The sequence below is a fragment of the Phodopus roborovskii genome, unplaced genomic scaffold, assembly GCF_943737965.1.
Source record: "Phodopus roborovskii unplaced genomic scaffold, PHOROB, whole genome shotgun sequence".
Taxonomy (NCBI): Eukaryota; Metazoa; Chordata; class Mammalia; order Rodentia; family Cricetidae; genus Phodopus; species Phodopus roborovskii.
Window position 1 is genome coordinate 21,598,002 of NW_026126434.1, and position 66,765 is coordinate 21,664,766.

General features: G+C 46.1%; 3 protein-coding genes across 5 annotated transcripts; 1 reads left to right on the top strand and 2 right to left on the bottom strand.

The window, feature by feature from the left end:
* Nucleotides 1-3,482: 3,482 nt before the first annotated feature.
* On the bottom strand, nt 3,483-15,616 carry Gucd1 (guanylyl cyclase domain containing 1). 2 transcript variants are annotated; one of them, XM_051186907.1, is made up of 6 exons: nt 15,532-15,616; nt 8,694-8,778; nt 7,785-7,950; nt 6,689-6,780; nt 6,245-6,486; nt 3,483-5,646 (listed from the first exon to the last, which is right to left on the bottom strand). In XM_051186907.1, exons 2-6 carry the CDS (start codon nt 8,702-8,704, stop codon nt 5,555-5,557), a joined length of 603 nt encoding a protein of 200 aa, XP_051042864.1. In that variant the 5' UTR covers nt 8,705-8,778; nt 15,532-15,616; the 3' UTR covers nt 3,483-5,554. The 2 variants fall into 2 exon arrangements, with proteins under 2 accessions (XP_051042864.1, XP_051042863.1); XM_051186906.1 differs by lacking the exon at nt 15,532-15,616 and adding an exon at nt 14,969-15,140.
* Nucleotides 15,617-15,762: 146 nt separating this feature from the next.
* Nucleotides 15,763-29,087, top strand: Snrpd3 (small nuclear ribonucleoprotein D3 polypeptide). Of its 2 annotated transcripts, none has more exons than XM_051186910.1 (4): nt 15,763-15,912; nt 17,065-17,211; nt 26,414-26,606; nt 28,865-29,087. In XM_051186910.1, exons 2-4 carry the CDS (start codon nt 17,086-17,088, stop codon nt 28,924-28,926), a joined length of 381 nt encoding a protein of 126 aa, XP_051042867.1. In that variant the 5' UTR covers nt 15,763-15,912; nt 17,065-17,085; the 3' UTR covers nt 28,927-29,087. The 2 variants fall into 2 exon arrangements, with proteins under 2 accessions (XP_051042867.1, XP_051042866.1); XM_051186909.1 differs by having other exon boundaries at nt 15,765-15,933.
* Nucleotides 29,088-47,129: 18,042 nt separating this feature from the next.
* Nucleotides 47,130-54,353, bottom strand: Lrrc75b (leucine rich repeat containing 75B). Its single transcript, XM_051186911.1, has 4 exons — nt 53,941-54,353; nt 51,100-51,228; nt 49,784-49,884; nt 47,130-48,172 (listed from the first exon to the last, which is right to left on the bottom strand). Exons 1-4 carry the CDS (start codon nt 54,115-54,117, stop codon nt 47,647-47,649), a joined length of 933 nt encoding a protein of 310 aa, XP_051042868.1. The 5' UTR covers nt 54,118-54,353; the 3' UTR covers nt 47,130-47,646.
* Nucleotides 54,354-66,765: the final 12,412 nt, after the last annotated feature.

Consider the following 66,765-nt stretch of genomic DNA (forward strand, 5'->3'; position numbering starts at 1 on the left):
CTTTTTTCTTTTTAACTTAAAGACAGGGACTCAGTATGTAACCTTGGGCTTCGAATTTGCTATGTAGACTAGGCTGGCCTCAAATTAAGAGATTCACTTGCCTCTGCCTCCCAGCAGTTGGGATTAGTCCACCATGCCCAACTTAGCACATTTTTTTGAGGAGGGGGTTGTCAAAGTCACTTTGTATATCTTTTCCTCTTGCAGAGGGTCCTAATCCGGAAGTCACCTGAGACAGAGGAGACAGGTTTTTGAAGGACTGATTCTTCTTCCTCACATAAACAGGGAAACACAAGGTTTTGTGTTTTCTTCTCCCTTCCAAAGGTGAACCAGTGCTTGTAGCCTTATTCCCAGTGTAGAGGGAATGGTGGTCCAGGCTTTACATCCCTCCTTCACACACATGCTCCTCCAACAGAGTACCCATGGTCAAGGAGTCTGTTGTTCTTCATCCAAATGCTAGCACCTGCCCACGTGGACAGTTGCCTGCTGGGAAAGACCTTCCTGGCCAGCCAGTGGTCCAGGATGACCCAAGGGTCCTGCACTATGGTGTCTGTAAGATGGGAGCCGAACTGATGCTCTAGTGCCTCTGGATTCTTCCTCTCCTAGTGCCTGGTGCATAGTTGCCCCAGGGAACATCTAGTGAACAAATAGTCACAGCTGGGGACTGTGGATGGGGGAGGGTTGGGGACTGTGGCAATCAAAGAGAAATCAGCCTCTCATCAGAAATAAGCATTTCATAGAGGATTTGGAATGTGAGAAAAAAATGAAAAGAAAAAATTCATCTCTACCCCCTGAGAGATAACTCACAACTAATGTTTTGGCATAAATCTCTCCAGCCTTTTTAGCACCTATTTTAATGTAATTGGATCCATATGTCTATAATGTTGTCATTCCATTGTTTCACAATATAATGTGAGCATTTTCCTACTTCATAAAAAGTTGGTTTTAAAACTATTTCTACAATCTGCATATTTTAAATTTGAATTGTCTCTTACATCCGAATTAAGTTATTAAGTCTCCTGCATCCAAATTAAGTTATTCATTCATTTACTCATTTGTTTGTATTGCTATAACCAGAGAAGCAGGCATGAACATTTTAAAGGCTAAACCTGGTCCTGTTTCTGTTTCCTTCAGAGTCTATCCTCAGGACAGAGTTCAGGAAATGGAATTCACTATATTAAAAAGTTCAAGCATTCAGAAACACTGAAGAGGTAGGTGTTTTTGTCTCACTTGCAAGTTAATATGAGCAAAAATGAGGTTGTTAAATTCTGTATAAATGGCCTGTGAAACTAGGATCCTTAAGCATGGATGGAAGACCAGGTTCACTATCTCTCTCCCAAATGTGACTCTCAACAGCATAGGGTCTCATGTTTCTATTTAATCATCCTTGGCTGAGAAAGTCAAACACATATTTACGAGTTGGTTTTTGAGGAAGCCATTCTAGTATTCAACAGTGCCATGTGCTTACAGATAGCGGGAAGTGTAGACACCTTGACTGTCAGCTACTGTGGGGTGACTTGTGTGATAGAAGTGTATCGCTGATAGACTACAAATGGCTCAGAAAGCCAAAATTAGATCACATGTCTGCTCAGTAGCCTTCATTGTACTCCCAGAGTTGGCTGATCAAACTGGAGTACAATAACATGGACAAGTGTCGTCAATGATGGGCAGCACCGACCAGCCACAAAGAGGCTGTGACTCTGCCCTAGACTGTTTCCTTTTTAACCTTCCACCATCACTGAAAAGGGAAGGCCAATCCTTTCATGGACTCTGCATACTGGAGATATCCTATGCCTCAGGTGGACATTCTACTTAATGTTTTAATTCCTCTATCCCACAAAACAGCACCCTTTTAGTGGGAGCCAAGAATAACTAATTACATCAGAGCCTTTTAGGGTTATACCCTGTACAAAGTGAACTCTTGCCTTGCAAAAGAATCGGCCAAACACAAGCCTGGCCTGGTGTGGTAGCCTCTGCATTGCTAGAAATCTCTTCCTGTATGTCCAGATCACAACAGTGGATATGTTGTCATGTCCAACACAATGATAAATAGAATCCAGGTCATGCAGACTAAATCAACAGCCTTATTCCAGTTGGTTCAAAGAAAACATTCTTAGGATGGGTATCTATGTATTTTTGCATCACAGCCATGATTTACCCAGTTCACAGACCCAAATATTAGAGTCTTGAAATACTATTTGAGGGGCCGGAGAGATGGCTCAGTGGTTAGGAGCACTGGCTGCTCTTCCAGAGGACCAGAGTTTGATTCCCAACATCCACATGAAAGCTCACAATAGTCTCTACCTCTAGTTGCAGGAAACTTGAACACTCTTCTGGCCTCCAGTCAGTAAGCACACAATTGGTGCACAGACATACATACAGGCAAAACATCCACCCATACACAATTAAAAAGAAAGAAAAAAGTTAACCAGGCAGTGGTGGCACATGCCTTTAATCCCAGGAGACAGAGGCAGGAGGATCTCTGTGACTTCAAGGCCAGTTATGATCTACAGAGCAAGTTCCACGACAGTTAAGGCTACACAGAGAAACCCAGTCTCAAAAACAAGAAACAAAATAATTTTTTTAAAAAAAAATATAACAACAAGTTAAATACCAACTGTCCTGGAACCTGCCAGAGATCCACCAGCCTCTGCCTCCCAAGTGCTGGGCTTTAAGGTGTATACCACCAACACCCAGCAGTAACTTTTTAAAAAAAAATATGCAGTCAGCTTTGGAGGAGAATAGTTAGTCACTGTCTCCTGGACCTCTCAGAGGCACCCCTAGCTTCCCTCTGATGAAGTGCCAATCAACAAAACTACTGACTACAGAAGCTTAAAGCATGCATTTTAAAGGGAATGTTAGGGTTGTTCGACCCTCAGGCAATGACCTTCTGCCTGCTTGACAGCCCTGGTCTGAACAGTGCTCAAAGGGACCCAGTAGGACAGGTAGGTAGGCACTGAATTCAGGAAGGTGCTGGGCCTACTTTTGTTTGTTTGCTTTTTGTTTTCGCTGTTGGAGGTAAAGTGAGAAGAGAGAAGACAGAGGCTTCTTCTTGACTGCTGTAAGGAACTGGGATAGTACCAGTCATCTCCGCTGGTGGAGGTGTCAAATGTTGTGTCAAATAAGAGCCCAGAGGACCTGTTATCTGGCTGCAGGCTGGAGCAAGGGAAACAAAGGCTGGGGTCCTCCCATTGAGCCCCCTTGTTCCCTTCCTATAAATGACCAACTCCCTCACCTCAGTCAAATGTCCTGTCTTCTTCAAGAGCCAGTCTGAGTTCTGAAACATATAGGCACTGTCTATCCTTGTCCAGCATCAAGGTCTGGGTGAGACCTGGAAGGCAGAAAATGAGATTCTAGTGCCAGCTGAGATTAGATAAAGCATTCCAAGGACCTGGCTCCAAGCAGTCACAGCAACCATCTGGGAAGGCAAGAGCTCCACAGGTTAACACAGCTTCATAGCAGCTGGACAAAGGGAGCTACCACTGTACAGTGAGAATATTTATTGAGAATGGCTCATTACAAACAAAATATATTTATGTAGAAAATCCTGCTATGCAAAATCCCTTTCATCCTCCTGTGGCTAGAGTGAACAAAACCGTCTACAGTCCCCATGTGGCCTCAGAGCCCACCCTGGGTGGCATGAGAAGCTGAGAAGTTGTGGGTGTTGCATGCTGTGGGCAAGTCTCTGATGCCAAGGCTTTCTCAAGCCCATTTGCATGACTAGTGCACTATAACACGGAGTGCCTGGTGACACTGCCTCTGTGACCCTCCTCAGGTAGGCGATCTTGAAGACAGCAGCTCTCGTGTTGTTCTTACTGACTGGTGGACTCTAATTTGTGCCCTGTCCTGAAGGCGCCATTATCTGGGCCCAGGGGCTGAGTATTTTTAATTGTCCTAGATGGTTAAAGATGACCACCTTCTATGGAAGCCACTTCCCATGAGCACCCATGAGCCTCTGCACCATGCCTTATCCCATCCAGTCGTTAGGAAGGCTTTACTTCCTCCTATCAGCTAGTCTCAACAATAATGCCTGAACCTCTTCGAGGACACCCATACCCATAGCTGCTATGTGGTACTCCTGAGCTTGGAGCCAGAGTTCCTTGAAGCCCTGGGCTACTCAACATTAAGGCAATGGGAATGAGACCAGAAACCAGTGCTAGTCTCTGAAACCCAGAGTGGCTGCCTGGCCAACAGCACCTCCTTTCCATCCAAGGCTTCATCTCATATTGAGGGCTAATATGGTTGAGTGGTCTGACTGCCATTGTAAACACAGACCACCTCTGTCCCTCAAACTGCCGTGAGGGGTCAGCTAGTGGTAGGGGAAGCAGCTACTGCCATGTCATGCCTTGACACTGACACACCAAGGCCCCTGGTGTGAGGGGACAGCGAGGGGCTGTTGGGGTACCATGAGGAGTGAGCTCCCTAGTCTCTTTGGGAATGACCCATTCACTTGTGTCTTTGGTGCAGCTTCACCACTCGGACTGCTGGTCAGGCCAGGGCAGTCATCTTTTTAAGAACTCGGACTGGCCTATCCGCCCTATGTAAAGAAGCACTAGTGGTTTCAAAGTACCTGTATCTATTATTGTCTTACTCCCCACACAGTGGAAATTGAAGTCTCAATAAAACAACACTCTTGCTACCAAGAGCAAAAAGAAGACAAAGAAACCAGCTTCAGTTGATGCTACCTGCTGGCCTATGTGACACTGGCATTGCCTTTCTTCAGAACTGAAGAGACCCAGGATTCTGTACAAATGCCCCTGGTATGAACACCAGGGTGGCCGGGATGCTGCCTGCTGTTTTAGGTGCACGGGCCCTCTAGCACCCATCCTCAAAAGGCTCCAACTCAGAGGTCAGATAGAGCTGTGGAGAGTCAAGCTGGTGTCAGGAGGCCTCGTGGATATTCCCCAGGAGGCTCTCTGGGGAAGTCTCTTGTCAGCACCCTTTTCCTGGAACCTCTCTCTGCTGTCATCCACTCAGCCCTGCCCACTCCTAAAGGCTTTCCATTCTATAGGAGGGTACCTAGAAGCTAAGGTGTTAGCATCCCAGGGGTCAGAGGGCCTCAGAGTAGCCATGAGGTATGCTTATGCTGCATGGTAACAAGGCCTCCTAACCAGTCCCAGAGACCTGAGTCCACTGCAGGCAGGAGAGAGCAGTGATAGCATCTACGATGGGGCTTAGAGTGGCCCAGAGCAACAGGCCTGAATTTGGATGTGCTTTCCCCAAACACACTTCTCTCTCAGGGTTCCTGCCTCTCCCTTAGCCTTGGGCGTAGCTGAAGTCAGACGTGAGGTCTTCCTCTGGAGTCAGACTTAGGGTCTTCAGAGATACTCCCCTTAGATGCTCTTGGGTTGTCTCCAGCAACTAGAAGGGGTTTGGGGTAAGTGGCCTGATGACATTGGTGGACAAAGCGGCCACGGAGTTCCGAAGGGCTCTGTCAAGCAGGCTGAGACTACAGTTCTGAACCTCAGCCTCAGCAGCCCCAGGTGTGGGTGTCCTGAGTGGGTCTGGCTCAGGTAGGACACAGGGTCTCAGGAGCTGACATGCCAGGCTCCTGCTGTCAGCTGTCCAGGTAGACAAAGAGGATGTCCTCATCTGTGCCATAGCTGGTTCTGGCCTCCTCGAAGTTACTGACACTGGTGCTGCACATCCCTGCCAGGTATGAGAAAGACAGAGGCGGGCCAGTGGGTGGGGTGAGCACCCACCCTGCCGATACCCGGGGGCCTGGATAGGGTCTGTGTTCTTCCTGCCCCGCCACCTCTCCCCTCAAGTCTCTCATCCCTAGTTTAACAGACAGAGAAAGTGGAGCCCAGAAAGAAGGTGAAACCCAAAGGGAAGAAGTATGTTAAATATGTGTCGAGATACAAAGATGGTCAGAGAAGTCCTTCTCCACACCATGGTCTGAGGACACCGGGCAATCTACAAGGGCAAGGTCTGGCCAGACTTTCTAGCTTGTGTGTTGGCTATCCCAGAAAGCCTCAGAGTGGGGGTGACAGCCTGTGGAATATAAGGTGGGGGACCTAAGCAGTAGAGTGAAGCTGGTAGTGTGTGAGGAGAGGTAACAGGAAACCAGGAAAGCAGGTTTGTGGCAGGTTTGCTTGTATGACAGAAGGGCAAGCCCTGATGACAAAATTCCAGGAGGAACACAGGCTCTGGAGAGAGAGAGAGACAGACATGGGCCACACCAGCTCGAAAGGGAGGAAGTTGTATAAACACAAGCCACCCTGGCAGACCTGCCCCCAGCACTCACGGTCAGCATAGGCTGGGTTGTTATAGAAGATACAACCAGTAGCCCTGTTGTAGCCACGCAGAACAATGAAGTGGCCCTGGTAGTCAGGGGTACGACAGAAGCAGCGGTGTCCACTGGGAGTGAAGCAGCAGTACTTGACAGGGCTGGAGCACAGGTCACAATGCAGTACCCCGGAGTTCACCAACACGATGGCCACGTGGCCCTGGGCCAGGTGTGCTTGGATGTCCTGCACACTCACTGTGCTGTGGGCCAGGAAGGAGGTCAGTCAGAGCCAGTGGCCCTTTGTCCCCTCTTCCAAATTGATGCTCCCCCGATTTGCATGCATCCCCAGTGTTACGATACATAAGGGCTTGGCTTATCTGCCCCCTGCCCTGAGAGCTCCCTGCAAGTGGCAATGTCCTGGCTTGTCACTGTGACCCAGGAAAGTTGAGTGAGGAGGCTTACCATTTCTCCACTCGCACCTTGCAGGCCTTGGCTTGTGCAAACAGCTGGTTCACACGGGTCTCCTCTGTGTCAAAGTGCTTCCTATAGAAGGACTGAAGCGAGAAGGGCAGGCTGGAGTCGTCACCCATCCTGGATGCACACACTCCATTTAGATGAAGCAAAGAGCATGTTATAGATCAGTAGCATGAGGGTATGGGAGCCCTACTGACATGCAAGTGGCTCTACCCAGCATGCTCAGGAAGAAGGCTGTGTCTGTCCCTGGCTAGAGAGTGGATAGGGCCACACAGAGGATGAAAAGGATGATCAAGTTGAGAAAGCAGAAGATGTGGACGAGCTCCCGAGGAGGACTGGTCAGGCAGGCCAGTCTCTGACAGTCCTGCAAATGAGTATGGAGGACAAGGCTGCCCTTCCAATCCGTGCCAGAATGGCTCAGTCACAGCCCAGAGTAGCCAAGCATGATTTACGGAACATACTCTGCTTGGTGCTAAGACCTCACGTGGCCAGAGCCCCAGGAGGCAGGCCAAAGACATTCTGTTCTCAGGTTCCCTTTTTCTGTCTTAAGATTTAGAAGCCTTCTTTACCTGGCATGGAAGGTTCAAAGAAGAATTAGGCTGACTGCCGCTGGCCACCATGTGACAGCCCCTTTGACAACAAGGCCAGCAGAGGCTACCCTGCCAAGCCTTGGTGCCTGGGCCAAGATCGCCTCAAGCACAGGTAAGACTGGCTCTGGCTTTGCAAGGGGACAGGACACACTGGTGTTGGCATAGCCATTTATGGTGGAATCATTCATACTCAGTAGAGTATGAAGTAAACAAGCCAATGATAGTCATGTTAGATCAGAGTATGATTCCACAGCCTCGACCTGTCCTGTCCTGACTGCAGTGAAGAAAGACACAGAAGTCCTGGACTCAAAGTGCACATGCTCCATACAGCCTAGACCGCAAGGTCACCAGTCTGTAGTCTGTCTGCCTCTGCCACTGGTCTCTGTATACCTTTACTCAAGTGTCCGGGCTTTGACCATTCCCTTTTCTGGGATAACTGAGTGGCCTACACCTAGGTTTTGTGTGTGCAGAAGAACCAGTGGGTAGCTGCTCACCTGGTTCTTGTAGCCCTTGTCAACACCCAGAGTCTGGGTACAGAAGCGGTGTCTCACACCAAAGTGTCGCATCAAGTAGGCCAGGTCAATGGTCCAGATACTCCTGGTCAGCTGCAGCTCCTGCAGGGCATTTTCAAACTCCCCATCATCGAGCTGGCCCAGGTACCTGAGGACAAGAGGACACAGAGATTAGCTTATTCTTATGGCAGAGCTAGACAAAGTCACCTTCCAATAAGTGCCATAGCCACTGTTGGCACTTCTGATTCTCAGAGGTTTCTGTCCTTTATCATGAAACCACCATGGTGGCTTTTAGGGCTCAGGCTTGGGACACTGTCTGGGCCCCAGTGTGAAGGGCCTGGATTTTGGTTCTTGCATCACTAATGTACAATGTGAACTTGGGGAAGTTGCTTTTCCCTCTGCCCCATTGATTGCCTATCTAAGCCCCTGGATCACAGAAGTGGTTTTCAAAATTTCAGGAACTAAACATGTTGCTAAACTCTGTCTTTTCCAGAATTCCACTACATAAGGTAGATAAAGGAGAACCAATCTGGATCTCCAGACAACCAACTAAAAACTCTGGTCCAAGGTGACAGGAATGTTCCTTCTTGGCTCAGACTATCTCAGTTCTTATACTGATGTAGCATCCTGGTAGCCTGATACCAGAGGGCTGGAAGAGACACAAAGCACCCAGCCTGAACACCTGGGAATTTCCTGATCACTCCATGCTCCCAGGCATCACCTGAGTCAACACTTGGGCAGCCTGATCTACCTTCTGTTCATGTTTAAAATAGGACAGAGCCTAAAGAGAAGCTGGATCTCTTAAAGTTTCAAACAAAGCCAACTCATGAAGATGCTCGATCCCACCCAGGTTACTTCCTGTTTCAAGTCACAGCAGGTACAGACACTCACCGGAGCACCATCCTAGAGCAGGCCAGGCCACAGTCCCAATGGTATAGCTGCTGGATGATGGGCACAGGTAGCTGCACAAAGTCGCCTGCAAAGAAACAAGCATGAGGCATGAGGCCACCCCCTTTGGCAACAACATTATAGCGCCTTCTGAAACCCTATAGGATCTCAGGGGGCTCCCCAATGCCTGAACATTAGCCACAGCCAGTAAGCTCTATTCAAATTCTCCAGTATGTTGGTGATCCCCATATTACTTTAAGACAGTATTAGCTGCTGCCTCAGCATGTTCAATTTTTTTATTCATGGCCAGGGCCCACTCTAGGCAGCATCAGCATCTGCCAAAACGCCTCACAACTGGGGAGTCTTTGCACACAATTTCCTAGACACTTTTGGCTTCCCACCCTAACACCCACCCTTGGACCTCAACTCTTCTAAAGTGCTGCCCCTCTCAGCTGTATCCCAGGGTGTCTGCCTGGCTCTAAAGTTCCAGGACAAGCAACAAGGGAAGACTGTGGCTAGGGAGAGGGAAATGTCACATATGCTAGTTAAGAAGTAGCTCCTCCAAACTCTAGTTAGTACTGACCTGGGCAAACCTCTCAGCCTGTCTGTTCTAGGCTGTGAAGCAGAACAGAAAAGGCCACACCTAGGCATTTCAGTACCATTGGCTGACTGGAGGAGCTGTCTACCCCCCTCTCACTGGACTGTGTTTTGCTATTCCTAAAGTAGGGGAACTTTGGTCCGGTTCGTCACCAGGTTGAAAAATATTTTCCAAGAGCCTGGCACTATACTGGTACTGCAGTATAGTGACAAGTTAACACAACAAGATCTTGTCCCAGTGCGTAGCAAGACCAAACAAACATACAAAGCAGATAACCAGCAGCTTCGGTTAGAAAAACAATGGTATGCCTCAGAGAACACAACACGGATGAAGAACAGCATGGGCTGAGGCCCCAGGGGAGGACAAGCTGTCATGTGGCCTGCAGAAGCTTAGCCCGTGAATGTGCACAAAGTTCAGTCTAGCGGCGTATGGTGGCACAGACTTACAATCCCAAGACTTGGGAGGCTAAGACAGGAGGGGGCATAAGGCAGTCTGGGTTATAGAATGAGGAGGCCTACATGCACTCCTCTTTCTCTCTCTCTCTCTCTCTCTCTCACACACACACACACACACACACACACACACACACACACACACCATAGGAGAGGGGAGAGAGAGGGAGGGAGGGAGGGGGAGGAGGGAGAGAAGGAGGGAGACCCATAGTTTAAAGACCAGGAGGGGGGAAGAGAGAGGAAGGGAGAGAGAGGGAGAGAAAGAGGGGGGAAGAGAGAGAAAGGGAGAGAGAAGGATGGAGAGGGAGAGGGGGGAGGGAGGGAAGGAGGAGGGGACCCGAAGTTTAAAGACCAGGAGGGACTCTTCTGTACTGGTCACCTCTTCCCTGATTCCACACATGGAAACCCAGTCTGCTTGCAATCCCCTCTGAGGATTTCTGGGTTCTCCCCTGGGCCAGGTGACTAGCTCTGTACAAAGTCACCCTAGGTGCCCACCTTCCAGGCTAGCCTTTTCCCAACACTCCCTCTGCGTGTGTTAAACAGAAGGGCCATTCACTAGCCAGAGTTTGTCCCAGCATCTTCAGACCTGGTATCTGAGTTTAAACCTCCTGCTCTCCCACATCTTCAGAGACTAATTAGTTGAAAGGCTTTCTGGGACTTTCTATAACCCTAGGCAGGCCAGTCCCCATTTCTCCAGTGTAATCCTTTAAGCCTGAGTTCACACTTAAGGTCATAGAATGCAGCCCTTAAGTAAATCTTGTCTGTGGCCTGTTAGACAGGGACTCGGGACTGTTCCTGGCCATTCACCTCCCTGTGTGCCTGTGGGAGGCAGAGTGTAATAGCAAACAGGCCACATAATGCTTTTTTGTAGGGAATCAGGTGAACCATCAGTTGTTGTGCTGGGCCTAGGCAAAGCTGAGGCTTCATGCCCTTCATTCCCATCACCCCAGGCACCTCTAAAACTAAGTCTTTCCAAGGCCCTTGACCTTTTGCTGTTTTGTAAATTCAGTCTTGCCTGTCTCCTTCCCCAAACCAATTCCATCACCTGTCCCTGCACTAAACAGCCAGAGGCATTTCATCTACAGTTTCTAATCTTTAAAGTTCTTGGGATGGGCAGATGGCTCAGTGGATAAAGAGCTCAAACATGAGGACCTGAGTTCAGAACACACCCACACCTGTAATCCCAGCAAGCAGACAGGAAACCCCAGAGCAAACTGGCTAGCCAGATCAGCACAAACAGCAAACTCAAGGTTGAGTAAAAGACCCTGCCTCAACATATAAATAAGGTGGAGATGGTCAAGAATACACCTGATGTCAGCCTTGGGCTTCCACCCATGTGTGTGCAAACACACACACACACAATGTAAAAATGAGATAATAAATGCCTCTACTACATACACTTTTTTTTTTTTTTTTTTTTTTTTTTTTTTGATAACAGGGTCTTACAAAGGCAAAGGTGACACTGGAACTTCTGAGCCTTCTACCTCTACCTCCTAAAGTATTACAGGCATGTAACACCATGCCTCGTTTCATGTGGTGGTAATCACTATACCAACTGAGCCACATCTCATCCCTAGCCTTCTAAATAGCCTGCATGTCACAGCTCACCAGGCTCACTTCAACTTTCACCTGCTCTGCTTGTCCTAAGAACCCACCAGTCTGAACTGTGCCGGAACCATCTTTGCACCTGTGGCACCCTCAGTCTGGACCTCTTTCTTCTCTACTGTTCTTATTATTTCGGCACTGGTTCAAACATCTCTTCAGGGTTTCTGGGTTTGTTTGTTTGTTTGCTTTTTCCTGACTCTGCTCTTGACTGGTGAGAAAGGAGGTCCTTCCTGGCATCCTGTGTGTTCCATTCGGTGCCTAGCAAAAGTAACACAAAAAGCTGCTGTCACCTCACTAAGCCTTGAGCTTCCTGAAGAGCAGTGATGGCTTGAGCCTGCATCCCTCACAACCAAAACTCACATTGAAACATAAACCCCGCAGTGGTGGTGGTAAGAAGTTGTTGGGTCTTCAGGGGCTGGAGAGATGGCTTAGCAATTACGAGTAGTGGCTACTCTTCCAGAGGACCCACATGGTGGCTCACAACCAGCTATAACTCAGTTTCCAGGGGGTCTCCAGCATCTTCTTCTGCCCTCTGGGAGCATGGTACACAGATAAACCCACAAACAAAACACTCATACACACAAAATAAAAACAAACAGATCTTTAAATAAGAAGTAGGGTCTTTAGGGAAGCATGAGGCCTCTGAACTTGTGCCTTATATAGAGTCAGGAAAAATAATTAAGATTGTGTCTTAGTCTCCTTTCCAGCTGCTACAGTGAACCCCTTTACAAAAGTAACATAGGGAGAAAGGGTTTAACTTAGCTCACAATTCCAGGTTACATCATCATGTCTGGAAAGTCATGGTAGTAGGAGATAGCTAGTCATACCACATCCAAAATCAGGAACAGATGGCAAGAATACATGCGTGCTTCTGCAGAGCCCTCTTCTCCCCTTTTGTCAGTCTGGGGCCCAGCCTGGGAAACAGAGCTGCCCACATTCAGCCCCAGGCTTCCCAGTTCAATTAACCCATTAAGAAAATCCCTCACAGGCAGACCAATAGGCCAATCTAACCTAGACAATCCCTTATTAAGGCTCCTTTCCCACATGATTATAGATTATATCAGGCTGACAAAACTAAAAAGCTGGAGATGCCTCAGCAGTTAAAAAGTATTTGATGCTTTTGCAAAGGACCCAGACTCAGTTCAGTTCCAAGCACATACACAATGGCTTACAGCTGTCTGTAACTCCAGTTCAAGGGATTCTGACATCCTCTTCTAGCCTCTGAGGGAGCCTGCATGGACATGCATGTAGACAAAACACTCAAGCCACACAAAATTTTATAAACGAACTCTTAGAAGAAATAAGAGAAAAAAGCAAGCTAACAGTCACAGGCATTTTTCTTTTTATCCTTCTGATATTCTGTTGTGCAAGTTCTCCTCTTTCTTCCCTCTTTCCCTGTCATGTGGGCTAGAGAGAGTTGGCTATAAGGAACAAATGGATCTTGTACTGAACTTATCAGCACCCTGATCTTAGAATTCTCAGCCTCCAGAATTATGAGAAAATAAATTCCTTTTGTTTATAAATCACTCTGCAAATGGACAAAGACATCAGGGAACTTGCTGGTCTTGTCTGCTGTTTCTTGCCTAGTATCTAATGCTTAGTAGTGACCATCATTGTACTTGAGGCTGGAGGTGTAGCACTATCAGGGTTCAATCTCCAATGCTACAAGTTTAAAAAAAAAAAAAAAAAAAAGTCACACTTACTGAAGGAATGATGAGTTAGTTGTGTGATAGGCTTTGGGCAAACCAAGGTGATGTAAACCTCAGTCTCCAGAGACTTACACCATTCTCTCACAATATACTAGTGTGGAAAACTCTCTGCAAGGCAGGGCACTATCAAGATGGGTGTCTTGCCTTTCCAGAACCCTCACTGAGGCTGTAAATGGCCTTTTCCGCTCTGATCTACTCAGGCTGATTACTACCCAGATTTTGTTTTTATCTAACCAATGATCTGGAATATGACTTTCTCACCTCTGGCATCCAAATGCTCTGCTCCTCTCGTTCCCTCTCCTCCCTCACAACATGCTCATAGACGGGGGATCTGCTTTCTCCCTGGTCAGCCTGAGAATTCTGTAGTAAATAGGCAAGCAACATCAAGGTTGCATTGCCTCTTCCCAGCCTTTACCCACAGCCAGCATTCACCTATGCTGTTGAATAGGTTTGTTTTAAAGCATGACCCCTTGTCACTACAGTGCCCATTAGTTCTAGGCTTCCAGATCACAACTCTCTGTTGGAGCCTCCCTCTTCATTCTGTGGCCTGCACTCTGGTTCTGATTAGTTGGGGCCAGGCCTTCTCTTATGCCATAATAAAATGTGGGCTAGGACAGTTGCTCTTCAGGGTCCTAAAAAACTCAGCTCTCCCTCCCTCTCCCCCCTTTCCTTCTCTTTTCCCTCCCTTATCCCTCTTTCACTCAGCCTTAGAACCCCTAGATCCTGAGGCCTCAGTGGTAAACATCCCTACTTGTCTATCCTGATCTTGACACAGGCAAGACATCTTCTGGAAGTAGGTGATAAGTGTAGGAAAGGCCTTGGTATTTGTCCAGATAACAGCTTTAGCATTTAGAGCACAAAACTGCTGCTGCTATTGATGCCTGAAGCCAAGACATGACCCTACCTGAGACCTAGAGTCTTCTTAGTTGTTACCTGGCTTCAGTTGTCTGGTTTTCCCTAGAGAAAGGTAGTCAACTTTCCCTGGACCCTTTATCCCTCTCAGCCTCAGCCTGCTCACCTCAAAAAGTACAAAAAAACAGCAGTAGCCTACTTCACCGGGATTTATGAAAATTAATTCTACACAGTCTATAAACACTTTTACCACTGTGTCTTAGAGCCCGGCACAAGAGAGCCATTATCTGCTGAGGCTAAGAAAGGGCAATGGTCTAGTCAAAGTTCACAGTTAGATAACTGGAGGAGTAAAAATATAAATCCCAGGATAGGTCCAAGCCCTGCTCCAGGCTACCACCAGAAGGAACCACTGCCCGAAAGTGGTATTACTCTCCAACTGACACTAAAGGGTTCAGATCCCAAACCCTTTGACACCCTCCCATGAGATGGCACCTCGCCACAACAGTTTATTAAGATATCAACTCTTGTGCCTCACTCAAGCAGAGCTCCACTAAGACTTCTGTCTTTACCCACTTCTTGAGCAAGCAAAGGGGCTCGGGTTTCCTCACAGCGGAGGGAACCAAAGAACAGCAGTAAGACAAAAGCGCTGCGTTTGGGAAGCCAGATGAAAAAACCCTTCCCTTTGGTGGGGGATCTCAGGCCGTTCTTTCCCCTCTTCACAGGCCCAGGCCTTCCACAGTTCCCCCTGGGAACAGGATCACACAACGGGGTTCAAGCAGGACTATTCATCTCTAGGGATGGCAGTGCCTTTGCCTCTTGGACTTTTGCACTAGACTGCTCTCAGAACTCCCCGAGCTTCCAGCCCCGGGAGACTCAAAAACAAGCAGAAGTGGAGGACGGGCGATGAGAAGGAATATCCACCTAGCTAAGGTTCACTAGAAGCTCCAGTCTGGGCTGAGGCCGCAGACTGCCCAAGGTCGCACGGCCAGACCGTGCCCAGCTCTAGGGTGGAGTCCCCCTCGGTTTCCCCGGTGAGGGCAAGGCCCTTTGAGAGGCACTGACCAGGCTCGAGCGGCTGCCCCGCTGCCTCTGCCTCCGTCCTCATGACCTGGGTGGCGCAGGGCGCCCATGGCCCCGGCCTGGAGCTGATCGCAGCTGCGACTTCTGCTGGGCAGCGAGTGCAGCCAGTGAGGGTAGAATTCCTCCTCCTCCTCCGCCGCCGCCGCCGCCGCCGCCGCCGCCTCCGCGGTTCAGAGACGAGTAGGTGGGGACTAGGCCACCTCAAGCCACGCCTCGTCCCTTCCAGGTCTGGGGCCTGGAAACCCGCCCCTTCCCTGGGCCACGCCCCTCCTCCCACCCACTCCTCTTCCATAAAGAGCGACCCGCAGGGCCTGCCCTTTCTCCGGAAGCCCCGCCCCTCTGAGCCACGCCCCCGAGGCCCTTCCATAGCGACATTGGCTCCTCCCAAACTCCCTCCGCTCGGCTTGCACCTTTGCAGCCTCAGGTGTTAGCTCCGTCCCCTCGCAATGCCTCATCGAAACTCCAGGGAATCCTTTTCTGACTCCCGCTAGGTCTTAGCTATACGATCAAAAATGATAGTCTCCCATGCTCGGTGCGCCGCTTACCTGATGGATTCGAGATCCAAAGCTTAAATTCCTAGTCCAAGCCTCACTTCCTGTAGAACCAGAGCATTTTTTGGGCCCAAGCCTAGATCTCGCCCAATCCGTCCCTGGTGTACTTTGTAAGTGTGGGTTCCCATGTTCCTTTTTGGGCTCGCTCCAGTGCCGGAACAATAGTGCCAGAGTCCTCGTTTCCCAGCCGGCGGAGTAAGGAGGAAACATACGTAAGCGCGCTCTCGCCGCTGGGGAAAGGAAAAGGAGGAACGCTGCGCGCGGCATTCTGGGAACGCGTGGTATTCTGGGTACCCGGGGCCCGCCATTCTTTCGCCTCACGCCTTCGCCTTCTAACGTTTGTGCGAGAACCGAAAAGGAGCCTACAGTTACTTGGTGAGGAGAGGCGGCGAACCGGTAAGAGGAGGCCGAGGCTTCCCTAGAGGGCAGGAAGGGAGCTCAGCGGGGCATTAATGGAAGGCAGGAAACCCGGGCCGACCCAAACATCATCTCACTAGCGCTTGGAACAGTTAGTTCTTAATTTACGCCTAGTCTGGACGTTCTATGCCTTTCCGGGTCACCGATTTTCGAAGCTTGCAAGCAGTCATTTCTTACGAATTACCGCCTTTCCCTCTGGATCATCATTTTCAACGTCCTTTGCATCCCTGCCTTCACTCTTATTACGGCACTGGTCCTCTCATGCTTTCCACGCTGCTGCGGAAGTTTTAGCAAGTTGCTCTGTTGCAGAAGGTCTATGCTGCTATTTTTTTTTTTTTTCTATTGAGCCTTTGGCTGTAACCCTGCTGTGTTTCTCCACCGTTTTCAGCATAAAATCCACACTCCTTAAATTGAAAAGACTTGGTTCCGTACCAAAAGAGTCTGTGTTTAGCATCCTTGTAGTCTTCTTCTCATGAACATAGGTGAAATGCTCGTCAGAATTATTAAAGCCCTGTGCGTGGCCTCCATCTTTTAATAAGACTTAAGTCGAGCGTTTACCCTGATTGTTGTCCTGTGAGCATTTCCTGTTTGTAGCGTGTGTCACGTTGTAAGTGCCTTCATACTTTATCCCCACCTTTAGTGAGGAGTCAAAGCTGAGTTGAAAGCACAACCTCCTCTCCTAGATTTCTCTGGGTTTGGGTCTGTGTCTGCTTAATATACTGTAGCCTTTAGCCAAATGTAGTCGCTAAGCGCTTGGGATATTACTCGTGTGCCTGGGGGGGGCTTTTTAATTTATATTTTATTTGAATAATTTCATGTAAGCAGTGATTACATTTGAGGTCCATGTGATAGTTGTTTTGGTGACTATAAAGGGAAATGTGTTTGTGAATAGATTGGGCGGGGGCATTCATCATTCCCATTAGTTTCTTCTGTCCAGTTCACCATCCTTCCCCAGCTCACATGCAGCGTGTACTTGTCATGGTCATGGTAGTTCCTTCAAACCAAGAGTCAGACTCCTTACACTGAAAATGCAGCTCTGACATATTTGCAAAGCATGTGGCATGCCAGTCCTTGAGCTCTGAAAGACAACTGTTATCTCTCTCACTATAGCACAGGAAGACTCCTGCCAAGATGTCTATCGGTGTGCCAATTAAAGTCTTGCATGAAGCAGAGGGCCACATCGTGACATGTGAGACCAACACTGGCGAGGTATATAGAGGGAAGCTCATTGAAGCCGAGGACAACATGAACTGCCAGGTATCTTGCTTTGCACCTGTGAGGGAACTGTGGTTTCTATCCTGGGAGATAAAAAGATGCTTGGGGGTCTTGATGGTTCAGTTACCTACCAAATGTTTTTATGTGCCAGACACTCTTAGAGTCTCTGAGATTGTTTGTATGTCAGTATAGACTTAACCTTGAGACAGAAAAGTCATTTGATAGCCTGATAATCAAATTATCCCGGCACTTGAGAGGCTGAGGTAGATGGTCAAGGCCATGAGTCTAAAGCAGGAAATTATATTTGCTGTCTTTAAAGAAATGATGCTTCTTTAGAAGAGTCAGATTCAAGAGCCAGTGTCCATTTTCCAGCATAGTTTATAATTTGCAGAATCTAAAGCTCATATGTTATGTGTGGTTTTTTCCTTGCAGAAAGTCTCATCTGATATAATTACCAAGTTTTGGCATGTGGGTTTTTTTTTTCTATATTAAGAACTTGAGCTTGGAATCAGAAATTTGAGTCAAAACATAATAATGATCTTGAGTGTCTTAATCACTTGTTCTCTCTATAAAGAGAAGGATGGAGTTATTTTGAATCCTCTGCTGTAATTGTCAAGATGATTAAATACACAAGAGACTTATTGGGGAAGTGGCCGTGAAGGATAACAGTGAGAGAGCAGGAGTACATAGTTAATTACTATTTTTGTTGCTGTAATCAAATACCTGCTAATGCAACTTGCAGAAGAGGGGGTATTTTGATTGACAGTTTGAGGACACAGTCTACCGCTGACATTTTTCCTTCAGTAAGGCTGCATCCCCTAATCTCATCCCAAAACCAACCCAGCAACAAATGAGGGTTAAGTGTGCAAATGCCTGCCACTATGGAGGGTACTTCTCATTTAAACTATTGTTATTGTGCTGCTTAGTTGTTTTGTTATCTTGGCGCAACTGAGAGTCATCTTAGAAAAGGGAACCTCAGTTGTGAAAATGCCTCCATCAGATTACCCTATAGGCAAGTCTGTGGGGCATTTACTTGATTAGTGATTGATGTTTAAGGGCACAGCTTATGACGGGCTATGCTGCTCCTAGGCAGTTGTTTCTGGGATAAGAAAGGAAGCTGAAGGCTCAACACTTGGAGGCAGAGGCAGGTGGATCTCTGAGTTCAAGGCCAGCCTGGTCTACAGAGTGAGTTCCAAGACAGAAGAACTATTTTACAGAGAAACTCTGTCTCAAAAAACAAAACAAAAAAGACATATTTCTCCGTTTTAGGGCATTTAGTTTTGGGAGCAGAATGAAAGATTTTTGGATAGTGACTATTAATGTATTTATTATGCTGCTTTATTTAGACAGCTTACTGAGGCAGGCCTCAAACAGCCCAACTGCTATGTGAATTTGTTTGACTAGATTATGGTATTCTCAGAAGTACGGCCCACGTGATGCAAAGATCTTGCTATATTATCAGGTTACAACTTGGAAAGTAGTGTGTCTTGTATGTACGCTTTGTGCCTCCCTTGCCCTCTGTTCCCTCCAAAACCAGTGATAACAAATTCTTATTTTGATTTACTTGTATAGTATGTAAACTGAGATACTGGGAATTAGGACTTCATTGTGTCCTAATTTTTGCATAAAGATAAATAGGTTATGTAGAGCAAACCCAGCAGTGGGTGAGCACTGAACACTTCATTCATGTATCTTTGGGATTGTGATGGCTCCTGCAGGTGCCCCTGCTGTCTCCTTCCTGGTCCTCGGTTCTTTAGAAATGAGGGCATCCTCCAGACACTTTCTCTGCATAATATTTTCTGCAGGGTAGTACACAGTTACAATCCCAGCCAGCACTCAGGAAAACTGAGGGAGGGGAATCACCACAAATTCAAGGCAAGCCTGGACTTTGTGATACCATGTCTCAGAACAACAACAACAAAAAACCTGACAGATTTGGAATCTGAGACGATTCCATCATAACCACTTCTTTCCCTGTGGTGATACATTATTTATGATCTAATAAAGCCACTGAGAATCAAAATGTAAAGTTAGCCACAGCCATAGAGGCCAGGCAGCAGTGGTGGAGGTAGATATATCTTCTGTGAGTCCAAGACCACCCTGGGCTACATGAGAGTGAATCAGCAAAAAAGAATAACAGAGCTCACACCTTTGATGCCAGCACTAGGGAGGTATAAAAGGAAAAAGCAAAGGGTTTCATGTGAGATTTAGTTTCCAGACAGGGAGAACGTTATACTCTGGGGATTCGTGGAAACAGGATCACCCATTTCAGTCTGAGGTAGAGGTAAGAGCTTGAACCCCGATCTCTCTCTGGGTTTTTATTCATGTTACATTTCTCTGTATGTATTTACATAGATAGACTTCTTTAACCTGTGTGTATTTAAAAATTATGTAGTAGGATGTTCTTCTTGCAATGATTTTTTTTTTTTTTTTTTTGCTAGTTATCATATCCAGCAGGTGTTCTTGGTACTCAGCTATACTCCTCGCCCTTTATATATGGTAACTTCAAAGTAAGGAAATGGGCCATGGTGCAGCTGAGCTTGATTAGAAAACCAGGCAGCTGGTACTTCGACTATAAACCTGAGTTCCTGTGCTTTTAATAAAGGTACATTCAGATGTGAGGCCGGGCAAAAGGAAATAGTTTTTAGATACTGAGATACAGGTTTCTCTGGTATTCAGATATAGGAGGTGCTATTAAATGATGTTCTTAGATGCTGGAGAGATGGATCAAAGGTTGGGAGCACTGGCTTCTCTCAGGACCCACATGGCGGCTTCCAACCATCTGTGACTCCAGTTACAGGGGATCTGATGCCCTCTTCTTGCCTCTGAGGGCACCGCACACTTGTGGTGCACATGCATACATGCACATTAAATGAGTAAACAAATCCCCCCATTTTAAATGATGTCTTTACTAATATCACTGTAAAAATCTGCCTCTTGGGATCCTCAGAGCCTTGGCACTTGCTAAGGAAGCACTATACCACTGAGCCACATACCCAGAATTTGGTTGTTTTAACATAGCTTGTACCATGTTTGTGTCATTTGAAAGTATGGAGAGGGAGAGAACTGATTCTGACTACCACACACATACCTGTAGCATGCAAACATATGTGCATGTGTATACACAAAGAAATGCAGTTGTTTAAAAGAGAGAGAAAAATTAAACCTGAAAGCTTTAAGGTCTCCTGAACTCTGTTAAGTGCTGAGTCATCTATCAGCTTTTTTTTTTTTTTTTTTTTTTTTGTCATCTCTTCAAACCCAAGTCTGTCCTTAAATGTGTTGACTTTCCTATCTCCATCTCCCCCAGAGGTTTTATAATTATGTGTGTACCATCATAACCAGCTTCATACGTTTTACTGTGATCTATTCTAAACCATATTCTAGTATGCTAATACCAAGGATATTGTATAGTTTTTTGTTGTTGTTTTAAGATGGAATGTTACTGATATATAAGTATGTTGTTTTTACCACTGTTGCAGTTTGAGTATAATTGGTCCCTATGATCTTGTAGGGAACAGCATTGCTTGGAGGTGTGACTTTTTGGGGAGTGAATATGGTCTTATTGGAGGAAATGTGTCACTGTGGGGGCAGGCTTTCCTGTGCTCAGGATACCACCCAGTGTCTCAATCATTTTTGTGTTGTCTACAAGTTGTAGGACTCTCAGCTACTTCTCCTGTACCATATCTACCTGCATGTGCCATGCTCCCCACCATGACAATAATGGGCTGAACCTCTTAAACTGTAAGTGAGCCACCCTGATTACATATTTTCCTTGTGGGGCTGGAGAGGTGGCTCAGCAGTTAAGAGCACTGGCTTCTCTTTGTAAGAGTTGCTATGGTCATAGTGTCTCTTTACAGCAATAGAAACCCTAACTAAGACACATTATTACTTTCCCAATTAAAAGTGAATATAAGTCATAAAATGGGTGATTTAAAGGAAAGGTGAGTGTAGACATTTTATATATAAAAGTAATGACCTTATTGCTAATGTGCAGATTATCACTTATAGATGGCACTAATAACCCACCACTGAAAACAAAGTTAGTAAGTAAAACTGCTGAAAGGGTCTTGGCCAGTTTGCATGTTTTTCCTGGAAGTGTCTTGGTCTGTCAGTCAATCTTTTGATACAGTAACTCTACCTCCAGTTCAAAATGATAGATAAGGTTATGTTGTGTGTTCCTTTCAGTGTTGTTTTTAATAAAGAAAACTGAAGAAAAAAAACGAAACAGTGTTTCTGTTAATAGAGCTAAATGAATTATAGTTAAGTTTACAATATAGCAGACTTTGAACTTCTTTGAACATACACCATCTCTTCTACGCTGGGATTACAGGTATGTGCTACATGCCCATTTTTGTTTTGTTTTTCATTATTTAGAGAATATTTTATTAGTTTCTATAATCAACTTTGTAGTTAATACAGTATGTTAACGTTTGTACAAATGGAAAAGTTAGGTTTAACATTTCTAGACCCTTGTGGCTGTTAACACACTAAACTGGGATACTTTTCCAAAAGTTGGCAGCAGCTAAAATTTCTAAAGCCAAATTTTATTTACTTATATCTGTTTAAAAAATAGTATCAGTATCTTATACAGCAACAGCTTTTCTGGGTCCTATAGTTATTGGGACATAATTATGGAGATACTTCATGGCTGGCTGTATGTGGTGCTGGGATCAAACCTAGGTTTCAGTGTACTAGGCAAGTTCTCTACCAGCTTATGTAGAGGCTTGGGGACCATTTGAGGCTACTCTAGGTATCATAATGAGACTCTTTCTAGTTTTAAAAACAATAACCTTCAAAAAAGACAATTATGGCTAGAGAGATGGCTCAGAGGCTAAGAGCACTGGCTGCTCTTCAGAGATCCTGAGTTCAATTCCCAGCAATCAATGTGGTGACTCACAACCATCTGTAATGAGATGTGGTGCCCTCTTTTGGTGTGTGAGTATACATGCAGGCAGGACACTGTATACATAATAAATAAATCTTTTTTTAAAAAGAAAGAAAATGATGAATATGTATTTGGTTTATTATAATGCCAGAGAATACTAGTCAGATCTATTTCATGATACATCAACAGGTAAAATTAATTCTTAGAAATTTGAGTAGGAAAACATGAGTTCTAAAATGGTGCTTTGCGGACCATGAGGGCACTATTTGTTTTGTCTGCTTGGCTGTGACAAGCCCATCTATAGATAAATGGTCTGCATGGAATTGTTATCTTACAAAATTATAGCCTATAAGAAACTTATCCAGGATTGGGTCAGGTTAAGAAAGCAAACTGACACCAGGGAAGTTTGAGATTTCTCAGTGCAATGTGTGGTTTTTGAGGCAAGAGTTTCACTGTGTGGCCCAGGCCAGCCTGAAACTTGGAATCATCTTTCTTCCCGGTCACTGGGATCATGGCACCATTGCTGGCTGTGTGATTAAAGCTTTGTAGATAACATAAGCTCTTTATCTTGATGGGGGGGGGGAGCATGTTTATGCCTGAATGAACTGTTTTCAAGTGAGTTGTGGTTTTTGTGCTTCTTTACCCTGTGACATTTTTGTGTGTATTCCCTAAGAATAAAGATAGGTCTAATCACTTGATACTGTAACAGCATCAGTGGCCATTGAATGAATATCTAACATGGGTGTGTACAGTTAGCGTGTGTGTGTGTGTGTGTGTGTGTGTGTGTGTACAGTTAGCATATGGAAGTCCTGGCTATACAGAAATGGAAGAGCCACCTCTGACACTCAGTGTCCCTGTGCTCAAAACAGGATCACTTTGATAATGGGTATGAGAAAGTCTCCGTGCATGATAAGAAAAATGGTCAGTTTTGGCACAGTTCACCACTTGGGTGGTCCCTCATTTAGCTCAGCTCTGACTCATCGGTCTCGCTGAGGTCTTAGCTCTCAAGACGGTCCTCTCTTTAGATACCGCTAAAAGCCCCAGTTTGTTTCAACCAAACTGTGCTTCTGACTGCCTGGGGATAAGTTGTGTTCCTACTTCCTCTCCTTAGGTTGATCAGCCTTTGTTTAAGTGGCTGGGAGATTTCAGGGAAATGCATTTATAGGTTTCTTGTAGAAGGTAGGACAAAGGATACAAATGTGTCAAGCAAGGCCTAGCAGGGCTCTGTTTCCATGCTTCTTCATGATGCACCATCCTCCAGGAACTTGTTATCTGGAAGTTCTCTGAAATTTAAGTGAATAGGCAGGATTAAAATATGGATAACCATGTAAAAATGTAATCCAGACAGCAACAACAAGAGTATGAACTCATGCTAACAGGCTAATTAGGTAGACAGGACTTTTGTTTCCCTTAGTACTAGGAAAGGAACATGGTAGGCAAGAGATCTGCCTCTGAACTCTTATCTCCAGCCCAGGCATTACTGTTTCTAAAATGAAAGCTGGGAGAACAGACAACTCTACCAACCTGAGGGAAGAGAAATTCTAGCTTTTGTGAACTGTCTTTAAAAAGGATCTATGAGAGTCTATGAACAAAATACCATATTGTACACTCCTGGATTACTTCCCAACCGTCTCATACTTCCTCCGTCTTGGCTTTCAGATGTCATTTCAGTTGACTATCTAGTCTGTGTTAATTATTGTGGCTGTTTAGGGGAATCATAAGCTCTATTTCTGCCTGACTTTCAGTAAAACCTAAGTGCTTGTGCCTGGAGAGATGACTCAGCAGTTAAGAACACTTGCTGCTTTTCCAGAGGACCATGTTGGGGTACTAGCACTTGAGATCTTAATCCCACTGCCCCTAGCTTCTGCAGTCACCCACACACTACACTTGAATAAAATCTTTAAGTATTCTTAAATGTAATTAAGATAAACCTATTGTTTAAAAGGTGCCTTTGGCTTCATGATGCATATGCAGGGCCCTTCTTGGGACCATACTACCATTTGTTTAATAGCAGGGTAGAAATGCATTAGAGTAGTAACTGTTTCAGTGTTGAAATACTTGTCAAGTGACATTGAAAACCCATCATAGGACATTAGTAGAAGCTCCTTGTTTAAGTCTTGTTGGATCTGTGTGACAGCCTCATGGAGATTCTCAAGGCACAGTGGGGAAATGCTGAGTAGGGAGGGAGATTAGGCTCAACAATAGTACATCCCTAAAATAGACGTCATAACTCGGATTAGATAGACATTACTGGGTTTGTTATGTCCTAGGTAGTTGAGACAACATTTAGACATACTTTGCCTTGTTTAATTTGATTTTTAACAGTGCCAGGAAGGTAGTTGACATTTGAGGGCAGTTTGACTTTGGGCAGAAGAATAGGATGAGTATAGGGGTGAAACTCCAGAGAGAGATCTGCCTCTGACAGGTTGTGCTGCCTCCTATAGAGTTTCATGGTATAAAGTCAGTCATCTGGGGTCATCGTCATCTGCTTGCTGTCTATATCCATGTTCAGGAAATGTGGCTTTTGTTGTATTTCCTCTAGTGGGGAAAGGAGGGAACTGGAGCTAAGAAAATTCTGGAGATGTGCTCAGGGTTACATCTCTGCAGGATGGCAAAGCTAGATCTCACTGGAGATCCTCAGGGCACTCTGGTGTCTTCTACAGAGTCACAAGTGTGTCAGGACTTGACAAGTGTGTGGAATCCAGTTTTGAGTAACAAGGTATGCTAATCATAACTACTTATTTGTGGTAGCAGAGGTTCTGGTACTTGTCCAGTGAACTATGGCAAGGGCTTAGGAACTGTGAGATTTTAAGGAAATGGCAATAAGAAGCCTGTAGCTGGTTGGTGGGAAACAGGACCTTCTTGCCCTTGAACATCCAACAGGAACAGTGATTTGAAATCCTAGAAACCATTGCTGTTGCTCAGGTGAAGTAGGGTCAGCCTCAAGAGTATTGATAGGTTTTGGTTTGGGTTTTCACTGTTGGTATTCAAGTAGAGACCACCTGGTCATTTAGAACGAGCAAGGGAGGAAGACAGCAATGTTTGTAGAGGAGAGGTCTGGGAGATGATGCAGCTGAAGATGATCACTAAGCAAATTGAACCAGTCTTAGAAAAACAGGTTTTTCTCTCACTTGCAGGTCCTAAATTTTGTAATCACATAAAACCATGTATGTATATGGAAAATTAAAAAAGTAAAGTTGTTTTGGGAATAAGGGGGATCAACAGCTGGGAAAAGAGGCAAGAAAAGAAAGGGGAAAGGGGAAGCAGGTAGGGAGCTAAGTTCAATGTACAATATATACATGGAGAAATTTTTTAAAAAGAAAAAAATCTGGGAGATGGCACATCTTTGCAACATAGGCTTCACCCGTCCTAGATAAGATATAGTCCTCTTCTGCCCAGAGTACAGCAATTAAGCAAATGTGATAAAAGTAAGACCTATTGAATTTGGTGCAGGCACATTTTGTCACTTTGCTGTTCCCATGGATTCATAGGGGCAGCTCCTCCTCTTTACCCTACACCTACTAACCCTGTGAGCCATTTGTCCATCCACAAACCTGAGTGATTTTCCCAGTCTGTGACATCTCCTCAGTACTGTGCAGATATGTGCTGCTTCAGTCCTACATGTTCACAGCTTCCTTTCCTTGTGCAAGTGCTGGGCATAGGCGCTGCCACATTCACCTCTCAATCCCCAGCCATCTGCCCTCCTAATGTATACTAAGAGTTAGAACTATATCCAGTGCATCCTTACGACCTTGAAGGTTCCTTTCCAGCTGGAGTGCCAGCAGGTCCATGAGAGGCTGCAGTTTGGACATGAAGTTAGAAAGACTGTCCCCATCACTCACAGGTTCCCAAGAGGCGGTGCAAGCTGGGCTTGGCATCTGAGCTCAGTGGTTCAGCCTGGCTTCTCTGCATATCAGCTGTTTGACTTGGTTTGCGTTTGACTGTAATCTATAAAAGTGGTTACGCTCATACTGACCTCTGGCATTTAGTTGAAATGCACACTCTCTGATGCACAGGGGAATTCCCAACCATTGCTGTGATGTTTCCAGCTTTCTGACTTTTTATTCTTTTTAGATTTACTCTATTCTGTGTGTATGGCATTTTTGCCTGCATGTATATTTATGTGCCATGGGTCCCCTGCATCTGGAATAACAGTTGTGAGTTACCGTGTGGATGCTGGGAATTGAACCCAGGTCCTCTGGAGGAACACCCAGTGCTCTTAACCACCTAGCTATTTCTCTAGCCCCTTATGCTGGTGTCAGGCTTTTGTATTTCTGAACTTAACTCCAGTTAAGGCTCCCTGACTTTGCGTACATCAGTTCTATGACCCCTACAAATAAGTTGGTGGTTCCCTTCCAGATGTCCAACATCACAGTCACCTACAGAGATGGCCGAGTGGCACAGCTGGAACAGGTATACATACGTGGCAGCAAGATCCGATTTCTGATTTTGCCTGACATGCTGAAAAATGCACCCATGCTAAAGAGTATGAAAAATAAGAATCAAGGCTCGGGAGCTGGCCGAGGGAAAGCTGCTATCCTGAAGGCCCAAGGTAGGTGCTTTGGGGGCTGGTTTCAGAATCCCCACCACCACCCTGTTTCTTTTAGGGAAAGGCCCTATTGTTGCATGGGGACAGGGGTGAATCTGACTGCACTGCTCTCCACACATGTTGCTATACCCTGTCCTGACCTACCCCCAGGCTTGAGATCCTTGGTATTGGGGGCTTTTCCCTGTTAATCTGTCTTGCCCTACTTGATCCTATCACGGAGTTTAGTGAAATTCCCAATCTCTCCTTAGGGGGAAAAAAAAATGCAGATTCCTTGAGCTAGGTTGGTTGCTCACACCTATAATCCACAACACTCAAGAGGCTGAGGCAGAGGAAGCCAGCCTGAGCTACAAATCCTGGAGAGGCAGGCAGAGAGAACCCTATCTTAAGTGAAATGGTCTCCTATAGTGAAGGTCCTTCCTTCTTAGAAATTCTATGCAAGCGGGCAGACAGCTTGCTCTTGTCTGGTGAGGGTGTGAGTTGACCCTGAAACAGAACAGTAGCATCCCTAGACCTGTGCATGATCCCACCCTACCCCTTCACCAAACATAGAAAGGGGAACAACAAACCAGACAGTTCCACTCCAGTCTGTCTTCAACCAGTGAGCTTATTAGGGTTACTTAGGACCATGGCCGGCCCTTGCTGTTCACTGCAGTTGCCCCTTCAGTTAACCATCCATTTTCTCTCTACTTCTCACCTCCAGGATCACTCAAGATATGTATGTAGGGTTGGCTGTCCTATAGACCAGGCTAGCCTCGAACACACAGAGAGCCACCTGGCTCTTTTTTGTTAATTTTTAAAGTTGCGTGAATTAGATTATTTGTGGGGAAAGGAACACGAGGAGATGAAAGGCCAACTTATCAGAATCCGTTCTTCCCTTCCACCATGGGGTTCTGGGGATTGAACTTACATCATCAGGATTGGCAGCAAGCACCTTTATTTGCCAAACCATCTTGCCACCTGTGTTTTAAATCCCTCCTTTGAGACATAGCAGCAGTGTAACCACACTGTCCCCCAGTAATTTCTTAGCTGCTCTTGGAAGCTAGCCCAATTGTGGTTTATATTTGGGTCCCTGAAAAGTTCTGCCATGTTATTTATTGCATATTTTATATGTGAGGTAGCTTCTGTGTTTAAAGATAGAGTATTTGGTTTATTTTGTTTTGTTTTAATACTTCTAAAACAGCTGATAAAATCTTGGGACCAGCAATGGCTTGGTGGTAAAGGTGCTTGTCACGTAAACCTGCCAGAAGTTGTCCTCTGACCTCTGCACGCACACAGTACACACAGACATGATTGAATAAACACAAAAACATGTGAGAGAAATTTCTTTCCCTTTGCCTCCAAGAGGGCTGCCCTTGCTGTCATAGTGACACTAGCTGTCCCATATATGCCAGTCAGACTGTTGTGCACTTCAGGCAGTGAGTTTCCACAGGCCACTGACTGCTGCCTGAGAGCCACCTGTGCCTTTCCCAACCCCTGGCTCTGGCCCCTGTCAGCAGGTGCATAAGTTCCCATCAGACTCCTCCCTCGGGACTGCTCCACGTTCCTGGGCACAGAGGTCACAGTGAGCAACTTGTGCCTTTTTATGGGTAGTGTTATTTTGTTTTTTGTTATTAAGTATTTTCTTTTATCCCAAAAAGCCCAAAGAATAATCAAACCCCTTACCCAGAATTAGCAGGTGCTAGCACTCAGTATAAGTGTTGGAGAGGTTCAAAAGTGAATTGAGGGCAGGGTGGCATAGTTCAGTGGGTAAAGAAAGAGCTTGCCATACAGTCTGAATACCTGAGTTCAGTCCATTCATGGTAGCACCTGCTTGTAATGCCAGCACTGACAAGACCAAGATGGGTTCCTGGGCACCCTAGCCAACCAGTCTAGACCACTTAGCAAGCTCCAGACCAATGATAGACTTTGTCTCAAGAAACAAAGTAATAGATGATATGTGAGGAAAAATAGTTGAGGTTTTTCCCGTCTTCTATGTACAAACGCATGGGCACACACGTGTGCGTACATCCCCTTCCCTTACACCATACAAAGTGAATTGAATGCATCTAAGTGGCGTGTTAGTTTGCCACAGGCCAGCCCTGAGACTTTGTCTTTCCTGTTATACTCAGACTACAGCACTACCTACCACCCTGACAACCAGGCATCAATGCCAACTTGTACTCCTTTTCCTTCCCATCACTGTGTGACAGGTAGTGATTTGGGGTGAGGCTGGTCCAGGTAGCCTTTTGAAACACTCTGACCTCTCCTCTTCTTCCTTTCAGTGGCTGCAAGAGGAAGGGGACGTGGAATGGGGCGTGGAAACATCTTCCAAAAGCGAAGATAATGTTCTCTGTTGAAGAAAACTGTGTCCTTTTTTTCTCTTAGGTTATCGTAGATTGGAGGGGAGGCTACATGTGCATATGTTGTAGGTTTTCTTTTGATATTTCTCTTTGTATCAGAGAAACTGTTAAACTTAATAAATTTGGTTGTTTTGTGGTTTGTTTATGTGAGGGTTGTTTTCTTTTTAAGGAAATAAGAACTGTGTTCATTCTGTAGTTTGCTTTGGCAGCAGTTTAAAATCTGACACCCTTGGACATGTGCTTTTCAAATAGCAGTTATTGATAAGAGTTCAGGTGCTGTGCCAGCCAGTTTCTAGTTGAGCCAAGAGAATGCTAACTCAGAGAAGCTCCAGTAACTGTGTTATCTTTGACACATGCACTTTGCTCGATTAACCTTTGTGGAGTGTGCCATTAACCTGACCTGTGAAGGTGTCTCATGGCCTAATGAGCACTCATTACCCTTGCCCCTCAGCATTTGAGGACAGTCTTCCGATACTAAAGTAATACAGAGGCTCCTGAGGGTCACTATCTATGACTACTCTACTGGCTCCACAGTGTAGTTAGTGTCTAGGCATTGGTTAGCACATTAATTATTAGCAAGGGAGGATAAGATATGCAAAGTGAGTGTTTGACATAAACACAGGTTGGGAAAACAGCCTGAATCATTCATTCATTCAGTGTTGGAAAGAGGTTTGTTCTGAGATGAGTTACAGCAGAAACCTTCGAGAGGAAAGGGGTCATTTACTCATTTCTTTTTGCTTATTTGTTCACTTCTTACATTTGTAATCTTCTTTGAGCCCCTTGGCCTAAGATTGATTATTTATTTGTTTGTTTATTTGCCTATTTTTTTAGTCATATTCCTTTGCCACACAGCTGCAACCAACAGTTTTCCATTTGAGTCAGTTTCATGTCAGCTTTAAAATTGATTCGTTGCCTCCACCAACGTGACATATTTTGGTTCTCTTCTCGGGATTGGAATCAAGCAGAAAGCTAGCAGCATTAGCATTCAAACTCCATTCAGTAAGCTTTCATGGATGAGCACAGTCATTAGCTGCTTATGTGGTGAAGTACTAGCATCCTTACACACCAGCAGCAATGCCTTCTACCCTCAGCCATGGCTGTGGGTTGCAGAAAAAAGGAGGGGGGAGGAGACGGTTAAGACGAAGTCTCTATGTAGTCCTTCCTGGCCAAGTCCTACTTGCTATGTAGCCAGGTGACCTCACATTCAGAGATGCACTTGCATCTGATGCCTGAGTGCTGTGATGAAAGGTGTGTGCCACCATGCCCAGCTAAAAGCAAAATCTTGAATTCATCTTAGCCTCTACCACTGTAGAACTCCATGCAGAAGGGACAGTATGAGTCCTTATTTCTAAAGGGATCTCTGCTTTGTGTTGGAAACCACTCCTTTTGGGTTGAGCATGTTGGTACCCACAACCCCAGCACTCAAGAGGCAGGAGCAGGTGGATGCCTATGAGTTCAGGGCTTCCTTCTTAGTTTCAGGACAGCCTGGGTTAGACACACAGTTCACTGAGGATGCATGCCTGCACACATGTGGAAGTCAGAGGACAACTTTTGGGAGTTGGTCCTTCTTAGGTTGTCAGGGCTTACCTTGAAAACAGCAAGTAATTCTCTCTCTCTCTCTCTCTCTCTCTCTCTCTCTCTCTCCCCTCTCTCTCTCTCTCTCTCTCTCTCTCTCTCTCTCTCTCTCTCTCTCTCTCTCTCTCCCCCTCCTTCCCTCCCTCCCTGGTTTCAACTCATAAGTGATTACTCTCAAATTTTTCTATGTGCTTACTTCTTGCTGTCCCAGTTTTCTCTGTACTGTCTTGGATTCCTTCGGGTTATTGTGTGTCTTCCTCATCACCTATCTTCCTGTTTGTAATTCTGCTGTGGCCATATTGTTACATTGTGACTGGTTAAATTATTATTGGTGAGCCATGTAATTGCTGAAGATTGCTGAAGAACTTTCCCTAGGAGTCATAATATCCTCGCCAATACTTATCTTTAGTTTCTGTTATGTTCCTAACTCAAAGAACTTGAGTCATTATCTGCTATCGGTTACTTATCTGTCCCAGCTGAATTGGTAGGCCTTGTTGATCCTAAGTTCTTGTCATGTCCTTCCTCAGTTTAGCTCCTGTTGTATTGGGCTGGAGAGATGTCTCATCTGTTAAAGGCTAGGCCTATCTGAAGATAAAGTTGGAACCGGCTTTCCATATTGAATGACTGTTCCTGGGAAGAAAATGAGCAAGCATCTACTCATCCCAGATAGGGAACCAACAGCAGACCGAAGTACAGACATTATAGAGTCCAACTTGGTGACCCAAAGATTTTATTAGGGTTATTTACAGGAATATGGGTAAGAGCTTTTTACAGGGGCAGAAAATGACAGATAGACTGAACTCACCCCAGCATGGGTGCCAGCTTATAAAACCTGGAGTACACTGACTTGCAGTCCTCACTGCTTAGATGTGCTTATTGAGGTAGGAGTGTGGTGAATCAGTTTCAGGGATTTCCTGAATCCTTTTGAAAGTTGTTCAATTCCTGAACTTAAGGAACTTCCTGCAGGATGGAGGAGTCTGTCTCCCTTTCAAATATCCTGTGTCTTGAGCTTCCATGCAAGTAGAATGTTTTATCTCTGAGGACATCACTATACAACACTTGGGAATTTTGAGGGCATTGATACTTTGCAATTTGCAGGTTGTTATGAAATGTTGCCATGTACATACCTTTAAGACAGATGTTTTTGTGGAAGTCATGATGAACTCGGAGTGGATCCTACCTTTTTCTGGGAAAACTTTCTTGCCTTATTTTTTAATGATTTCCTTCCGTGACATGCCTGTGACAGTCTAGGGACAACTTTTGGATTTTGGGGGATAAAACAGGTCATCAGGCTGGGCAGCAAGCACCTTTACCCACTGAACCATCTGTCCAGCACATGTTTCAGTCTTTAGGAAAGATGATTGCCCCATGTTGGTTTTCTGAACATTCTGGAGTGTTGTTTTGAGGATAGTGGTTTCTATTCCTTGACAGTAGTGTCTTCTCTCTGGACACATTAATGTATCTGATGCTTTTATCTTCTTATGTAAGTTTTCCTACCTTTTTGGTTTTGGGTATTCCACGTTACAGATTTTAGCTTGCCTAACAGTCATTAGTAATCTGTGGGTTTACTAAAGATTGCTAATGTGTGTATATATTATTAGTATATATTACATGTAGTGTGTGTGTGTGTGTGTGTGTGTGTTGGTGGTGATGGTGGTGATGGTAGTAGGAATGTCTATAGGGTGGTCTGGTTGAGTGCTAGGAATTAAACATAGCCTTCCACAGCTAAGGAAGTACTCTGCCATTGAGCTAGACAAATTCACTCGGAAAACATGTCCTGATTTAGACCAGGCCAGCCAGGGATAAATAGTGAGACCCTGTCTCAAAACAATAAAAATAATTTGTAGACTTTTTTTAAAGATTGAAAGGTGACAGCTACACCATAAGACATTAACTTGTCTCCCCAAAAGGCTAACATGTGACATTGGTTCTAATGACCAAAGCTACTGTCTTCCTATATATAGGGAAGTTTAGACTCCTCGGTAATCTATGGTATCAACTATCCTAGCAAGGGAAGTTTCTTACTGACTATTCCATATTTAAGTGTGTAGGGTTTTTTTTTTTTTTTTTATCATGCAAAAGCAAAAAGTAATTAGATTTACACTTGTCCCTGAAAAAAAAAGAAAGGAGACAAAATACATGAACCCAGTTTTCAAAAATCCCAGACCTCAGCTATTGAAGGAAACTGATTCCTAATAAATAGGGGAGTTACCCATTGCCCAGCTTAAACTTTACAAAGAGATTCACCCTATGGACCAGAAAGCAGGGACTGAGCCTTACTAGAGTCTACCTTCATGAAGAATCAAAGTTAAGAACCCAGGGTTTCTGCAGGTTGGTCTTGAGTATTGCACAGAATATAGATCAGTGCATGACTGAGAAAATGCTATAGAAGCTGCAAAGTCTCTTGCTATAGACCTCAGATGCTGTCTGATGACACTTTTAGCTTTTGAGTTGTTGAAGGCTGATGGTTTTACCTGATAATCACTGGATATTAGGCCACACACACAGGTGTGTAATAGGTGGCTAATAAAGGCACCAAAGATAAAGGGAGATAATTTGGCTCTGGATCTGACAAATTCCAAATCTCCACAGTCAATCAGTCTTGACTATTTAACAGGTATGGGATTTTTTTTTTTTTTTTTTTTTTTTTTTTTTTTTTTTAAGAAATCAGTTCACCTGGAGATGCATGAAAGTCAAGAAAAGAAAATGATTGGTCACAAAGAACACTAAACACAATCAAGATTCTTTGTGACAAACCTCATTTATTTAGGAGGAAAACTGTCTATAGGCAAGGAAATGTTTTTTTTTTTAATCCAGTCTTATTAATTTTATGTTTTTATTTTTGAGTGGAGATGTGGGTGCCATGAGGTACATATGGAGGTCAGAGGACAACTTTCAGGAGTTGGCTCTCTCCTTCCAAACTGGGATCATCAGGCTTGTGTCCTTTTACACATTGAGCCATCTCAAGGACCCACCAAAACTGACATTTAACATTCAATATTGTAAATACAAGTTAAAGAAAAATAAAAGACATCTTTACTGTTTCCCATTTTGGGGGGATAGGGGTTTCAAGACAGTTTCTGTGTGTAGCCCTGGCTGCCCTGGAATTGCTCTGTAGCTGCCTCAAATTCACAGAGATCTGCCTGTCCACCTCCCAAGTGCTGGGATTAAAGATGTGTGTCACCACTGCCCAGCTTAAAAAGAGACTCCCATGAAATCACAATTATCCAAATTTTGCTGTTTGTTTAATATGGAAAGTTTATTTGCTCAGGGCTTTTTTTTTTAGATTTATACATTTTATGTGTATGAGTGTTTTTCTTCCATATATGTCAGTGCACTGTGTGCACAGTGCCCTTGGAGGTCAAACAAGGGCATCGGATCTCCTAGAGCTGGAGTTAAGGTTGTGAATCACCATGTGGGTTCTGGGAGCCAAACCTGGGTCCTCTATAAGAGCAACAAGTGCTAATAACTGCTGAGTCATCTCTCCAGCCCCAAACTTAGGGTTTGATGTTTTAATACTTTAGGATAAAGTTGAGACTTAAATTTGAGCTGCATTATAAGGACAATAATGTCTAATGACAGGATGTGACTTACATGGTATTACTATGTCTTTCTAAATGTACTTTAATTTAAAAAAAACCAAAGTATTTAGAAAGCCTTGCAGAGTTGAGAAGATGACTGAATAAAAATGCTTACTCCACACAAATGAAGACCTGAGTCCAAATACCCAGCATGATGTAAAAAAACTAGGCATGGCCGTGTAAGTCTTTAATAACGTATTGTAGGCAGTGGACAGGTTTGCTGGCTGATAACCAAACACAAGGTTCAGTGAGAGATCTTGTCTCAAGAAAATTAGGCAGAGAGGGATAAGTAGAACACACTTGCACACGTGTACACACACACACCTCCACAGACACACAAAGGCTGTCACTGTTATGGACAATATGCAAGGAAATGAATATAATATTTCGTCTTTTATTTTTCAAGTAAAAGGTTACAATATTACATGTAGTTTATGTGTGTGTGTATATGTAACACTTTGTAATTAAATTATTTGGTATTTGACTGAATTCAGTAACTGAAAAATAAAGAGGGTATTGCATTTGAAAAACAACCAAAAACAGAATAATTATCAGAACCCAGGAAGGTCTTGTCTCATAAGTGAGAAGCAATTAGCCTGACCAGCATTGCTGTGGACCTGCCTAACAAGTCATAAAAGCAAGACTTGAAAAAAATCAAATTGTTTTTCCAAGCCAATTAAGTATATACTTAATTAAGCTGGGTGTGGTGATACATGCCAGTAGCATCAAGAGACTGGGTTACAGAATAATTGCCAGGTCTGCTTGGGCTAGAATGAGACTGTAGCTCAAAGCAAAAGAATTTAAAAAATGCATATAGTAGAATAACACTAAAAAGATGTTATAAAATTATTAAAAATATCCAGCATCTTGATAAAATAGTTTCTAGCATCCACTCAAAAGTTGGTAGGCATGTAGAAGATAAGAAAGCATAATCAATCAATGAGTAATCAAAAGAAGTCCTGATACAGATAGGTGTTCCATTAGTAGAGAATAACATTAATAGAACTGTTACAACTATATTCCATATTCAAATAGTTAAACAGAGGAGTTGGAGAAATGGCTTGCCAGTTAGAAGTTCTTATTGAACTTGCAGAAGACCCAGGTTCAGTTCCCAGCACATGGTGGCTTGTTCTAGGTAACCCAACACCCTCTTCTGGTCTCCAGAGACACTATGCACATGGTGCACAACATTCATACACATAAAATAAAGATTAAGTAGGAAGTTTTGATAGGAGGGTGGTTGGAGAGAGGAGAAAGGGAAAAAAAAAAAATCCCAAATTGAATTTCTGGGTGTGGTTAACAGCAGATGATTCATTTCACAAGAAAACAAAAGCTGGACCTGGCAGCTAAAACCTGTAATCCTATTTACCCAGGAAGCTGAAGCAGGAAGGTCAAAAGTTCTAAAACCAACTGAGTAATTTAATAACATCCTGTCTCCAAAAAGTCAGGTATGGTGTAGTGGTTCATGCCTATAATCCCAGACCTTGGAAGATAGAGGCAGAAGCAGGAATTCAAAGTCATCCTCTAATATACAGTGAGTTTAAGACCAACCTAGATTACATAAGACCCCATCTCAAAATGGAGGGAAACAAAGTTCTGGAAATATAGCTCAATGGTAGAGGATTGCCTAGAATGCATGGAGCCCTAGGTTCAAATACAGGTTAAAAAAAAGAAAGAAAGAAAGAAAAAAGAATATGAATTTGAGGTATGTGTGGTATGAATGAGAATGGCCCCATAGGTTCAGATATTTCTACACTTGATCCGAAGTTGGTGGAACTTGCTTGGGAAGGAAAGATTTATTCAATTCCCAGTGTTCTCACCCTGCTTCATGGTTGTGGATCAGAATGTGAGCTCTCAGTTTTTCCTTTGCTTCCTATTATGGACTCTTAAACCTCTGACACTGTAAACCAAATTAAATGCTTTCTCTTATAAGTTGCCTTGGACATGGTGTTTTATCACAGCAATGTCAAAGTAACAGAGAAAAGGTACAACTAAAAGAAACTACCCAAAAATTAAACAGAGAGAAAAAAGATGGAAAAAATGAATGGTGGGGTACTTCAAGTGATCCAAAGGAGCAACTGGGAATCCCAAAGCAGAACAAAAGATTTATTTGAAAGAATGTTCATAATTTTCCCAAACTTGATAAAAATTAAACCCATAGATCCAATAAGTGTTGTAGAATATTATTTTAAAATGTGTTACATTGTCTATGCTGTGAAATATTTAATGGTGTGTTGTATTCTTTTATGTTGCATTTGTTCAACTCTGTGAAGCTGTGTTACTTTGCCTACCTTAAAAACCTGATTGGTCTAATAAAGAGCTGCACAGGCATGAGAAATGATAGGTGGGGCTGGCATCCAGAGAGAATAAAATAGGAGAAAAAAATGAAGAGTGAAGATCCAGAAAAGGAAGAGAGGAGGACATCAAGGGCCAGCCACCCAGCCACCCAGCCACCTAGCCACCCAGATACCCAGATACCCAGCCACCCAGCCACCCAGCCACTCAGCCAGCACAAATTTAGTAGTAAAGAAAGAGTCTGGCGCTGGTGGCGCATGCCTTAAATCCCAGCACTTGGGAGGCAGAGGCAGGTGGATCTCTGTGAGTTCAAGGCCAGCCTGGTCTACAGATCAAGTTCCAGAACAACTTCCAAAGCAATACAGAGAAACCCTGTCTAAAGAAAAAAAGAAAAAAAAATGTAAAGAAAGGTATATAAAATAAAGATAAAAGCCCAGAAGCAAAAGGTAGATAGGATAACTTAAGACAAGCTGGCTAGAAACAAGCCAAGCTAAGGCTTGGCATTTATAAGTAATAGTAAGTCTCCATATGATTATCTGGGAGCTGGGTGGCAAACCTCCAATAGTAAATAATAAAGATAAAAAACAAACAAACAACAAACAAACTAAAGGAATTCCATGAAGGAAAGTTATATCAGAACTCAAAACAAGTAGCAAAAAGAAAAAGAATTTTAATATATTTCATTTTTTTATTCATTTTACATACCAACCATAGTTTCCTCCACCCCACCCAACCCCCATCACCTTTCCTCAACCCACCCCCATCCACTCCTCAGAAAGGGTAAAGCCTCTCATGGGGAGTCAACAAAGCCTGACAGTGCTACATAATGAGACCTTGTCTCAAAATAACAACAGAAATCTGTACTCCACCAAGTGGAAACCTAAAAGAAATGGGTGAATTTCTTAATATATATATTAGCCTACCAATGTTAAAACAAGATTGAATAAGCAATTTAAAAGACATATAATCCCCAGTGAAATAGAAACAGTAATAAAAAAATCTCCCATCCCTCCCTCCAAAAAGCAAGCCCAGGGCCAAATGGATTCAGCACAGAATTCTACCAAACATTCAAATAAGAGTCAACTCCAATACTCATCAAATTATTCTATAAAATAGAAACTAAAGCAACATTTTCTAGCTCTTCTTATAAGGTCCTATTACCCTGATACCAAAACCACATAAGACCCAACCAAAAAAACTTATAGATCAATACCCTTTATGAACATACATGGAAAAACTCAATAAAATACTTGCAAATAGGATTCAAGAACACATCAAAAAACATTTTTCACCATGATCCCCAAAGATTCAGGAATGGTTCAACATATGTGAATCAATAAACATAATTCATTACATAAAAAGATTGAAAGACAAAAAAAAAAAAAAAAAAACCATGATCATCTTATGATATGCAGAAACAAAATCCAACTTTTTTTTTTTTTTCATGATAAAAGTCCCTGGAGAGACTAGAAACTACAAGAGACATACATCAACATAATAAAAGCAGTCTACAACAAGCCCACAGCCAACATCATTTTAAATGAAGAGAAACCCAAAATGTATCTACTAAAATCAGAAACAAGATTGTCCATTCTCTCCATATCTACTCAACATAGCACTTGAAGTCTTAGCTAGAGCAAAAAGACAGGTGAAGGAGATCAAGGGAACACAAATTGGAAAGGAAGAAATCAAAGTATCTTTATTTGCAGATGATGTGATTTTACACATAAAAGACCCCAAAAACTCAGGAAACACTTTCAGATAAGTGGCAAAATTCAAAATTAAGAAGCAAAAACCAGTAACCTTCCCATATACAAATGACAGACAGAAAGAAAACAGGGAAATAGTACCTTTCACAGTAGCCTCTAAAAGATAGGAAATAAAAAGAAAAAAGGAAAACCCCCTTGGGATAACACTAAGCAAGTGAAAGAGGCTTGTATAATAAAACTTTAAGACACTGAAGAAAGAAATTGAAGAAGGCATCAGAAGATGGAAAGATCTCCCATGTCCATCAACTAGTAGGATTAATAATATTATGAAAATGACCATCCTGCCAAACATCTATAGATTCAATGCAGTCCTCATCAAAATTCCAACACAGTTCTTCACAGAAATTGTAAAACAATCTTCAACTTCATATAGAAAGCACACACACAAAACACACACACACAAATCCAGGATAGCAAAAATAAACTAACAAAAGTGTGAATAATAAAGGAATTGCTGGAGATGTCACCAACCTAAGTTTCAAATACTAGAACTATAGTGCTAGAAACAACATGATATTGGCATAAAAACAGATGTGGGGGGTTGGAGTAATGTCTCAAGGGTTAAAAGTATTGACTGCTCTTCCAGAGGACCCAGATTCAATTTGTAGTACCCATATGGCATCTCACAACTGTCTGTAACTCCAAGATCTGACACCCTCACACAGAGATACATGCAGCCAGGTGGTGGTGGCCCACACCTTTAATCCCAGCACTCGGGAGGCAGAGGCCGGCAGATCTCTGTGAGTTCGAGACCAGCCTGGTCTACAGAGTGAATTCCAGGACAGGCTCAAAAGAAATACAGAGAAACCCTATCTCGGGAAAAAAAAAACAAAACAAAACAAAAAAAAAAAAAAAAAAAAAAAAAAAAAAAGCAGAACACCAATGCACATAAAATAAAACTTAAAAACCCTAACATGTTGATCAATGGAATAGAATTGAAAACCTAGACACAGTTCCACACACCTACAGACATGATTTTCGACAAAGAAATGAAAAATACACACTGGAGAAAAGACAGCATTTCAACAGATGTGCTGGCCAAGCTGCCTAGCCGTATGTACAAGAATGAAAACAGACACTTATCTATCATCCTGCACAAAACTTAACTACACATGAATCTAGGACCTCAACATAAAGCCAGATACTCTGAATCTGGTAAAAGAGGAAGTAGGGAATGATCTTGAGCTCATTGGCACAGGAAAGGACTTTCTGAATAGGATACTAATAGCATAGGCACTAAGACCATGAAGCTGAAAAGCTTCTGGATAGCAAAAAGTACCATCATTCAAGCAAAGTGTCAGCCTAAAGAATGGGAGAGAAAATACCAACTACACATCTGATAGAGGATTAGTATCTACAATGTATTTAAAAAAAAAATTAAAAGATAAACATCAAGTTAACAAATAACCCAATTTAAAAATGGTATGTACAACTAAGCAGAAAGTTCTCAAAAGATGAAATACAAATGGCTGAGAAATATTTATGTTGTTTGTTTTGTTTTTCAAGACGGGGTTTCTCTGTTTAGCCCTGAGTATCCTGGAATTCTCTCTATAACCAGGATGGCCTCAAACACAGAGATTTACCTGTCTCTTCCTCCTAAGTGCAGGGATTAAAGGTGTGCACCATCACTGCCCAACAAGAAACTATTTTCTTTAATGTTCAACAGATTTAGCTTTCAGGGAAATGCAAACTAAAACTTCTTTGGAATTTCATTTTGACTGGTCAGAATGGCCAAGATCAATTAAAAAAAAAAAAAAAGATGGTACACACTTGAAAGGATTTGGGGTAAGAGGAACGCTTGTTTGTTGATAGTGGGACTGCAAACTTGTACAGCCACTGTGGAAATCAGTGTGGTGGTCCCTGGGGAAGCTGGGATCTACCATATGATCCTGCTGTACTACTCTTAGGCATATATCCAAAGGGCCCTACATCTTTCTACAGAGTTACTTGTTTATCCATGTTCATTGCTCCTCTACTCATAATTACCAGAAATTGGAAACAGCCTATATGATCATTAATTGATGAATAGATAGTGAAAATGTGGTACATTTACCTTATGTGATATTATTCAGCTGCTATGAAAAATGAAATTTGCAGGTAAATGGGTGGAACTAGAAAAAAATCCTCCTGAGTGAAGTTACTTAGGCCTGAAAAGCAAATATTGAGTGTTTTCTCTTACATGTGGATGTTGAATTTTAAGCTTTCAATATGTGTGCTTCATTCTAAATAACCGCAGAGATTAGGTATCTAGTAATGGATGGGTATGAAGAGGGGCATCTTCCAAGGATGGAGTATCAGAGTCCAGTGTTATAAAGAAATAGAGGAAACTAGAATAGGAATAAGTGGAGGTGGGAATGAGCACAGGGAAAAGAGGAAATGTGGTGAGGACAGCTAATATGAAAGGTCTTTTGAAAATTTATATGGAAAACTATTGTAGATGCTTCATATATATATATATATATATATATATATATATATATATATATGAAAAGTATTTAAATGAAGTTACCATATAATGGGGAGTCAATGCCCCAACTAGATATCTTATGCCACCAAATAAAATTTCCAGTGAAAGAAATGGGTTACATCTTATTGAGCCAGTGACCAAAGGGGTCCCGAGGACACCTCCCACCCCCTTGCCAGACATAACAGCTATTGCTAAGGCTATTGGTTACTCTTCACAACATGATGGTAAGGCTTACTTATGCCATCATAAATCAAGATGATGCCTAACTAGATGATACATAAATCATGATGTAGCTTCACCCCTGCAGATTAACATTCATGGCACTGGAAGGTACTCTACAAAGAAGAAAAGTAGTCATCAGTATCACCCACACCTTTAATCCCAGCACTCCAGGAAGCAGATGCAGGCAGATCTCAGTGAGTTTTAGGATGGCCTGGTCTACAGAGCAAGTTTCAAGATGGCCAAGGCTACACAGAGACACCCCATCTCAAGAGAGAGACAGAAAAGAAAGAAAAAAGACACCCAGCTACAAACCCTCTTTGACTAGCACAATAGTGGCACAAATGATACAGGAGTAATCAACCACTTTTTGATTGGATCATTCTACTCAACAAAATCCATACCTGACACTGGTAAAGTGGCCAAGAATCTGAAAGTAGATAGGCCATGAGCTCCAGGAGAAAACCTACTGCTGTTTTTCTGCTAAAGGAACATAGAAATAAAGTAACTTCTAAGGACATGTTATTATGCCCATAGATAGCTCATTGCTCAACCCTCATCAGAGAACTTTCTTTTTTCAGTGGATGGTGATTAACACAGAGACCCATTCATTACTGAACAATGTGCAGAAATTGAGAGACCTTTGCAGCACTTAGTTCTAAGTGGGATGTCTTTGCTAAATCCCTCCTCTCAAGGCTCAGGGATCTATTCAGAAGAAGTGGGCACCTGTAGGCTCCAGAAATGGTGGGTGACCCCAAGGAAACTGTCTTCCAGACACAATGGGACTGATTAACTCACAGAGACAATGACAGCATTCACAGAACCTGCACAGGTTCTGCATTGAGAAAGGAGGTAGATAAATAGTTCCATCTCTGACAAGAAGTTATTTGCAGCTTCTGGGAAAGGGGAAATCAGTTTTTCTCCAGCAGAATTTCACTGAATCTATCAACCATAATTCAGGACAGGCCGCATGCTCATGAGTAGTTGATGGACTCCATTTTGTATGCATGTGTGTTGGGGGGAGTGCTTTTTGTTCATTTTGGTATTTTTTTTATATTACTGGCTTTTGTGTTTTAAGTTTGTGTTTTGTTTTTAGAAAGAAAGAACATGAGGTTAAGTGTATAAGAGAGGCATAGATTGTTTGCGAGGAGTTGAAGAGGGGAAAGATATGATCAAAATATATTGTAAGAAAAAAAAAACAAAGTAAATATTAAAGGAAAAAAAGAGATGAACAGGGGCTAGAGGGAGGTTGGAGAGGCCTTAGTGTTTAAGGCCTCTTGCAGAGGACCTGAGCACCCACATTTGGTGGGTTACAGTCATCTGTAACTAGATCTCCAAAGGGATGCAGTAACACACACACAAACACACACACACACACACACACACACACACACACATACTTAAAAGTAATAAAAATAAATCTTTAAAATAAAAAGATGAAAAAATATATACATATACATATATGTATATATGTATATGTGTGTGTGTGTGTATATATATATATATATATATATATATATATATATATATATATACTATTTGTCTTAGATTTTTCTCTTGCTGTAATAAAACACCACAACCAAAGGCAACTTGGAGAAGTAAGGGTTTATTACATCTTACATTTCCACATCACAGTCCATTCCTGAGGGAAGTTAGGACAGGAATCTGGAGACAGGAGTGGACACAGAAACCATGGAAGGATGCTACTTACTGGCTTCCTCCTCATGGCTTGCTCAGCCTGTTTTTTTATAGAACCCAGGACCACCAGCCCAGGGATGGCCCCACCCACAATGGGCATGACCCTTCCCCAACAATCACGAATTAACAAAACATACCACAGTCTTGTGTATGGGTCAATCTAGTGGGCACATTTTCTTAACTGACTCCCTCTTCCCAAATGACTCTAGCTTGTATCAAATTGATATAAAACCTAGCCATTAATAATAATCTAGCTTTGATTGTTAAGCATCATGTGACTAATTAGTATCAGTTAGGCACATTTCAGAAGAAGGAATATCTCCAGGATATGATAAGAGTCCTTCCATGATGATAACAGGGCAGTCAGTCAATCAAGGGCCCAAGGCAGACTTAAATGTTTATGCTCCCAGTAATAAATCTTCAGAACATACAAAGCAAAAAAGTGGTAGAACATCAGTAAGAAATAAACAAACTCACACTTATGATCAGAGACTTTGGTGTTCCCACCCAACAGATCAAATAGGGAGAAAGTCAGCAAGTTTAGCTTAAACTTAAACAATGCTATGAATCACCCCGACTTTAACACTTATACCCAGCAGCAATGGAATATGTGATCTTTATAAGTACACACATTTACCAGTATTGGCCATATGGTGAGCTGGAAAACTTATCAAAAAATCCAAACAGTACAGAGCCACACTGCATTCTCAGATAATAGTAAAATTAAATTAAAATCCATAGGACCAGCAAGATGGCTCAGTGGGTAAAGGCTCTTGCTGTGCAAGCCTGGTAACCTGAGTTGAATGTAATTCCTGGAGCCAAGTAGATAAGGAAGGAGGAGACTAAGCCCATATAGTTGTCTTCTGACCCCCACATGTGTGCCATGGGGCATGTACCTGCCCACCCCTACACACCACACTAATAATTACCATTGTTTTCAGTTAGCAAGTATACATAGGAGGACCTGAAATCCTGTACACTACTGGCAAGACTGTGAAATTAGATATAGGCCTTGAAAATCAGTGTGACCCTTTCTTAAAGTGTTAGAGATACCTACCATATGGCCTATGCATTCTCTAGATGGCCACGATACGAATGGTAGCCGCCAAAGGATGATATACTGATTGCTTGATTCCTAGCTGGTGGTGGTCTACAGAGGGGACTGGGTTTAGAATTGGAGGGGTTATTGGAGGAAGTAGGTGGCCGTCTTTTTCTGCCCCCACCTTTTCTCTCTTTTCTAGCAGCCACAAGGTGAATGGCTTTCCTTGAACATGTTTAGCCTTCTCTCAGGCCCAAAAGTGTGGAGCCAAAGGACAAAGTAAACGTGGAGAGACACCCCTGAAATAACAAGCCAAAGCAAATTCTTCTCCTAAGTTGTTTTTCTTAGGCATTTCCTCCTAGCAATGGAAGACTAATTAATATACATACCCAGGTTCTTACTCAAGAGAAATGAAATGCTCATGCCGTAACTAGTCATGAATTTTCATAGCAGCCTTGTCTGTCATAGCCAGAACCTAGAAACAACCAAATATCCATCAACAGGTTCATGGATAAATTGCAGTACACCCATGAAATACTATTCAAAAAGCAATTCTTGATATATGCAATAATATAGGTGAGTTTCAAAATAATTATGCGTGTGTGTGTGTGTGTGTGTGTGTGTGTAAAATACATTTGTAAGATCCCATGAACTGGTCTAAATCTAGAAAGTGGAAAGTAATTTATGGGGCAAAACAAACCAATAGTTTTTAAGAGAGGTCAGGGTGGAAGGAGGAGGGTGGTCAGCAGAGAACACAGCAGGCTTGGGGGTGACAGACACATTTACTGCCATGGTAAACATGAATGTGTAAATGTGACAAAACTATGCTGCACACTTTAAACTTGTCACAGTGTGTTCTCTTTATGATGTTGCAATATTATGCATACATATACATAGCCAAGGCTGGCCTACAGGCATGTGCTGCTCACCAGTTCGCCACACCCAGCTCACAATGGCTTGCTTTTTAAATAAATTTCTGTTTTCAAAAAAACAAAAAGTGTGCAGAAGAAAATACTGGAGGTCTCTGTTTGTAGAGATGACAGGAGTGGTGCTGGTGACTGGCAACAATCTCCCAGGACAAGTATGCTTTCCCTTTCCACCCAGAGAAAACCTTGGTGCAACAGGCACCAGTTGCCTGTGGTTCTGGATTCTCAGAAAGATTGTGCTAGGCAGCAGTGGCACAGGCTTGTCATTCCAGCACTCAGAAGGTGGATGCAGGACGGTTGAAAGTTAAGGCCCAGCATAAGCTACAGCACAAGACTCTGGCTACATAAGTAAGTAAATAAATGGAAAGTTGGGATATAGTGAAGTGAGAAAGCTCTTGCCTAGTGTGCTGCAGGGCCAGAGTTCAATTCTCAGTGCTAAAACAGACAGACAGACCAATGATAGATGAATGGATGGATGGATAATAGACAGAGATAGAAGATAGTAGATAGTTGATATAGATAGATAGATTAGATAGATAGATAGATAGATAGATAGATAGATAGATAGAAAGAAAGATAGATAGATAGAAGATAAATTATAGGTGTGTTTTCAGCCTAGCTCTTGCCAAACCTCACCACACAAAGAGCCTGGGGACTCCCTGATACTACAGCATGCTGGCCTGTACCCCTCATGTGGCACGCTCTTTCCAAACCTCATTTCCTCCTCACTAAAGCAGGACTTTCATACTTTGTTCCCAAATGGACCACACTGATAGGAAGTGATGGGTCTAGACCGTGGATGGGTTTCAAGTTGGCACCCAAGCAAGGCTCCATGTGCTTCTTCTCTCCTGGTCAATGTTCTCTTTACCACCAAGCTGAGTGGAGCATACTACACAGGCTTGAAAACTCCCATAGAACGCATGCATTGAATACCTAACAGGTAAGAGATATGATTTAAAGAGTGGTTAGGTCTGCAGGGCTCTGCCCTCATGCATGGAAGTCCATATTGCCACAGTGGGGCCCCTTCCATGCTTTCCAGGACTGTGACACAGCAAGAAATCCCTCACCAGATGTACTCCTTCTGTCTGACTTCTCAGCTTTTGGAACCATGAGCTTCGTAAACTTTTGTTGTTTATAAATTACCAGGATGTGGTGTTCTGTTACAGTAGCACAAAGACAAGACACAGCCCTCACTTCTGGAAATCTCTGTTCCTGACCATGGAATCTCCCTGCTGGTTAGTCATGAGAACTCCGTGAAGGGCCAGGGCCACTTAAGCAGCAAGGCCAACTTTGCCCACATCTCCTAAGCCGTCCCAGGAACTGGCTCAGCTATTGCATCACATGCCTCAAAAAGGTGGAGAATTTGAGACCATCTGCTGCCACCTGGATTTGCCTGGACACTGCCTGGGACACCTGGATACAGTCCTCACATATCACCCTAGGAGGAACCTCGCTGCATATGGTGACATCTAAAGGTCTGTGGGCTGGCTTTGTGCCAGCTGTGGGGGAGAGTAAGAAGGCCAGGGGAGACCCTGAACTCTGCTGTCATTCAGGAAGGAGTTACAAAACTCAGCTCCCCAGGCATGTGACAGGGTTATCAGTCTGCTGGGTCCAAAATTGGCCCTCCCTCCCTTCTCCGCTGGCCCGTACTCCACTCGGCTTTGCCTGGCTCCAGAAAGCCCAAACCCTTGTCCTGGGTGAGTAAGGCCATGTCTTTAAAACAAGCAGGGGTGGGGGAGCGGCAGAGGGTGAGGTTAGTGCCTCTAGATGAGTGCCAGGGTCCAGTACAGCAAGTTCTGTTTAACAGAGAGAAGGAAGTTGGGTCCCAGGCCCGAAGAAGTAGAGGACCTAGCCAGGTTCCCCCGGTAAGTGGAGAGTAAAGCCAGAGGCCTGCATTCTTCTCACTGTCCCTTGATTAGCAGTTGTCTAAAGCAGTAGAGCATGAGTGAAATCCTTTGCTTCACCGGACCTGTCTCAGGCCTGGGAGTGACATAATCCAGCCCACTTTCTTCTTGGCCACTGGTTTGGGGAAATGCTGGAATTGATGTTTTGGGGGAGCTAAGTGTACTGTCCACTTGGAGACGGACAGGGAGGCGGGTGAATCAGAGCTGGTGGGCTCTGGGCACATGGGTCCAGCATACAACTCTCCCTACCCCCACCTTTACCTTGACCCTGAGGATATCCTCTGTTACTGGGTCTCTCCACTGTCACCGGGCCTTAAGTCTTGGCTCTACACAGGGGCCTTAGGCCACTGGCTTCCCCAACCAGAGCTTCTCTGAGTTCCTTTCCCACATTCTCTGTGTGTCTACTTGTTGAGCTGAAAACTTTAGTCTCCTAAATGGGGCAGTGAAGGTGACCAGACGTTGGGAACCCACCTTAGGAGATTTGGAAAAGGAAGCCAGTAACTCCCCATTGAGATCCCCTTAGATCTGTTCTGCCCTGAGAACTCCTGGTGCTAGCTGTATCCTCCTCCACCCCTTCCTTACATGTTATGTGAGACCCCAGAGCTAGAGGAAACACTATAGCTCATCTCTAGCCAGCCATATCTCCTCACCCCATGCAGGAGGCCTGGGCACCAGAGCAGTGCTGTGCCCTGTTGGGGACATAGAGTCAGCACCCTCAGCTCCATTGTGGCTTTGCCTTTAGTGTGTGAAGCCCTGTTCCCAGCCCAATGCACACTGAAGGGCCCTCATTGCACTTGCTACAGGGCTCCATGCAGAACTCTGTCTGTCTGTGACTCCCAACCTACTCCCCTGAACCCAACGAACACTAAGGGGACATCAGCATGGCTATAACTGGCTCTGATCCATCTACCCACTCTCGGCAGATGGGGTTTTCCTACCTCTGTAGCAAGCCTGAGCTCAATGAGTCTGAAGTCCGGAGTACATGAAGCTTGAGGCAAAGGCCACCATCCTTTCCTGGAAGGTCTAGGCTGTGAATACTGGTGCCCCTCTTTGCTGGGTGAGATGGGGCCCCTAGCCTGGGCTGGCTGGCCTGTCTTCCACAAAACCCTTCTTCCACCCATTTCACCCCAAGTTGAACATTTGTGCTGACTCTCAGTGGGACATTGTGGGCCCCCAATGCCTCGTTCTTAAGACACCCCAGTCAGTAGCAATGAACCAGACCAGTAGTTAGTCACCTAGCACAACAGCCCTGAGGCTCTGGTCCTGGCTCAGGGGCTGCAGAGCCCCAGGTGGAGACAACAGCAGTGGTCTCAGCCATGCCACCCCCAGGCTCAAGGTCCAGACCCTCATAAATGGTGGGGAGGGTAGTGTGCTGACTCAGTCGCCGTCGAAGGCCTACCAGCAGGGGCTGGGGAAGTGAGGCCACATCCACATTGTTACCCAGATCTACCCAGGCCAACACCGGGAACTTGGCGGAGTCCTTGATAGCCTCCGTGAGCTCACGGGCAGCAGCTCTCGTCAGTCGGTTGCCATTAAGCAACAGCTGGGTGAGGCGGGGCAGAGCCCAAAGGCTGGGCAGCAGCAGGTGCAGCAGCTCATCGCTCAGCTCCGTGAAGCTCAGGTCTAGGACCACCAGCTCAACACCATGGCTGCCCAGGTAGCGTGTTATGTGTTGCACATCTCGAGCAGATAGCGGGATGCCAGAAAGGTCCACAGTCTCCCCTACCAGCAGAGTCTTCTGGAGGCTGCTCTTGAGGCTATGGAAGAATGCAGGTGGATGCACTGAACCAGAGACCAGGCAAGACTCCACCCACCCAGCAGGCAGTTACCCACCAAGGGCAACCTAGGTCCTCTGGCCTGGCAAAGCCTGGTTTAAAATGCCATTTCTGGGCCTGAAGAGATGGCTCAGCCCTCAAGAGTACTTGCTGCTTTTTCAGGGGACCCAAGTTCAGTTCTTAGCACCTACATGCTGACTAACAATTGTCTGTGACTACAGTGCCAAGAAATTCAACACCCTCTGGTCTTTTCAGGCATCAAGTACATGCACAGTGCGCATACATGCATGCAGGGAAACACCCATACACTTACAAACTAAAAATAAGGAAATCACTTTTAAGCCATTGTTTTAAAGCTGGTGGCCAAAGGCAATGCTGGTAATATCTCTGAGCCCATATCCCCCTCTGGTGAAATGGGGCATGGCTGTGATGAGGATTATACACATGATGAAGGCTCTATGTGTGGACTGTTATCATTGTGCTTTGTGCACCTGTTAATGTTATTTATTTCCATGACTGTCCCGGGGTTTATAGGTGATAGTCCATTCTACAAAAGCTCTAAGGGAAGTGAAAAGAGTCCTTTGGCTGTATATCATCACTAAGTGAGGACCAGGGCTCTATATCACAGTGCCCTGACCCCTAAGTCTACAGTTCTTCCCGTGCCTCTCTACAAGCAGCATCCTTTATGATAATGAAAAAAACTTTGCCATGAGTGGATATGGTATCATTCTGGTCCTCTCAGTGTTTGGGGGTCTAGAGATGGGACAGGCCCAGGATAGTAAAGGGGGCTAAGGGATTACTAGGGGAGGCCCCCTGTGTTAAGCTGAAAGAGGCACTTGGAGACTGGGGGAATGTCGTCCAGGGCCCCTGGCACACTTTGCTTTCTCTCCTGTCCTTTGTCCACAGCCCTCTAGGAAGACAGGTTACTAAGAACACTGAGAACATTGCCAGGGGCCCATCTGCTGTGGCAGGAAACAGTCACATGGGTTCTGGGTTCACCTTGGGTCACAAGGTGTAAGAATGGAACAGGGTGGAGGATAAATAGAGCTCAGGTCAATTCCCAGCTGTGGTTGTAGGCCTTTGGTCCTGTGCTAAGATTGTGTCATGAGGTCCCCAAAACAGGGAACCACAAGCAGAACAAGCTATCAAGATGCTGTGGAAGTCTATGCATCAGGAAGCCTGGAGCTGATAAGTTCCCAAAGGCTGCAGGAAGGGAATGGCCTTAGGCAAGCTACTTTCCCTCTCCTATCTCAGTGTTCCTCCCTGTGAAATGGGAGACTCAGAATCTGTCCTTATGAAAATTTTACCTGATGTACCTACGACCCAAGGAGGCACAGGTCCTGGAAAGGGACAGGGATGGAGTGACCAGGGACTGGCAAGAGGTATCACTGGAAGAAATGGGAAGCAACTCATATGGAACATGTAGCTTGGGTTAGGAGTATTGCTGCTGTGGGCCAGGGTGGTTGCCAGGGCTGGAGCCTTAATATAAAGGAAGGCAAGGGAGTAACAGAGCAAGATTTTTGTGCACTTAATTCTCAGAGAAGGGGCCCTGAAAGACAGGGCACAAGGGCTGTGTGGCTGGGCTCTCCTTACCTGTTCTGGGTTTTCCGGTGGGGCTTTCGCTTGGAGTGAGGGGTGAGGTGGTAGATGAGCTGCCTACAGATCTTATCAGAAGACTTCCAGGGCTCATGGTCCTACAGGGGGTGGGGGCGGGGGTGGGGGTGGGGGTGGGGAAGAGATCATGGTGAGGATGAGCCTGAGCCCCTTCCATTCTGCCCTGGCTGTAGCCTGGCTCACCGCCAGGAGAGGCTGCCTGCTGGGGGCTGGACAGGCTAGTCTGAGGCCCGCAGTGCCCGGTGGGAGGAAGCCCAGACAATGAGCCCTTGTTCCCTGTCCTCAGGCCTAAGGCCAGTAGCTCAAGCTATCAGCCGGCAGCTTGCCACCCTCAACACCCCCAGGGGACTTGCCACAAGGAAGAGGCCACACCAGGCCCCTTGAGGGAGCCCTATTCCAGAGACGCCAGTCCCAGAGAATAGGAACGAGCCAGGTCAGCATGTTCTTCCTCTCATTCTCCAAGCTATGCTGCGCCTATGGGGCCTGGGTCTGGGCTGACAGGGCCGGGGTTTGATGTTTTACTGCACCACATGGTTCTCTCGGTCCTAATTGTATCCCCAAAGAGACCCAGCTCTGGGGCACACAAGGTATGCTTTCCACACAGCTGGCACTGAGCACGTTCCATACACAGAACATTCCTTTAAAGCAGTCCCCAGAGCTTGCAACACACACACACACACACACACACACAGAGAGAGAGAGAGAGAGAGAGAGAGAGAGAGTAACTGCCAATTAGGTGGCTACTGGGATGGCTGTGGACTAGCCAGCTGAGTACCAAGCTGACAGTGGACCCCCTTATTTCATATGGGGGTGGTTTGTTGTGTTTAAAAGTCTTGGGAACTCATAGGCAGTGCTGTGATTATGTCCACAGTCAGACATCTGTAGGCATTGTCAGAACAGGGTCCAAGGAGGTAGAGAATGCAGGTAGCAGGCTCCAACTTAGCATGTCATAGGACTTGTTTGTGACCCAAGGAGCAAAGGAAGGGATTGTGAGCCCCCTTCCCCAAAGGTGTCCAAATAGGAAAGAGACCAACGTCCTCAGCCTATGGTAGCTCTCTTCTGAGACAGGAACAAGAATATATGTCTATGACAATGCATGTGTTAAGACAGGCTATGTTCTGAGTCCCTACAGGTCTTCTGCTCAGGTGGGGGTCTACCTAGGAACATGGTTTTGGGGCTCAGTGAAACAGCTCACACCTGCTCCTGAAGCTGTTCTTGAAGAGTAATAGTTACTAGCCTAAAGCCTAAGCAAGCATGAGAAGCCAAGTTCCCCGGCCTATGCCTGCTGACCTCACCTTCTTGGGGCACTGCAGGTCCCGGGCCAGGTTCACCAGCAAGTCATGGGAGATGGGGTCCACCAAGTTAAGCAAAGCCACATTCCTGTAGAGGATGTCACTGAGGAGGTTCCCTTCAAGGCCCAGGTCCTATGGGTGGTAAAGCAATGGTTGAGTAAGTGGGGGGTCAGGGCTTTCCTTCTCCCAACCAGGCAGAAGATACACACTTTACTGCTTCACTTGTTTCTAAAACCTTCTCCCCACCCCCCTGACTTGGTTGAATCTCTCCACATATGGTGGCAGTCAAGTGTCTAGAGAGAGGGGGCATGGTAAGGTGTGTGTGTGTATGCGTATGTGTTTATGTGTGTATATATGTGTGTGTGTGTATGTCTGTGTGCGTGTGTGCGAGTATGAGTGAGTGTGTGTGTGTGTGTGTGTGTGAGAGAGAGAGAGAGAGAGAGAGATGGTTACTCAGGCTCCTTGTTGGGTGTGTGATGTCTTGCTGTGACAGCTTACTCATCTAATAACCTTGAACGCTGAAGTCCCTAGCACTCCTTTTGGGTCCTTTGTTTCCCTCCTACTCCAGAGGTCTCTTGAATTGTGCCATCTTTTTTCCTCTAGGAGCGAGCCTTTCCCCAGATCATGTTCTTCAAAGCAGCTCAAACTCAGCCTGCTCACTTGCTGGCTTTGTGTCCCTTTCCAGAGTGCAGTAGGGGACCCCACCATGTCCTCCTCTGTAGGGCTCACTTAGCATCCTTTCCCTCTATCCCCAGCTCACCAGATGAGTCTCTGTTCTCCCATTGCTGATGCCAAGGTTCAGACCTCATACCTAGTCACCTTTGCTCAGGACTCCCAGCCTTCCACATTCATCCCTGGGCTCAGGGGCCACTCTATGAAACACACATGATCCTTACCCTTCATTCCATTAGAGGAGACTAAACACTAGAGCTATACCATCAGAGACACAGAAAGTGCAGAGTCATGACTCCCTGGGCTTGGCCATCACCCCTTCCCAGCCTACCAGCCTTCTTCTCTTTAATCAGATCTCAGGGTCAGGGTCCTGGCCCTTCATCCCCTGGCCTTTTCCAATCTACATCTATAGGCAGGATGTAAGGCTGAGAATATTGATTTGTTTTTATTTTTTCAAGACAAAGCTTCACTATGTAGCCCCAACTGGCCTGGAACTTGCTAAAGCTGGCTTGGTACTCAGGGATCTACTTGTCTCAGCCTCCTGTATACTGAGATTGATGGCATTCATGCAAAAGGTGTTTTAGAAAATACGCAGGCAGCCTACAAGCACCTAGCCTCCATGTGCCATCTTCTAACTCCTTAGCCAGAGAAGGATATGCCCTGGGCTGTCCTGAGCACACAGGAAGTCAGGCTAGGCAGCAGGCACACAATGGGCAATTACAGACTTTCTGAAGCTTATGGGACAGGATAGGGTCCTGAATATGCCTCGAATCTCAACTTCTAGGACATAAGGAGGGGACTTAGCTGCTCTCTGAGGTTGATCCCCTCCCAGATGCTTCCAGGGAATGCAAGCCAGTGACTTTCAGCTCCACCATCCCAGATAGTGATCTGTATTTCTAGGCAATATGCCTGGCTGGGTGCTGCTTGGCGGTTGCTCTCCTGTTTGTATTTTCAACATGGTTCAAGCCACGGATGCCAGCAAGGTGGGGAGGATCCAGAAAGAAGGAGTCTGATGAGTCTGGACAGACCCAGATAGCAGACTACCTTCCACTGGCCTGGTCAATGCCTCTTAAAGTGACAGCTCCACTTTTCCAGACTGTTGAGTCTACAGGGAGGGCACCCAGTGGTGGGGGAAGTGTCTGACCCTGGATCACCTCTGAGATTCTACCCCCCCCCCCATTATAAGTTGGTCCTGAACTTGCTATGTAGCTGAGGATGACCTTGAACTCCTGATCTCCTGCCTCCATCTACCAAGTGCTGGGAGTACAGGCGAGAACCACGATACTAGGTCTTCCTTCCTTCCTTCCTTCCTTCCTTCCTTCCTCTCTCCCCACCTCTTTCCTCTCTCCTCTCTCTCATGCTAGGATAGATAGAGCTCAGGTCTCTCCAATGTTCTAACACTGACCTACATCCCTAGACCCCTTCTGTCAGTTTTCCATCTGGGTCCTGGCTCATCACTTCTGTTTCTCCAGCTCTAAGCATCTAACTTCATGGTGGGGGCAGCAGCTATTGCACGGGGGTGAGGAGGCTGAATGGGAAGTGATTTGCCCAGGGGTAGTGCTAGGACAGGCATCCCTGTCTCCTTAGGCAACTCAGGGCTCAAGATCTTTGGCTAGGGTACCAAATGTGTCTCCCAAGGGCCCAGATATGGCACTGTCATGTACAGATGTGGTTGTGTATTCTCAGTGGGTTCAAGCTGCCTGTTAGAATGGCTGGTGTGTGCTCTGTGGCTTTGTCTGGGCTGTCATGATGTCTGTCTCCTGGCGCACCCGCAGGCCATTTAAGCTGAGCCTCCCAGGGCCCTTTCTTCCTGCAGAATGGAGAGCAGCGCTCTTCCCATTGTCCTTCCGCATGAGATGCCCTATCCTCACCCACTCCAACTCTTGAGACGTCCAAACACGGGCTCTTAGCTCCAGACTGGTGATCCCTCAACACACACAACACAACAGATTTCAAATCCCAGTGCCCCAACACACCAGCCTCATCTCTGGTGAGCAATCCCCCAGCCCCACCTGGCCACTTTAATCCACGCCCTCCCTCCACGCACAAACCTCAACGTCTGAAAAAACCTACCGTGCACGCTAGGAATCCACCTCCCCTCCCCCCTCCCCCGCCCGAAGCCCCCAGCTCCTCCCTGACCCCCAATCCCGGGCTGCCCCTCTTTTCTCTCGCCTGGCGCAGGAGGCGCAGAAGCTGCCGAGCACGCTCCGGCCGCCGCTCGCGGAGCGTGGACTGGATCTCTCGCAGCCAGCGCACCCTGCGCTCGTAGGGCGCGGGCCCAGCGCCCGCCGCTGCAGGGGCATCAGAGCCGGCCGCTGCCCTTGCCCGCCGCCCCAGCCGCGCCCCCATGGCCGCTGCGGGCTGGCGCCGAGACGGTGGAAGGGAGGCGGACTATCTGCGGCCGCGCCCCGCCCGGGATGCGCGGGGTGGGCAGCGCCGAGTCTACGGCTGCGCGCCCAGGCACTGGCCGCCAGCGTGGAACCCAGGATCACTCCTCTTTGGCAAAGATTTCCCTGTCGAGGGCCCCGCCCGCGAAGGACCTGGCATTGGAGCTCTTCCCCTAGGTGGCCAGGGAAGACACTGAGGACGAGGTGGCATTTGGCACCTCTCAATCATGTGGCCCCAGTGCTGACTGACTGGGGCATGTAGTCGTCTGACTGTACAAAAAGAGCTTGAGGCGGCTGAGGGTGCTTTAGTCAGTGCCAACACCCACTTTCGGAAATCCCCCCTCCCCGCGAGCAAGTGTATCTGTCTTGTCCACTCTGTGTGGATGGTACTAGCCTTGGCAAATCTCAAATGACACTTCCTGCTTTGAGGGGGACAGAGACTGACCTGGGCAGGTTGAGCTTACCGCACCTCCTCTGACCCCCATGCCTGAGAGATGAACAGACTAAGCCCAACCCTGGCAGCCTGGTACTAGGCCCTGCATGTTCCTGGTCCAGCTTTCCTTACCTAACAAAATGGGATGGTGGTGCATGCAGGGGGTCCCTGGCTCCTTCAGAGACCAAATTTGAACTCAGATCATCTAGTTCTAGAGGAGTTTCCTCCTCAGACCCCACTGGAAGCCTGTTGCCTGCTGCAGCCCTGCTTGGCCCCAGTTCTGAGCTTCTCTCCTTATGTAGGAGGGGCATTGTTGGTTCTGCCCTCTAGCCTCCCACCCCCACCTCTAGTTAAGGAATGTGTCCAGCCTGAGTCTGGGATGCCTGGCTGGGCAAGTGTGCAAGCCTAGTTGAAGCATGTGCGGGGAAACCTATTTCAGGGCATTTAGTAAGGGATGCCTGCCAGGATCCTTTCTCTGGGTCAGGCGTTGCTTGACCAGAAACTGGAGATGGAAGTGGGACACTGGTTCTGGGACTGAGACCCTAAAGATAAGGTGGAAGTCAGCAGAACAGGTAGTTGCTTGATCACTCACAGATACCCCCTAACCACTTTTAGCCAATTCCTAGGCTTCCTTTTCCCCAGCATCCTCCCGTCCCCTCCTCTGCAGCAGTATTGTCCTAGGGCCACCTTGGCACGACAGGTTTCCTCCCTGGCAAACCTGCATGACTACCCAGCCTGCCCTCCCCTAGGGCCAAGGCTGTTGCTGAATTGACAGTGTATGAAAGCCAGAGCTTTGCCCAGCAGTCCAAGTGTCCCAGGCACTTCTCAGACCCCTTGCCCGGAGCTGGAGGCCAGGTAAGCGCTCTCCCTTTCTCTTCCTCCCTGCACCCTCAGGGCTGGAAACAGACCTGGATGCCTCCCAGATCCTGACCATGCCATTTCCAGAGGCCAAGCCAGGGCTAAGTATCCTACCTTGGAGCATGAGAAAATGAAGGTGAGAGCCAAGGGGGGAGGAGAAAGGATGGAGGGCTGAGCACAACATTAGAAAGGAACAAGCTGGGCAGTGGCTGAGTCCTGTGGCAGGTAGAGAACTGCTCCCCCCCCCCCCCGTAACCCTCTCTAGCCAAGAGATTCCTAAAGAACTTTTTCCAGAAAAAGAGGAAGTTTGGTATCTGGCCCCAGATCCCTGGGTGTGCTTTCCTTAGCCCGCTGTCTGGGTGCCTATGGGAGTTGGCTCTTGGGCACTGTTTCTGGCTTAACCTGACTTTGACAAGAGCCCCCATAGACAGGGCTGTCCCCTCAGGAGTGGGGTTATCTTTCCACCTCACCTGTCTCCATGTATACTGAAGGCTGTGGCCCTTCTCCCTGGAGTTATCCTGGGCAGCAGATTTGTGGCAATCCTATGGTGAGGCAGACTCTAAAGCCACCAACTCCATCTTTAGGAATAATGTAGGGCATAGGGGTCTGACCTGGGTCCTTCAGGACAGCTTTGTCACCCTTACAAAGCCCACAGGGGCACAAAAATGTGAGGCAGTGAGTATGAAAGGGAAGACTTCAGGCCTTGATGGGGACATTTGAGGCCCAAGTGGGAAGTGCCTGATGTTAAGTTTCAGCAGGAGTTACACCGTGGTTGTTCTAAACCCTTAACTACACATGTGGTAACCCACTAGGAGTGGACAGGAATCCGGGTTACAGAAGAGCATGGAACTGAACCAGTCCCACCTCTGGGCTCTTCCTCCATCCATCCAGTGAGAAAGCACACACACACACACACACACACACACACACACTCTCTAAATCAAGGCTTTTATCTTGGCAATAAATCATACAATCCCCGATCTCAGCAATAAATCATGTGATCTCAATCAAGCTGAGCTTGCTGGTAACCATGACAAAGGATACAATCTTTGTTGTTGGTTTGTTTTTTGAGATAGAGTTTCATATAACTTAGGCTGGTCTCAGTTATGTTGGCTGAGGATGGCCTTGAACTCCTGATCTTCCTCTGTCCACCTCCAAAGTGCTATGATTACAGACTTGAGCCCCAATGTCTAGTCACAGAATGGTCTTAAAGCCTTTACTGTGGGGAAGGACAGGTCCTCTACAGAGATGGTTTCCCTGAGTTTACTCTATCAGGGATGGGTTCTCTGCCCTGGAGGAGGTAAAGGAGGCAACAGAAAGGATTCAGACTCCCTGCTGGCTGTTTACTGTTTGTATAGCCATAGACAATGCAGGGTGGACCATTACTTTCCTGAGGTTACTGCAACCAATTGCAGCAAGTTCAATGGCTTAAAACAGCCAAGTTCTGGTGTTAGAAGCCTAGAATCCTAATGTTAGCAGAGCCATGCTTCCTCAAAGGGTATGGTACCAGATCATTCTTTGCCTTCTCTCCTTCCAAGCTTTTTCCCCCAGCAGTCCTTGGGGCTGTTTGGCTTGTACTTGTCACTCAAATCTCAGCTTCCATCTTCACATGCAAACTGCTCAAATGGCCATCTTGTAAGACCACTAATTACTGCATTTAGGGCCTACCCTAATCCAATATGATCTCATCTTAACCAATTATCTTGTGAAGCCTCTATTTCTAAATAAGGTCATGATCTGAGCTCCCTAGTAGTGGGCATGAGCTTGGTGGTAGGGAAAACAACACACCACAGAAACCTCTGCAAACCTCAGTTTCTTTGTCTGTAAAATGACAAAGGCATTGTAGGATTAGAGACATGAATAAAGGAGCTGGCATGGCAAAATTAATCATCTGTGGCATTTCTTTTCTTCTTTTAGTGCTGATAGTTGAGTCCAGGGTTCTTTGCATACTTGGCGACCATCTTACCTTTGAGCCGCACCTAGCCCCTCTTTATGGCTTTACAATGAGCCCACCCATCCACCCTCCACTAGCATAAATCCATTCAGGAACGATTACTGGGTGCTGTGAATGCTGCCCAGACTATGGCAGAGGAAGTAGGAGTGGCAGCTTGCCTACAGAGTTGGGTGCAAATAAAGGTTAAGGACGGTGGTGTTGAAATAGGGGGTATGAAGGAAGAATGGGCCAAGGTAGTAGCCTGTAAAATGTCCTGGCAAGAGCACTGAGTGCAGAGAGGAGGCAGGGCAGGCACCAGCAAGGCAAGAATTTCTCTGCAGGGCAAATGGGGGCCTTTGAAAGGTTTTCCAGGGGAAGAGGAAAGTGTTCCAGTTTACATGTTGAACAACACTGGAGTTCCATTAGAGAAACAGCCACATTACAACCTATGACTGGGCGTCACCAGGTGATAGGAGTGGCCCATAGGGGCTGGTGGGGGAGGGTGTTAGGTGTGGCTTGGAGGAGGTCACAGATAGCACCAATTAGAAAGGACCAGTGGAGGCCTCTGAGGGGCCAGACTCTGGCTTTTGTGGCTGGTAGAGGTCTGAGGAGGGCAGTTACTTGCTCAGGTTTGGACATGCTGACCTTGGGCACCTGACACAGCCAGTGGCTCAGACTTGGCATCTGTATGAATAATGTATTAGTTCAGCATCCAAGAGGTAAGAGAAGCAGAGGAACTGCCGCAAAGGAAGGGGGCTCTGGAAGCGTGGGGAATCTGAGCGTGGTGTGTATGGAAAGTGCTGGGCGGTTTGGTTTGGGTACCAGTAAAGTCACAGGGGAGTGGTGGGTGAACAGGACTGCTTGGCTTGTGGTCCAGGAGACTGAGACAGAACTGAGTTGGCCTTCCTGCAGACTATGGCATGTGATGGGAGGACCAGGATGTGGCTAGGACTGGGCTTCTCTCCCAACTCCCTGGAGATCCCAGACACCGCAGAAAATTACCAGGTGACACAATAAATGCTACCTGAGCAGGAAGGGTAGGACAACCAGGAAGGGGGCACTTTGTGCCTTTCCTCTGAATTGTTCATTGGGCAGAACAGACGTGACTTCGCTCTGAGTGCCAGAGGCAGGCCAAGACTAGGCTTTGGAGCGCCTCTGGGCCTCCTGAAGTCTGACTTGTTGAGTCTTCTAGTTCCCTAGCCTCTCTGGAGAGGAAACTGAGGTCAGAAAGGGAAAGGCTTCCCCGGTCCCTATGTCAGCTCTCAATGATGTCAGGTTTGAAACAGGGGAACTATAGGGCCCATGTCTCTGAGATTCTACCCTTGGGTTTTGGAGTTGGACTTGTCCCACCAGGTGCCAGGTTGTCCCTGCTGCTCAGTGCCCCCAGGCATTAACAGGCTGCCGATCCTGGAGAATCACACACTTGGCTCAAGTTCTGCTTACACCAAAGGTAAGTACTGGATGGTACCAAAAAAACCAGGCTTGGGGAGGGGAGGGGCGTGCAGGAGCTCTGTCCCTGCTGTGGTCAGTCAGGGCTTGCCTCCTCAACATCATTGGATGACACTAGCCTACTTAAGGACTCTTCTGTCCAGCCAGTGTGGTCTGTGTGGTTCTGAGAGTTCAGAGCCAGGTAGCCACAGGACATGGGTGTCCCCTGCCTCTCTGGACTATGGCCTCAGATGACTAGAAGGGTCTGCAACCAGACCTATCCAAAATGAGCTGCCTCTTGTAGCTTGTAAAAGGCATCACAAGAGACAGGCTGGGGCTTGACTCTGGAGAAAACTTGCCAACCACTTTAGAAGATGGTGAACTCCCCAATGGGGCAGATGTGTAAGCTGAAACATCAGGGTGCTGGAAATCAGAACAAACATTGGGATTCTGTGATCCTAAAGTGGATTAAGTTGTTATGATATTTGAGATCTGAAGTCAGTTTCATTCCAACAGTCTACTAAGAGGGGGCATAAAATGTCCCAGATGGTATCAGAGTTCTCAGCTTCCAAGGCGAGGAGGTTGATCCTGCCTCAGGAGATCTAGAGTTGGGGAAGGTGCTGCTACATCTGGACCCACCCACTTTGCTTACTCACTCTGAATCTACTGCATAGGCCATTGACCTCAGTTGTAACCCTTACCCACCAGGGGCTCACGATGTCCAGGCGTGGTCAGCCTTCTGGACCTGACAGTGATGTGGGGCATGGTTGGAAGTGGCAATGAGATGCCAGTTTCAGGAAATGGTTAGCACAGCCTCTCCTTGATAGGTCTCTGTCCTGGTGAATGGCCATGGGCAGAACCCCTCCCCAGTCCACTGAACTGCAACCCCAGCATTTGGTTTCCTGTACTCATTACACAAGTCTTGCTTTACCCATACCTATAAGATGGGGTGGGGGAAGAAAATTCTTTTGAAACAGGAAGTACCTTGGGGGCCACTGTGAATTCATTTCTCTAAAATTATTTCTGGAGAGGGGATTTGGAGTAACTCCTGAGCATCCCGCTAGATGTGTTCTTAAGTCTCTTGCCTGGCCAAGGCCCCTGAGGCATGGACTGATGGTACCAGCACAGAAGAAATGATTTTTTAAGATGAAAGGCACTGGGATAGTGGTGTGACACCCTCAGGCTACCCTGGCATGCAAAAGCTCCTGTGGGGGATGGAAGGGGGGGAAGCACAAGAGGAGCCCAGTTTAGCTAGCCCTCACCAGTGCCCCCAACACTCCCTTCTCATGGCTGTCCTCGGCCCCGTTAGTACCCCAGAACTAGCCAGTGAATGAAGAGGCACCCACAAGGGTCTTAATGAGCAAGCCAGGGTTAATGGGTTACCCAGCATGGTGATATATTCACCAACCTCCCAGGGTTCTCAAAGTCCAGAATGGCTCGGCTTTCAAGGTCTAGGCTTGTAGGTTTGGCTACCCCCATTTCCAGCCTTGACACCTTAGAGTTCAATGTGGGACAAGAGAGGTCAAGAGGCCTCCACACCACCCATGGAGCAGCCTGAGGCTGCCTGTGCAGGAAGATTCTAGGTCCATACTCACCTTAGGGTTCTCTCTGCCTCAATCCAGTCTCGGCCCTAGCCCTGGTCCTTTCCAGAGTCTTCCATCCTAGTATTTGTTCATCCTAGACCATGGTCTCCCTACCTGGCTAAAAGCAGTGGTTTTTAAATTTTATTTCCTGTATATGGTGTTTTCCTTTCATGTATGCCTACAGACCACTTGTGTGCCTGGTGCCCTGGAGACCAGAATAGAGAGTCACATCCCCTGGAACTAGAGTTATAGACAGCTGTGGGCCACCATGTGGATGATGGGAATTGAAAGTCCTCTGGAAGAGCAGCCAGTGCTCTTAACCTCTGAGGCATCTCTCCAGTCCCTGGGATTTCCTGTTTGTTTGTTTTAAACCTTTCTTTTAAATTTGTTTTATTATTTTGGAGATGGAGAGATATCTCAGTGTTTAAGAGCACATTCTGTTCTTGTAGAGGATTCAGATTCAATTCCCAGCACCCACAACAGGCAGCTCACAACTTCCAGTAACTGACACCCCTCTGACCGTCTCATACACAGACATACACACATACACATAAATAATAATAAACGTATTCTAAGTTTTATTTTATTATCTTATGTGTGTATATACTTTGCCCATGTGTATGTCTATGCACCACATACATGCAAGTATCCCAGGAAGTCAAAGAGGACATCAGAGTCCCTGAAACTGGAGTTAGAGATGGCAGTGAGCCACCATGTTGGTGCTGGGAATTGAACTTGCATCCTCAGAAGAAAGGGTAATCAGTGCTCTTAAGTGCCTAGCTATCTTTTTAGCCCCAACATTTATTCATCTATTGTGTGTGTGTGTGTGTGTGTTGTGTACATACATGTGCTCCAGAGTGTGCTCTGGTTCTTGAGAATTCCCTTTTTCAGGTTCAGCAGGAAGCACCATTACCTACTCAGCCATTTTGCAGACTCAGAGTGTGTGTGTGTGTGTGTGTGTGTGTCTGTATCTGTGTCTGTATCTGTGTGTGTTTCTGTGTGTGTGTGTGTGTGTGTGTGTTATTTCCAAACAGGTTGGAGGCTTCTCAGAAAACCTCAGAGGAACTAGGTGTATGTGTATGTGTGTGGGGGCGGGGTGGATTGAATGACTAAGGGAAGCTGAGGACCCTAATAATGGAAGATCTGACTGGCTGGGTGATCCCAGGGCCTAGAGGCTTGGAATTTCCCCCTTTGTTGGAAACTGACCCTATCTTGTGAGGGCTTAAATGTACAGGTCCTCACTTCCCCTGCCAAATGCCCCCACCCCATACCCCCCACCAGCCAGATTGCCTTTATCTAGAAAATTGAGGGATTAGGAAAGAGTTGGGTCTGAGACTTTCTTTAGTCCAGCTAACCAAAACCAACTGGGCCACAGAGTGGGGGAGGGGTTCCAGAGGTCCAGCCTCCATCTGCTAACACTCCTTAGACCTTGTAGGGCCTCAGAGAGTTTCAGCCATAACTTCTACTAGGTTAGGGCATCTGGCTGCAGCCCAGTTCTAGGTGACCCCAGTTGGAACACGGGAGCCACAGTTGTCCCTCCTCTTTTTGAGATACAGTTTCTTTAAGGTCTACAGGGTCCCTCTGGGCTCAGGTTTCTCATGGTGACCCTCTCAGCCTCCACCTGTCCCCTACTGTTCCAGGTCACATGGCACCAAGGATTGGATTTGGAGCCAACCCTCTCTCTACCTGGAGTAGTCCCTGTACCTTTAAAGCCTCCTCCCATCCCAGGCCAGCTGGGGGAGGGAAGGGAGGAGCTGGGTCACAGCTGGGGATGGGGACTTAGTCTTCCGCTGGTGTGGAACCGGGAGTGAATGCAGCACGTGTCTGGCTGGGCCCCAGCTACTATGTGACCCCAAAGCTCTCCTCACCCTCTCTGAGCTGCTGGACATCGTAGGTGGGGCAAAATCGACTTGGGGGCCTTCAAGAAAATGTGAAGACCTGGTTCTGTCCTTCGGCTCTACCATGCCATTCTAGGGCCTCTAGTGAGTGATCCCCTCAGAGCCTGTGTAGCCACTGCACTGCAGGAGCGCACCGCACTTCTGGTTAACTGGGCAGCAGGCTCCTGTGCCCTGGTCGATGTGGGTTAACACAGGTAGGCAGAGCACTATTTCTTTACCTGGCAATTGGGCTCAAGGGGGCTGCCCAGGCTCTCCTTTCAGTAGAGGGTGGCTGCTAAGTGTTTGGAGTGGAGTCAGAAAGCAGCCTTTGAGTCCTGGTTCCCAGAAAGTGGATTTGTGATTGAGAATGAAGTAGCTGAGACCCAGGAAGATCTGACAGCCCCAGCAGCAGTAATGATCAGGGTTCTGGAGGCACTATGCCCTCCAGCCATGCCTGCCCCTCTCTGGGCTGGGGGTGGGGGTGAGGGCAGGGACCATTGTGCAATGAGTCATTCCAGCTCCAGGAGGTTCTGTCACCTCTAGATATGTACCTAGGCATTTTAAGCTCTCTCATCAGGTTCCCAGCAAGCAATGCTTTTCAAGTCATTGGTAGGGAATAGGTAGGTGTGTGTAAGGGGTATGATGTATGTGTGTAAGGGGTTAAATATGTGTGTAAGAAGTATATGTGTGTGTAAGAGGTATAGGGGTGTATGTGTAAGGAGTATAAGTGTATGTAAGAGATAGGTGTGTGTGTAAGGAGTATAGGTGTGTATACGGGGTTTATAGGTATGAGTGTGTAAGGAGGATAGGTGTGTATAAGGGGATTGTAGGTGTGTGTGTGTGTAAAGGAGTATAGGTATATATAAGGGGATTATAAGTGTGTTTTCTGGTCCTCTGCCTTCTACACCAGTTTGGGCAGCAAACTTCAGGCAGATTCCAACCTCAGGTCTGGGAGAAGTTATTGTCCTTTTTTGAGGGGGGGGTTCAAGACAGGGTTTCTCTGTATTGTTTTGGAGCCTGCCTTGGAACTCGCTCTGTAGACCAGGTTGACCTCTAACTCACAAAGATCCACCTGCCTCTGCCTCTCAAGTGCTGGGATTAAAGGCATGCACCACTAACACCTGGCTAGTGTCCTTCTTACTTACAAGCAGGACTAGGAGGCTGAAGAGATCTGTGTTCTTGTACCCAGGTATCCTTACGAACATATGGAGTGTGATGGAGTATCTTGGTCCACAGACCTCCTAGGGGCAGCAGATCTTGGGCAAATTGCTTTTGTCTAAACTTCAGTTTCTTTTCTTTTGTTTTCTTTCCTTTCTTTCTTTTCTTTTGAGACATCTCACCATGTAGCTCTGCCTGGCCTCAGACTCACAGAGATCAGTCTGACTTTGCCTCCCAACCCCTCCAGTGCTGAAGATAAAGGCATGAACCACCATGCCTTTCTTGCTGGTGGGTGTATTTAGACTATGCCCAGTTTGATTCCTGTGGCCCTGAGATGTCATAGCAGTTCTCAGACTCTAGTGGATCTGCTGCAGGATTAGCAGAGACATTTCAGTCTGTCTTTCTTGTACATGGGAACCTGCTATACTCAGCTCCGGTGTGTGTGTGTGTGTGTGTGTGTGTGTGTGTGTGTGTGTGCGTGCGTGCGTGCGTGCGTGCATGTGTATGTGTGAGTGATATCTGTGTATATGTGTGTGCTTGTGTGTGATGTATGTGTGTGTGCAGTATGTGTGTATACATTATGTGTGTATGTGGTATGTTGTATAGTATGTGTGTGATGTATAACTGTATGGTGTGTGTGTGTGTGTGTGTGTGTGTGTGTGTGTGTGTAGTATCCATGTGTGTGGTGTTGGGGGCTGTCTGAGGGATAGCACCGGCAGCATCTCTAGGTATATGAGGTTTGTACACTGATGAATACAGGGTCTCCACCACACTGTAGTGGAGTCAGGGAACCGCTCCTCTTGGCCAATGAGGATCAGGAGAGAATAGAATGCCCTTTGAGGCAGACCCACAACTGTGTCTAGTTGAAACTTCATTGGTGAGCTAGTCAGGGACATGCAGCAGTTTGAGACAGGAACCAGGTGGCAGGATTGCCCTGATGGATTGTGTGACTTCGGGACAGGTCTGGCCTTCTCTGGGCCTTGCCTTTCTAGGCTGTTCCTGTTATTGATTGGACCCATGGAGCTGTTCCTTAATTGGTAGTTGAACCGGTCTGGACGCTGAGGCCCTAGGCTCTGTTCCAGGAATGCACCTGTCACTGACTAGTAAGGTACAACGAGGTCTCTTAGATCTGGGCTATGGTATAGTGCCAGGGGGCACCCCTACTTCACTGCCTCGGGACCATTTCAAAGACATAAATCACAGAGGGACTTAGCAGGAGCTCTCAGGAAGGGCTCACCGGTGGCCTCTGCCCTTCCAGGAAAAATCTGAGAAAGGGGAGCCCCTTTCCCAGGCTCTTAGCACCTCCCACCTCCCGCCCAGGGCCCTCCTGGGGCTGCATGAACTTTAGTCACCTGGTCTAATCATTGCGCCTCCTTGCTGCTGTGACGTCAATATTGACCGTCCTCCCAGCCTGGCTGGACCTCTTGCAGAGGATTCCCTATTCCACACGCCACTCAGAGGCCTCCAGCTGCCCTTCTGAGATGCTGGGCACCCCTTAGCTGACTACTTGCCCCTCTGGGATTAGGTAAGCACATGGGTCCTTGACTACTACCAGCCCTTTTCTACCTCTGACCTGAGGAGATGCTCAGCCTCAGATCCTGACACCAAGTCAGGGTTGGGGGTGGGGCACTGAGCTGTTCTACAAGGCTGATTGATAGGCATGGCTCTGGCTGCTTCTGGGGGTCGGTGCAATCAGTTCTATAGCTAGGATTTCCTAGGTAGATCCATTTACTTCTTACTTCCTATCCCAGAACTGTCCTCTGAGGAAGAGGGGGTTCTCTCCTGGGTCCCCACTCCCTCCAGAGAAGGAGAGGTCTAGGTTTGAGGAACAATGCCTCAGTTTCCCTCCCAACATGGATTTGGGTGGAGCCAGGGCTTCTGGCTTTACATATTCTGTTAGTGAATCTTTGAGAAAACTGGGGTGGGGGGCTGGGAAATGGAAGCCCAGGGTTCCAGCAGGGTGTCTTCCGCTTGGACTGGAACATCTGCTTGTAGGAGGCTGAGCCAGCCCTCCCTGTCACAATGTCCCATGAGGAAGGGACAAGGGTCAGGGGTCAAGGCTGCCCATTTCCTCCCCCCGGCCTCTTTGGAAGAGGGAATCTTTCTGAGTGTCTTTATAGGGTTGTTCAGTGGACAGACAGATGGATAAGTGGACAAGGAAGGCTGAATCGTGTAATGGGGAGTCACAGATGGCTCTCACCTCAGGGTCCTGAGACTAGTTTCAGTTTATAGCCTCAAACCTGGGAAACCCAAGATACCCCAATTGGGCCAGAGCTGTATGAGGCCATGCCCATTCCTACCCTACTGCATAGATGGGACTGTTCTGCACCAATAATGAATGATGGCACGTGTTGCAGGTCTAGCTCCTAAAACCCCTTGAAAGTGTAATGTGACTGTCTCACCAGGAATCCTAGACTCTGGCCTAGGCTCACTCCAGGGCCCAGGATTTGTGCCCAAAAGGCTATCAGGTTTAAAGAAAAGTATAGACTGTCCCTTGGACAACAAGGACAGGGTCTGGTTGCCATGATGGATAGAAGGAACCTTCCAGTTGCATCCTGGAGGACCAAGCTGGCCAGGGGAATTACAGGGATGAGACTGTGACTTCAGGTCAGATCCAAGCCTGGATTCAGGCAGGGAGAACTACTAGGGATGCTACTGGGGGCACAGGGTGGCATCCTACTCTGCCTTGGGCTGTGTCCCCCCCCCTCTGCCTCAAGAGTTGTAAATCTGTTTTCCCACATGAGATGAGGCACCAAACCCTGTTACATCACTTACCACCCAATCCTCCAAGCCAGGGGAGGGGAGCTTTTCCATTGTGGAGTCAGTAACTTTCTCCTTAGGTATGGGGAGGGGACAAGAACTCCATTCCTAGACCATGGATACCCTTTCTGATCCTGAACTTGAGTGCTCTGAACAAGGACAGAGAGAAGCAGAGTGGGGGCAGCCTGGGACTTCATGAAAAGGCTCTCCAGTGGATGCCACCCTTTGGAGGAAATGGAGTCTGGGAGGAGAGCACCCCACACCTTTGTCAACGCGTTTCTCCCTCTTTTGAGTTACATCCTCCTCAGTAAGGCTGGGGCTTTCCTTCTCTGTGTGGTCTGGAAGGAAACCCTCAAAGGAAATAGCTAGGAGGCACACCTATTTGTTTTTTAAAGATGTGTTTACTTTATTTTCTGTGAGTGAGTGTTTTGCTTACGTATTTGTCTGTGTACTATCTGCATGCTCAGTGCCCACAGAGACCAAAGAGGGCATGGGATCTGTGAACTGCTGTATGGTTGCTGGGAATTGGAACCCAGGTTCTCTGGAGGAGCAGCCAGTGAGTGTTCTTAACCACTGAGCC

Excerpts from the sequence above, each read along its gene's own strand:
- Gucd1 (XM_051186906.1), bottom strand. The coding sequence starts at position 15,011 with ATGAGGACGGAGGCAGAGGCAGCGGGGCAGCCGCTCGAGCCTG. Across the intron at positions 7,951-8,693 it reads TGCTCTAGGATGGTGCTCCG|GTACCTGGGCCAGCTCGATG; the intron begins GTGAGTGTCTGT and ends TCTTGTCCTCAG. Across the intron at positions 6,487-6,688 it reads AAGGTGCGAGTGGAGAAATG|CACAGTGAGTGTGCAGGACA; the intron begins GTAAGCCTCCTC and ends CCTGGCCCACAG.
- Snrpd3 (XM_051186910.1), top strand. The coding sequence starts at position 17,086 with ATGTCTATCGGTGTGCCAATTAAAGTCTTGCATGAAGCAGAGGGCCAC. Across the intron at positions 17,212-26,413 it reads AGGACAACATGAACTGCCAG|ATGTCCAACATCACAGTCAC; the intron begins GTATCTTGCTTT and ends GTTCCCTTCCAG. Across the intron at positions 26,607-28,864 it reads TGCTATCCTGAAGGCCCAAG|TGGCTGCAAGAGGAAGGGGA; the intron begins GTAGGTGCTTTG and ends TCTTCCTTTCAG.
- Lrrc75b (XM_051186911.1), bottom strand. The coding sequence starts at position 54,117 with ATGGGGGCGCGGCTGGGGCGGCGGGCAAGGGCAGCGGCCGGCTCTGAT. Across the intron at positions 51,229-53,940 it reads TTCTGCGCCTCCTGCGCCAG|GACCTGGGCCTTGAAGGGAA; the intron begins GCGAGAGAAAAG and ends TACCACCCATAG. Across the intron at positions 48,173-49,783 it reads CACCGGAAAACCCAGAACAG|CCTCAAGAGCAGCCTCCAGA; the intron begins GTAAGGAGAGCC and ends ATTCTTCCATAG.